The sequence below is a fragment of the Lonchura striata genome, chromosome 8, assembly GCF_046129695.1.
Source record: "Lonchura striata isolate bLonStr1 chromosome 8, bLonStr1.mat, whole genome shotgun sequence".
Lineage (NCBI taxonomy): Eukaryota > Metazoa > Chordata > Aves > Passeriformes > Estrildidae > Lonchura > Lonchura striata.
Window position 1 is genome coordinate 32176069 of NC_134610.1, and position 72089 is coordinate 32248157.

Consider the following 72089-nt stretch of genomic DNA (forward strand, 5'->3'; position numbering starts at 1 on the left):
GGCAGAGGGGTGGGAGGCAGCTGAGCCAGGCAGCGCTGGCCATCGGGCTCACCTCCACCAGGAATGCCAGGGCAGCAAGATCCCAGCATGGCTCCTCCCTGCTGAGCCACCCGAGCAGGCGCAAGGCAGTGCCGGAACAGAAGGGTCGGCTGACACGGCGCATCTCCCTGGGGGGGAGAAAAAGGCACCATTGCTCCTGATCTGAGTGGCCAAAGCCCTCCCAGGGATGACTCACAGAGGTCTGGTCTTCTCCCGAGCACCCTGTGGGTGCTTTGGGAGGCAGCTGCTCCAGGGCATCCTCCTCTCCCAGCCTTTTCCAGTCTGCTCATCCCTCTCTTGGGACAAGGCCCTGCTGCCCAGGACCACGGGGAGCACGTGGGGTGCTCTGGGCACAAAGGAGAGGGGTGGTGGGGAGAATGAGGTCTCACCTGGCCAGCAGACCCACTGCATAGTGGTGGGTGTCGGCACAGAGCAGCGTGTCCCAGGCACACCTGCGTTCCACTGCCATCAGTAAATCCAGACAACGCAGGTGGTGCAGCAGTGCCTTCACAGTGTTCACTACAAATCTGTATGCAGAGCAAAGGCCCAGATCATGCTGGGACCCCAGGCTGCAGCCCAGGGGATGTGGGAGTGACCGGAGGACTGGGAAGTGGCACCTGTTGATATTGGTGGGAAGGCGATTTTCCTCCTGACATCTTTTCCATAAAGCATTTATGTCCTCTGATACCTGCTCTGTACTGAGGTAAACTTGGAAGAGCAGAGCCACAAAGAGATTGGGGAAATATTCCACAAATGGCTCTGGGCACCAGGGCAGGCGGAGAATCTCCCAAAGCACCCTGGTTGCCTGCAAAGGATAAACCATTTAGAGACAGCACTCAGTGCCAAGTGGCAAGACCTGAGCATAAGAGGGAGAGGCCAGGGGAGACATGGGGAGCATCTGGCTAGTGCCCCTGAACCTGCCCCTAAGCCAGGCATCAGCCCAGGGCCTGAGGCAGGGAGAGGCATTGCAGTGGGGGAGAGGATGGAGAGGCACTGGAGAAGCAACCTGTGTGCAAGCAAAGGCCAGTTACAGAAACTCACAGCCAGGGCAAACACATCCTCAGTGTCCCCATCAGAGGTGTACATTTTCTGCAGTGGCCAGCCCTCCATCACACAAAGCAGTGTTGGCAGCACCTTTTTCAGTGTTGTTCCTGATGAGGCTATGTTCTTCCACATGATTGCAGCACCTCTGCAGGAGCAGAGCTGTGTGTCAGGAGGGTCTCAGCCAGAGCACTGTGGCCTGGGCAGCCACAAGGGCCCAGATGACAGAGCCACAGTGCCCTGAGGGGTAGGGAGGGAGCATGTCAGGAGGCTTATGGGCTGACAAGCCAGGGCTGGCACATGGAGTGTCCAGTGGCTTCTGGAACTCTCTGCCTGTCCAGCAGACCCCATTGGACTGGCGGTACAGGGTGATGGGGCCTGGTTAGACCTGAGCCCTCGAGGCAGGTGGGCCCTGTACCTGTCACACGATGGGGCACAGCGCAGGAGGGTCACTGCAACATCGGTGGGGTGTGCCTCAGTCAGCCTCAGGATGTCCATGAGCAGCCACTCGTCTGGAGGCCCATTGGACACAAGCCTCTGGTGCATGTTCCTAACAAAGCCTGGCACCTGCAGAAGGCGTGGGGAGACTCGAAGAGCTGCCACAGCAGCAGCTTCCCCTGAGCAGTGCTTCCCTTCCCACCACATTGGGCTGGGCCTCAAAGGCTGAGAAGGCCCAGTGGAACTGGCTTGAGCACCACCCAATTCCTGGGGACACCCAGCCCTAGCCACAAGCTGCTTACTTGGCTTGGACTGGAGACGACTCTGTCCCCAAAAAGATCCAGGCTGGGAGCAGGAGATATGCTCTGAGTGGCTGTGGGGCCCGGCTCTGCTGCAGCCTTGGGAAACACGCTGATCCTCTCTCGGCACCACGTGCCTCTGAGATCCATAAACATCTGCAAAAGAAGGAACAATAGGGAAGAGAGGGATGAGCCACTGGGTGCTCCAACGGTGATGCTCAGCCGGCAAGGTGGGGATGGCTCTCAGTACCTGGCGTACAGAGTGCCACCAGCTATGGGTAGAGTCCGTGCCTTGTGTCTGGTCCCTCCCTGCATCTGGCAAAGAGAAAGGAATGCCAGAGCTGAAGAGCTGCAGGAGAGGCCAGAGAACACAGCCCAGCCCTGTGGTCCCCAGGCAAGGACAGCCCTGGGATGCCCCAGGCTACCAGGGAGTCCAGCCCCAGCCCCTCTTCTGTCCTTTCCATGGGCATGTGGGATGGGATGGGATGGGATGGGATGGGATGGGATGGGATGGAATGAGATGGAGCAGGGCAAAGCTGGCTGCAGGCACCAGCCGTGTGGCCCAGCTCTGGCACTCACCCTTCTCCAGCAGCTGGAACTGTGGCAAGTCATTATGCTGCTGTGGTGGGGCAGCACTAGGGCATTTTTCCACCTTCTTGGGTAGGCTATGAGGTGCCTCTGCCATGTCAGTGTCTGGATTTATGGCTAGTTGCAGGAAAGGCACCTTGAAAAGGTTGCAGGCCCGCAGCTGCTGCAGCCGTGCCTTGAAGGCACCTACAACAGAGAAGGCTGGGGAAGGCTACAGAACAGTGAGTCCTGCAGTCTCTCCTCAAGGCCTCCTACCACAGTGACAGGGGACATTTTTTAAAGGCTCTGGGTCAGCACGTCCCACAGACTGTCCTTGAGGGTATCTGCAAAAGAGAAACCTTGGAAATGCTCTGGATTGCCAAGTCCCACAGTCTGGCCTCAAGGTCACCTGCACAGAAAACTTCTTGAAAAAGCTCCAGGTCAGCAAGAAAGGAGTCGGCTGTGTGGGGGCTCCTCACAGCACTGCCCTGTCCCGTCCTGTCCCGTTGTGCGCTCCGAGCACTGTGGCGTGGCCGTGTCACCGCCAGCACCTATGTCAGGACGTGTCACAAAGGGTCCTAGGACACACCTCCACGTGTCATGGGGACACGCCCACCCCACCCAACCTGCCCCAGCTTGCAAGGAACACCTTCCCCCAAGTGGTGAAGACCCCACCCAAGTGGTGAAGTTCTGACACTTTAGGAAAGGCCCAAACAACAAGCAGCTGCTCCTCTGCTCTGCCTGCTCAGGGCCACAGGAGCCCCCACGGCTGCCAACAGAACCGAAACAGGAAAGGCACCTGGAGCTTGTCCAGAAGCTGCCACGGCCTCTTTGGAACCAGTTCCAGTGCTGGGTGGCCCTCATACATGCCAGGGGTGTGACGCAGACACGGGACGTGTGGCCCAGAGCACAAATGCTGCTCTGACTCCTGGCAAGCGCTGACATGAGCAGGTGTGGCAGAGTCCCTGCCAAAGGAGACCAGCCACCCCCCAAGCCCTGCCAATGCTGGTGCCTGTCTCCTGCCACAGAGACCTGGCCCTGGGGGACTTCTGTGCCAGAGGACATCCAAAGCCAACATGCCTTGGTGTCTGTGTGATCCTTTCTGCAGGAGGCTGCAGGCAGGAGCACCTGGAGCAGCACTTGGTAGCCACACTTGGTGTCTGTCAGAAGCTGTTGCTCTTACCTAGAATTATTTTTGCTTGGAAGTGATAATCTGCAGCACAAAACCACCATCCACTGTTGACTTCCAGAGGACAAGTACAGAAATACTGTCAAGTTTCCTTGTGTCCTTCTGTTTTTCTTGCTTTCTGGGAAAAAACATCAGCCCAGCACCTGATGCCCAGTGCTCCGTTTGCTGCCTGTCAGGCTGTGGCCAGCAGCTCATGACCAAAGACCACCGGGTGCTGCCTTCTGGGCAAGGGAGTGGACAGGCACAAGCAGAGAATTTCCCTGGTGAAGCTGGGAGGAACCTGGGGAAGTGCAGAAGACTGGGATAATGCTGGCATGAGAGAAGCCATTTTGTGTCTCTGATGGGATTGGCTGGGATGCGAAATCTGTTGGGAAATATAGGATGGGCTAAGGGGAACAGAGCCTGAAGAGGGGAAAATATAAAAAAATCTTCTATGGGAAGGTTTGAAACATAAAACTGCTCAAACTGAGTCCCCCAGTTAATACATAGAATGGAATTCTGTGAGTTGGCAGAGAAGTGTTTCTGAGAAAAGGTACATAGCAAAATGTATTCTCAACTTACGACAGGAGGAATGGAAGGAAAACATGAGTGTACCACTTGATAGAAAACAAGGCTTGTGGGAAGAATTCAAAGAAGGTCACTGAAAGGGAAACAGTATATGTTCTCTCAAAAAAGATATAAATGCCCATAGAGGGTAGAAATAACAGCCAGTTTTACTCCCTGTGGGATAATGGCTTTATTGGAGAATATCAGTATTATTAGAGAAGATTACATGGGCAATGCTAATTAGATGATTCAGAAGTGAGTAGCCAAATGAACCATTGTCCCAAAGCAAGAGGACAGAAACCAGGTTTCTCTGCAGAATATAGCACAATGTGATTTTGAAAAGGTAAGGGACAGAGTTTTGTTTCTGTGTTGCTGGAAAATAATAGAGAAAGATACAGTTATTTATACTGATGGAGCTTCCAAGATGCAAACAAAAATATCACCATAAATAATATATGCTGAGTGTTAAAACTGTAGCAATTTCTAGAACTGCTAGTATGGAAAACCCACATCAGGTCAGGTGAAATGGACATGTGACTTTACACCCCAAACCAAACCAACCCAAAAAGTCTTCTGCTGCACCCACAGATGTATCACAATCTACTGTGGTGCACCCACAGATGTATCACAATTTACTGTGGTGCATTGAGAGAAATATAAAGATATATTACATCCTGTAGCACTCATTTAATAAAAAGCATCTCTTGCTGTATCCAGTAAAGAAGAAACATGGCAATTGTGCAATCTCCTGAGAAACTGCTGTCTTGCTTGTAAGGGAAGCTTTCTATTATAGAGGCACTTCCAAAATAAGAAGGCACTGTGAAGAAAAAGAGTTCAAAATATATGAGGGTAAATTTGTTCTTGTCAAAAATATGGCATGTAAGTAGAAACATGACAAGCAAAAGTCCTGATGCTTCTGACTGTCCAGGAACATCCCCTTAGGCACAGACACAGCACTGGGTCATATCTGGAGGGAATCCCTTTCGGATTCCTGGTGGGAGTGATGGATGCTAGAGGAGCTGGCAATATGTTTGCCTTCACCCTGTGTGTCCTGTGTTAAGGCCATGTCCCAGGAGAAGGATGAAGGGCACAACTGCTCACATTCCATGGTCTGGCTGTGCCATGTCTGGGCTTCACTGAGCCTTGGGCTGCGAGAGGGGCAAGAGGCTAACTTGGAGAGAGCTGGGCACAGTGGGAAAAAGATCAAGATGGGAAGGCAGGAGACTTCAGAGATGGTCAGGGGATAATATTATGCTAGCCAGCCTCAGAAGTGAAGACATCATGTCTTGTACATCCACAGAAATAATTTCTTGGGCTGCTAAGATCAGACAGTCTGAAAGTAATTGAAGTACAAAGGAAAGTCTGAGGAAAAACTCCTACCCTTTATAGGCACAGTAGCTGTAAGATTTTTGGTTTTGAGCTGTATTCTGTTTCCCCCTGAGAGAAATAAGCTTTCTCTACGTGCAGTTACATGCTGTAGTTGGCTATTTTTGTGTTCAATAAAAATCTTACTGCAGCACTTGCAAGCAGGGGTTGCCTCAAAGACGCAGCAGGCAGGGAATGACACCCTTCCACAGCAAATGCATGGCTGAGGGTCAGCCCTTCCCTCTGCTGCTGGACTTGGAGTTTGCAAATGCTAGCTTGGAAACCAACAGGGTTTGTTACTTTGGTTATTGTTGCAGAGTTCAAGTGTCACTTTATGTCTTTGTTTTGGGAAGCCAAAACTTTACGAAATGGTGGCATGAAGGTTATGTGTGTGTGGTTGCAGAAAATGGAATAGTTTAATGTACATATAATTTCCAGCTAGGATCTCAGCAAAAAGTCAAAACCTGGCAAGAGAAATGAAGACCTTGAATTCACTGATAACCTTTCTAATATTTGATGTCTAATTTATTTTGTGAATCAAGATCATTAGACTCCTCAAAGTTGTCCAAGATGCGCTTCTTGTCAGACAAATGATCCTGTTGCTCCTAATTGTTAGCAGGCAGATGGCAGGTGATCAAGATTTCATTATCAAAACACCAGTTTTCTTTTGAGGTGAATAGATGACCATCTGTTCCTAACATTGTACCTAAGGGAACCTACAACTCTGGCTTGGATGATTCCAAAATATAATAAGAACCTTCTCTTTATTAATATACATATGACAGGGGTAGGATACAAACCATGAAAAGGCTGCTGAATTTTTAATTTATAAGAGTGCTATATATTTCAGTTGTGAATTTTGAAACCTTTCATTACTTTGGAGGAAACTTCAATTTCCTTGTCACAAAGTTCTGTCTGATAATGAAATGAGCGCATTTAATTTAAGTACCTGAAGTACAAATTTCTGCAGCTTACAGGTGTGTGGTAGAGTTTGGTCTTTGGAAGTTTGGGAAATGAAATGCATTTCGTATTTTATTTATTTTTTAAATAGATGAAGAATATGCAATTAAATCCACCTGTGATAATTATGCCTTTTAAAACAAACTGTCAGTAAGTCTAACTAGAGAGGAAAAAAAGTCTGTGGTATTGCTTCCCATGAGTTTTGTGACCTTCAGCAGAGGTGCAGAGGAAACGAGCATTCCCTCTGCTGACCAGACAAGCAACTCTCAGCCATTATAAATTCTGTTAAGCAGCAGCTACTTAGATAATCAATATGCATATGCAAATGGATCATAATTTTGGCATCTCTTGAATGGCAGAAGTGACACTGGGAGCATGGCAGGGAGTTGCAGTTAAGGAATTAAGACAGAAAACCTCTGTAGAAACTCCATTACCTTCTATTCTCTCATACTAATGAAGTTACAAGGAAATAATGCTGAACAGAAGAAAATGGAGAGAAATTTCAATAGCGTTTGTATTTTTAAATTGAAAATATTATTGGAGTAATTAAAAGTTGTGTTTGGTTTCCCTTATCTAATAATTCAATTTGTGTAAAATCTTTTAAGTGTCATGTGGTTTTGTGCTTCTCAATGTTTTTCTTACTTCCAGTTAAAGTTTTTACCTCTTTTAGTATATGCAAATTAGTTTAAAAAAACCTCCAAATACTAAACCAAATAACCAAATCCCCCATATATTTCTGAAATAGTGACAAAATGTCTATGCAAAAAAGCAGTGCAATTTGTGCTACCTATCTATGAGCTGGACTAGTGAAAATATAATAATAATAATAGCTTACATAGTTTAGCATAAAATGCATCTGCAGCTGGCTCTACAAATCATAGTAAGATGGAAACCTTAAGGGAAGAATTATTTAGAAACCTGAAATAAAATCATGTATCTGTAGTCAGCCACTTAACTGACTTTATAATGACTTCCACATATGCAGGTGGTTAGGAATTGACAGCAAGTAATAGTTATATGGTTGTCTTGGTGATAGAACCAGGGTTTGTGTACCAAAATTCTTTACAGCTATGGTATTTTAAAAAACTGGAGGGTATTGAAAAGCTATTTCCTATAGAATATTTGAAATTCCCATGTCTGTCTTCTAAAAAAAAAATTACTTTATGGGTCAAATAAATATTAGTGGCAAGATAACAAGCTCTTTATTTTGATTAATGTTCCTTGATGTGAATCCTAAATCATTAGGTCAGAGTAAAATGAGAAAGTAATGTAACTCAGGTTTGCTAAGTCCACTTGCTTAGTTAGTCTGTGTGATGTTGATAAAGTGGATGTGACTGTTAATGTTTCGTTTGTGATTTTCTCATTTTCAGTGTTCTCACTGAGCTTTGTTGGTGATTGTTGCCTCAGGCAGTGCCTGGGAAAATGGTACTTCAGTGGGATGCAGAAAACATATGCCAGACTGGTTTTGCCTTTCTTCTGCAGAGTTATTCTCTTGACACGTGACACAGGCAGAACAACTGGGTTCATTTTATGTTGTGCACAGCAATTAGAATCTAAACACAGAGTGCATTCAGTCAGGAAAGAATAATATTTATTAATCTTATGCTGAGGCTGGGTGCAGCTTGCAAACAGAGAGCCATGAATGGCTTCTAATCTACTGTGTTTGTAGCTGTTTAGCAGCGTTTAGCAGTGAACCCTTGCTCACCAAAATCTGCCAACACTGCCATCCCTTGTGTTGCCATCAACAGAAGCTGTGTGTGTGAGTCCTCAAGGACTGACTGGCACCTGAGATAGGGGATGTATGTGCTGGTTTGAAGCACTGCTTGCAGCCATGTGTCATTTCATCCCAAAATCCATCCCCAGCTGCTGAAGGTGCTCCTGGCTCGCCCACGAGGGCTCGCTGGGCTCTTTGGTTCCGTGTTCTGTGTGCTGCAAAAGGAGCAGAACTCGCTGAGCTCAGCAGAGAAGGAGAAACAAGAAACAATTTTCAAATGATTCATTAGTAAATGTTTCCTTGTGTAAGCATCTCAGAGTGTCTTGACAGTAGAACTGACAAGCAGTTTATCTGCAAAAGAGCGATTGTCATCAGCTTTGCCAGGTGGAGTGAGCTAAAAATGACAGTTCCCTCAGCTGCCAGTGTCAGATATTGTTATTCAGTAGGAAATTAGTTTAAAAATGCAGATGAAATTCTGCCTTTGCCAGCTTTAAAACAAATCATATACAATATTAACTCACAAGAGACAGAAATAATTCATTTGAAATCTATTTTGCATTTCTGTATTGAACTTCATACATCTTCTTATCAAAGGTTGCCTCGCTGTCTAATAAGTCAGCTAATTTTGAAAGAAAGGCTGAGCTTCAGGTGAATTACAATGATCAAGGGCTTTAGAGTGCTTTAAGGCTTTCCTGAGCAATAAGATTGTAACCGAAAGCTTGAATAATACTCTAAAACTCAGGAAGTTCACAATTTCAGTGACACATTAGATGCTGTTAGCACATTATATGAAGTACGTGATGTGTGTTAGGAACTGCCCTCCTACATGAGGCCATGGCAATGTCTAGATTTCTGGCAATGAAAATCTTATTATATTTCTATCTGATAAGCATAGCCATTTTTTTTTGTTGATAATACTAGTTGGCTCATTGTTCTAGATTAAATCTAAATTTTTTTAGATCAGTTTTACCCAAGTTGTGATAAAGCTCTAAATATTTTTCTTAGATCCTAGTTTTATAAAATGTTCAAATTTTCTGGTTTTTGTAAATATGTGGAATAGAAGCAATTGTATTGAGACAACCTGGTTTAGAGATTTGTAATAATTACTCAAAAGACTGATGAACTAGAAAAGCCAAATTCTCCCTGTGAGTGGAGTCATCACTAGGTGTCACTGGGAATTTGACACAGAACAATGGAAGAGCCAGAGAGAATGGAAATAGTCATTTTTCTTTTTACTGGACAATAGTCCAACTATTTGGAAATAATGCAGGAAAACCTCTAGCTTAGGTTTCCCTGAAATTTTTGGAGCAAGAGATATGTATCAAGCTAAGTAATTTGCTTTAAGTTCCTGAAACCCCACACAAAAGGAAATCTCACAAATCACAGACACCTGGTTCACATCTGTTTGTCAAGATCCCTTTGCATCCTTTTAGTCATGCATTTGGCATTCAGATTTCTCAGTATTTCTTCACTTACTAGGCTAAAAACGGTTTGCTTCTTTTCAAAAAACCCTGAATTTCAGGCAGACTTCTGTACTTTCAAGTACAAATTTTTCAATTCCTTTAAATCTGATACTATTGATAAACAGCACTGGCAAGTACTTCTTTGCTTCTGGTATCTCAGTTTGGCCAGTGACTTCACCTGAGAATCTGTTTATTCTAGGAGTTTTTTTAATGTAATTTGTCATTTCCTGTATAAATACAGAAAATATTTAGATTAAAACCCATCCTTTCTTTTTTTACCATGACACTGCTGTATAATTTGATTTTTAGATTGCCATATTCTGTATATGAGGAATACTTCTAAATATGACTTTATAATTAAAAAATAGATTGCAGCTGGGATAAAGTTACCTATTAAGCTATTAGAGTTGTGAGTAGTATATACTGGAAGAGTTTGTAACTTTATTTCATTAAAAAAGAGCCCATCACATCTGCATGGGCTAGAATTAAGAGATATTGCTCCCTACAGGAATTACTCAAATGGGAAACTAGCACAATTTAGAATTATCCTAGAAATTAATAACTTAGGGACTAATACCCTAGATGTAATTAGTATGATCATAAATTAAAATATTCTAGCTCCTCAGATGTAAAAAGGCAAAAGTATTAGTGGAAATGCATATTCAAGGTATGCAATAATCCCTATCCTTGTGTACAGCTTGGATGTAACAAGACCAGAAGCAATGGATGGATATCACCCCTTAAGGTTTCTTTGTGATTTGTAATTTTATGGTCTATGGACTTGGGAAGAAATGGAAAAAGGCATTTAGTGGACTATTGGAGAAAATTTTAAATTATATTTTACTTTTTCAAGTTTCTTTTGGCAAAGATATTGTCAAGTACTCTGTTAAACATTTGAAACAAGTAAATAATTTAGATGATCAGCAACTCAGAAGAAACTTTTTTAAGTTGCCTTGCAGAATTTAGTTGTGGTTTTCTTGCAGAGAACCTTTAATTCTTGGAAACTGAACTGGTTAAGAGGGGCTCAAGTGTTTTGGCCATTTCAATATCCTTGACAGCTTTTAAATATGCCTTTTTTCTTTTTAATAATACTGATTTTTTTTTATTCTTGCTGCAAAATCAATAACATAAATCTGAAATGCATTAACAGTATCAATTTAATGATGAACTTAATAAAGCATTCTAAATTGAAATGCAAATATGTAAATATTTGAAGGAAATACAGATTTTTGTGGTCTCTGTTAAAAAGAAAAGGCATTTTTGGGTTGGAAGGGCTGCTTGGCTGCATCCGTGGATTGTAAAGTCTAAAATTGCTGAAAAATGACCAGATAGCTTTGAGTTCTTTATAAATATTGAACTTCTTATTTTAGCTGGATTTTCTGCTCACTGAAGTGTATATTTTATTTTTGTTTTCCATGGTTTTCATTTGGTACATTTTATGAAAATTATCTTGAAATAACTGGCTACCTTCCATGTGGATAAGGTAAAACTGCTTATAGGTAAGAGTGTTTTTTTTTTGTTGCTGGTGTCCATTAACACCTCCAGAAATATCATGTAATGGATTCTGCAACAGTGCAGAATCAACAAGGAAAATAAAACCCAGTGAAATGTTTATAATCTTATTTTTGAAAAGCAACCATAAAATTTCAATCTATGTATTGCAGTTTTCCCTGAGTTATAGCTAATTTGCTGAAATCTGCTTTCTAGTGTTTTCCAGCTGATAATTATTATTCACACACACACCCGTTTCATTCCTTTAATTCAAAAGAGACACTGATCGGATACCAAAATATTGTAAATAAGATATTTTATGTAATACCTCAATATGAAGGATTTAAATGTACCTTAGCAAAAATATCTAACAACCTCTTAGGTCTTTTTTGCAGCCATTTTTTAGTCTGTTAAATGGTGTTACATAGCTCTGATTTTATTTTTTATGAATTAATTTTAATTTTCAAGAAACCTTTCCGCTGTAAAAGGAAATGACAGCTGCTTCTGCCCGTGTCCTGCAGAAATTGGGATGTACTTAATGAGATGTACTCCGAGTGCTAAATGCAAAACATTAGTGTCTCAAGATGCAGGGCACTCTAGTGCTGTGGCTCAGGGGCTGCAAAGGGGGAGCTCTCCATGGCCATGGGGATACCTGGGATGTGGGAATGTTTTCACCTGAGTGTGGCTCCTGTTCCCACTCTGCAGTGCCTGGTGCCCAGGACAGGACTGGAGCCCTCTCCAGGGGCAGCTGCTCCTGTTCTCCTCCTGCTCTGCTGCAGCTTCAAGGCAGAAAGGATGTGAATGCAAACCCCAGTAAGGAAAGAGACAGCAGAGCTGCTGTGGTGCATTTCCTTCCTTCTGTATCTTGCTCTGCTCATTCTCTTTTGCTGTATTTGGCACATGGAGCACATTATCAGGCCAGGCATGATTGCACCAGGTACTGGTTGGGGAATAGCAGTTGCTGTTGCAAACGTCCAACATCTGTTCCTGGCCCTTCCAGGGATGGAGGATCCCAGGTGTGTAGCACCATTATTTGCTCTGCAGTGTCATTTCTTACTGCCTGAACACCAGGGAAGGGCTCTGTTTTCCTTTTACAATTTCAAAGCCAGTCAATATTTTAAAACATTATTGAGAGTTATTTTGATCTTTTTGCAAATGGAAATATTTTTTTCCATTAGCATTTCTGAAAATTATAACAAAATCCAGCACTTCTCCCTCAGGCTGAAGGACCCTTAGTGCAAGTGATTTAAAATCTACCTTCCATTGGTAACTTTTGGATGAACTGAAGCAATATAATCAATAGTTTCTTCTCACTGTGAACCACTGAGGGTAATTTTTCCAAGCCAAATGTGAGATTTGGGTGCATGTGTATAATTCCAGGTACAGGTGGTGCTGTGGCAGAAATTGTGCTAAAGAGTGCTTTGTCTGCTGCTTCCTGTAAAAATTGCGTTCATGGGAACATCACTTAAAACTGATACTCTTTTCTTTCTAGCCATGCTCTCACACCCAAGGTCATGACCTCAAAAAATTACTAAATGAAGCCTTTAGGTGCTACACATACCCACTGAAGTCAGCCAAGCTGCCCAAGTGTGGAATTTGATCCTAAACATGAAAGAGGACACATCTTCCCCCTTGTGTTTTGTGTCTCCTTGCCCACAGAGCGTTGCTGTTGAGTACTCACAGCGACAGTAACAGCACCAGGCAGCAACATCTACACTGGATTTGGAAGAACAGGTTTTAAAAATTACTTTTGTGAATTGCCCTGAACCAATGTTTCAGGGCAATTCAAGAGGGAATTGGCCTGGGTGATGGAGACCCTGTGCATGCAGTGTCCAGCCTGAGTTTTGGAGTCTCTTGGTGATTTCTTTTAGAGATCCCATGTGTCTCTGATAGTGCCACTGGAATTTGCTGGGGAATTGGGTGCTCTTCACCTGCTTTCAAGGTGATCTTCTAGAGTGCTCTTCCAGGGCAAGCACTGTAGTCCAAATCCAGTGTTCCATGTTAATATGGGTAGAATAAATCTATTCTTCTTTAAGTGAATGAGGAAAAGAACCTGTTTTATGATTCTAAGCTCTTTTTCCATCTCACTCTTATGGGATCACATGTCTGCCTGAAACAAACCTTAGTATTGGGTTTATTTAATTATGAGAGGCCATCTTCTCCTGTTCTGTTTGGACCGTCAAAGCCCATCTATAAAGATAAAGAAAAATGTCCTGATGAGCATGAAGTAAAAACCGAGTATCTAGGGAAAGATTTTTAGATTAATTTATTTGTTATTACTCCATAAAAAATATGTATTTAGTGTTCATTCTTTTCTGTTTTTTTTTTTTTTTTGTTTTTGTAAGGTGTTTTGAAAGTGTTATCCATGATAAATAAAATACTAACATTCTCTTTTTCCTCTTTGTTGAAATATTTATAGGTAATCTTACTCTTAGTGAATTTCAATTAAAATTTAATTATCTTTGTGCAACCAAGGCAACCATATTGATTAACATAGCAGGCTGGCATCTTAGTATTTTACTCTAATAAAATCAGTGTCTTTACAGCAATCCACTTAGCATTGTCTGTATTTTGTTATCTATTAAATTGTAAATGTGAGTCTTGTTGAAGTGACAGTGCAGAGCAGTTAAAGTGAGCAGCCAACTGAGGGTAACACTGCTGATTTCTGTCAGTTCCAGAAGAAATCTGAAGCAGTTTAGCTATTGTAATTCCCTTGGCTTCAGAGCCTTGGACCCTGGGGTTCTGTGTGGTACATCTGTAGGTTGTGGAGTATGAGACATTACAATAATTGCAGTGGTTGTTAAAACCAGTTCTAAATTGGATCTGAGAAATGTTCAATAAGCCTGTAAAGCAATGCTGGGTCAGCTTTTGGCTCTGTAGCTCATAGCTGTGGCCACCAGTCCCTGGGAACTGGAGGACTCCTGGAGACTAAGGATTCCTGCAACTGATCCAGATCTTGTGTGCAGAAATGGTTTCCTTAACTCACTGCATTTATTGACTAGATATGCTTTCCCTTCTTCATGAGAGATGCACACACACAAATATTGTAACCTTTCCTCAGATGTACCCTGCCATAGCGTGACTTTGGACAAAGCACTTTAGTACATGCCTAGCTAACCACAGCAGTTATTCCCATTTGTGGGAATCCAGAGCTTCCCTCTGGCTGCCCTGGGACCCTGGCAGGGGTCAGGAACCCCCCTGGACAGAGCCCCCAGAGACACTGGCTGTGATCTCTGTCCATGGAAAAGAGTTTGCAATCTTACTGGATGAATTACCAGCTCTGAGTGTTTGATATGAGTAATAATTAAGTGTGACACGGGTGCAAAAGTAAAATTTTAGGATTCTAGATTAGGGGTCCAAAGGGACAAGATGGAGGAAATTGGGTGTGCCTTGTCCTTTTTCTCCTTCTTCATGCCCTCCATGTTTCACTGTGGTGTTGGCATTGTTCTGTTGGTTCAGGCTGGGGACACACTGTCCAACGTAGGTGACAGATATTGGCACGTTATTGTAAATCCAGCCCAGGGAGTTTCTGGTATTTAATGTTTGTAACATCCCACTGAGGGCAGAGCCCCACACGCTGCCCTGCAGGACAGAGCTGGGCAGGGCAGCAGAACATGTGAGAGATAAACAGAATAAACAACCTTGAAACCAGCACAGACCAATTATGGCTTCTGCTTTGGCAGCGGCGCTGAAAGACAGAGACTTTCTACAATCTCAGGATCATCAATGCCTCAGATTCTGACACCCATTAGCATCAGTGGCTCTGCTAATAAAAATAAAGTTAGACAACAGCTTATGTACCTCTCAAGGCTGAGTATAAGATTTTTTTAGTGTAACCTGCTCTATGTCCTACAGTGTGCTGCAACTTCATTCATAGGAGATAATGTGCTGAAAGAATTGCAATAGCTGCTGTTTGCTATGGGTGCCAGCGGCATTCCTAGAGCACAGGAAGAGGTTGCATTGTTCCATGCCAACAGTAAATAATTCTGTCTGTTTTAAATGGAGAAATGTCCCTACCCCGTGACTACTTGCATATGCATAATTGCTTCTAATTTCTAGTTGGTAAAATGGCATTTAATGAATACTTTAGCTACAGAAATCAAAGATAATCCATTTTAATTTGGAAGTATTACTGGAATGCTAATTTATCATCTACTCTATGTGAGCAAATAATCATTTCTTATCTTATGAAACCTTTATGAGAAAATACTGGAGGATTTAAACAAGAGCAGAAAAATTTCTTGTGCCTCACGGAGAGGAAACTTCAGTATTTTTTCTTGAGCTCTTAAATCTTCAGTCGAATAGCTTTGAGAGCAAGTAAACAGCATTTTATTTCACGTTGCCTGGAAAATGTGGAGTTGAATTATTTTCCATTACTTGGAAAGTTTTAACCAGAACTCAACGCAGAAAAAAGCTGAGCAGCTTTCATCCATCCTTTATCATAAAAAAAAACTCTGACTAACAACAAAAACATACAAACAAAAGCAAAAAAAACCCAAAAAAGTCCCCAAACCCCAAAAAAACAACAAAACAAATGCATCTCAAAAAAATTTAACTTTTTAATAGAATTGGATATATTTGCAACTATTTTCCTCAGGAAAAAAGCCAAATAAATTTGCATTTTAATTTTTTTAATCATGCATCATCAAAACCCCTATTTCATCTTTTAAATAGACTTGGGTTACTATTTAATTTCATTGATGCCCATGAGAACGCATACAACTGAAGGATGTTCTCACATGTGGCTTACTTGAAGGCTTGTCCTAGAAACAAAATTTTAGATAGGTTTGTGTAGATTATAGGCCAAATACAGTAACATTGAAAACGGTAGTATCATCAATTAACTTGGATAGGAACCTTTGGAGCACGGAAAAAAAATAGGAGTTAAAATAAAACCTCTCACCAAAATATGCCTGTGGTTCATCAGATTTGGAGTGGCTGGAATCCAGTGTAATAGGGAAAAGGACTCTCTGGAGGAAATAAACAATAATTTGATTGCAGTAACTGCTATAATGTTAAGTGAAATGAGAATTAAACCCAGTAAATTGCATATATATCTTGAACTTGATTTCCTTGCTGTTTTATTCATATATATTTAATAATTTAAAATTAATCTTAATTTAATATCACTTCAGCTCAAACATTAGTTGAGAATTTTAAGTTCCTCCCTGTACAGGACAATGACCATGGTAAAGATATTTTAGGTGTCTGTTCAAAAGTTGCTTTTCTCAGCAGGGTGAGACTTGGATGATTTTAGACTTGTCAGATGTGCTTTGGAAAATGTCATGTTTTATTTTAAGATATCAGCATTAATAATTCTTGAGTTCCACTCAGAAATGAATGTAGGAGAGGGAAGCTAAAATTTGCTATTTGTCCAGAAACAGATCTCTGTCAGGTTTGGATGGAAATCTGGAGTTCCTGCAGCAGACCCTGCTGGGCCTTACCAATTCCAGAGGTATGTCAGCTTACGTCTTTTCAGGGAAATTTTTCTCTAGCAACATGAGAGGGGCAAAAGGACCATTATTTCTTGAAAAAATGCTCTTCAATTCACATAGTCATTTTTTCTCTTCTCAATATTATCTCTTAATGCCTTAATTCTCCTGTCTCCATTGGGCCACCATCTTAAAGCATTTCCAAGAGAGCCAGCTGAGTGAGTAACTGTATGTTTAATTTCCCAGATCAAATGTTTGATTTGCAATTAGTGTTTAGTTTCTCAGCTCAAATGCAGCATGCAATCAAGCAGGAGTTCTGTAACTGTAAAACTGCTTGCTCAGAGAAGGGGGACCCACAAATTCTGCATAACCATGGAATTCTGAATATGCTTTCTGTAAGAGTCCCACTGTGCTGAGCTGAAATAGATGCCTCTTTGGAAGAGAAAAGGCTAAGGAAACCCTTCAGCCACACTAATGGGAAGTCACTGCTTAGCAGGCAAGCTTTTGATTCTTCTACAGCTGCCACTCTTACCAGCAGAGAGGGCAGAGGGGACAATGTTCCCAGCAGAACCTCAGTGCTTGTTCTGTGTCACTGAGTTAAGTGGTTTGGCCTTTGTGCCTGCCACGGCTTCTCTGGCAAAATGTAATGGTTATAGGATTGGGCTCAGTATTAATAATATTGCAATGATGTGCTTATGGAAAGCATTGTGCTTAAAGACTGGAAAACTGAGGAAATATTTCGAATCTTTGGCTTGTGCTACAGAGGATGGATCTAGCAGTTCCTCCTTTGTTGGAGCCCTGGATGCTGAGAATTTTAGACTTTCTGTGCTGAAAGGCACAGACCCACAACAGAACACTGCATTTGACCTGAGGCTGTGGAGAAGACCTAAATAATTGATTGACAGTACTGGGATTACTGGGTATGTAGTTGGTCAGAAGTGTGCAATATCACAGGGTGGAAAATTTAGAGTTTGGGGGTTTAGAATATAAAAATAAATATGAAGCAAAATGGAGGTTTTAGGGCAGAGGCAGGTTGTTCTTTTTCACCTTCTTCTTCCTTCTTCTTCCTTCTTCTTCATGGGTTTGGGTGATGTTTTGTAATTGGACAGAAAAGTCCACATTGCGGGTCTCGAGGGATCAGTTATTGGGTTAAAGGGAAAATAATCTGGATGTCATTTCTTAATTGGATAGTTATGTTTTAAAAGACCTTATAACAAGAGATAGTCGGTCATTTTATACCTTGCTAATGAAAAACTGCAGAACTCATGGCTGTGAGGCTGTTTCACTGCTAAGAAACAATAAACACCGGGGTCTGAACATGAAACACCATCTCAAGTGCCTTCAATCCCAACCTCAAGGAACCAATACTCCTTGAAAGAAACATATGCAAAATCATTTCATTGTGCCTTGTAGTGGATGACAGGTCTGCACAGAATGAGCTGTCAAGGGCAGTAACTTCATAGAGTGCTCTGAACTGCTTGCAATTACCTGACCGTATTCTACCATTAATTACATTCTCAGGTCACTGCAGTGCAGAAAGAAATGAAAATAAGAAAAACCAGAATGAAATATTAAGCTTTCTTAATGTAACTTTTTTTTGTATGAAATCTATACTTCTGCAGAAATAATATTGGAAGTAAACAAGTGGTTACTGGGACCTCCACATATTTCCTACAAATAAAAACACAACTAGTGTTGCAGCTCTACACGGGTTCAAGTTGTAAAATGTAAAACATGGAGACTTAGCAAAAGACACAAAAAATTTTTTATGTACCTTGTCCTGGCCTTTTGCAAGATAATTGCCATGGTATGCAGAGCATGTGGCACAAGTTCTGTGGCCATAGCAGTGGGGTTTCTCAGAGCTGTTTCATTTCAGCAGTGCTTCACTTGCTTTTCCACTGGCTCTCTAAGACAAACAATGAAACACTAAAAGTTGCAGTGTTTACCACAGCTGAACAAACCTTTGTGGAGTTGCTGAAGATAGAAATGAAAGCAGGCTGTTTACTGGAAAGGAAAAATTCAGACATGTACTCTAGGTGCTGCTTTCCCTTTCCTTAAACAGAACCTGAAATCACACAGTCCCTTCCATCTTGATGGACCACTTGAGCTTATTTTCACTGACTTCTCTTTTGCTCTGTTCTCTGAAGGAGTTCTAAGCAGTGGATTTTTGAACCACCTATTTATTTACTTCAGAATTAAAATGATCCCGAGACCCTTTTTGAAGTCTTGGAAAGTTAGCTGAATGTATCACAAAGAATTATGTTCCCCTTCTGTTTATCTTTTTTTTTTTGAAATCTATCAAAAAGGACAAGTGGATTATACCTGAATGGGCTTGTAGCAGAAACGTGAAAATGCTGTGGCCTCTTTGACTTCACTCCAGATGTTTGGGTCTCCAGATATTTTAAAGAGGATCAAAGGAAATTCAGTGAATGAGGAGATCATCCCCTGCTGATTTTAATTAACAATCCTTTTGCTCTTTATTCTTGAAAGCCTCTTGAAATTTTCATAACTTTTGCTTTGTATACAACAGATGGTGGAATAAATAATTTGGTGTTTTGATTTTTTTTTTTTTTTAATGGTGTAGAAGTCCAGTTCAACATTTCTGTGTATTTCCTTAGCAACTGCTGTAACAAATACATGCAATATTGGAGGGTTTGCTACCATTCTCTTGTTGGTTTAGAGAAATTCTCCACTGCCTAATACATGAAATCATATTTCTGCCCACATATATCTAAAAACAGATTTAATAAAACACATCAAATTTACTGATCTGACCTCCTCATTTGCACATTTGTTTTTATTTTTCTGAGGGTGTTAATTCTTCAGTGCCATCTTTCCTGATATATGTACAATACCTCTGAAGTTTAGACCTTCACAGTGGTTGATTAATTTTAAAATTCTGCCTTTCTCTTGACAACTACAAAAATAAATCCCCCCCTTTTTTTTAGTTCCTTTTGCCATCAATAACATTTCTTTTTCTATCCCTTTTTTCCCCCTAGAAAATCTACAATATATAGTCTTGTTTGCTCTTGGGTGCCAAATGCACAGCTTTGTTTTAGGTTTCTATCTTTTCATATGGCATTGTTAGGTTTTTCTTTTCCCCACCTTAACATTAAAGGAATCTTCAACTTGTTTTTAAATATTGTTTGTGATGTTTTTAATTGTTTCTAAGTTTTTTCATTGTTGTATTACTTCATTCTATTCACCAACTAGTACTTTATTTCAGTAACTTGGCTTTTTGGCACCCTGGTCCTTGCATTTCTCCTTGCAATTCTGCAGGGGAGCATGGATATAATTCCAGTAGTATCTAGTTTCTCCTTAATTTACTGTTGAAGACACCACTTCTAATGAACAAATCAGTTTTTTTCAGTTTTTGCTTTTCACCTCAATTGTGTACATTCTGTGATGTAATCTTTTCCTCACTTCCACCCCCCCAATTATTCAAGATATTCCACCTTTAAACATCATCTACATAGCCTTTTTTTTTTTTAGATGTCCTGCTGTTTTCTTCCATTTCTTAAATAGACACATTCTTTAATTGTACAAATTCAACTCTAATATGATTGTCTTACAAAAAAAAACTATTAGTAGGTCTGTGGTTCTCTGTGCAAAATATTTTTTGTTATTTTATCCTGGATATTGAGGTTGTTCCCTACTTGATCGTTTATAGGCGTATTTCTGATATGAACATGTAATAGAAAAATAAATAGGAAATAACTGCTTCATCCACCAAGGTTGACTACTGCTTATTATTCCTTTGAGAGCCTTTAAATTGCCTTGTTCAATTTCCTTTGAAAATAAATCCCCATAATAAAATTACTGTATATAAAAAAGATGTGAGAGTACATGTTGCTTCCAGGTAAACACAATGTTTGAGCTTTGTAGACCATGTGAAGGTGATTTAGGTTTTCAAGTGATGGAAGGTTTAAGAAAAGAACTGATTTATTTTCTTTAGGTGATGTCTTGATATCAAAGTTGCACTTCTCAGTGCAAAAGAATCTTGATGTGCTTCTTTTTAGGCCAAATGGCAAGAAAGGTATTTTAATCTTCTGAGCATTCTGAGTTAAATGACATTATTTTTCATATAAAAGATTGATAAATAGTTCCTTGAATAATATTTTCTAATTTCTAACAGGAGTTTGGGACTATGCTCTGCACTGTGCATTAAGTCGCTAATTTAGTTATTATTAAAGAAATATTTATATTTACTTTGTGACTAATTTTATATAAAGGCAGTTACCCAAAAAAAGCCCCGAAACATGATCAAATAAGTGAAAGGGAACTGTGGTGGAAGGACTTGCCTTAGTTCAGGTGGATTTTTATATTCTCCAAATAATTGCAGTCTGCTAAGGAGCTGTCAATCTGAACACAGGATGAACATAGAATTAGGAATATGTTCTTGTTTCCTCCCTGCTGAAGGTGCACATTTTCTTGATTTCTGTGCTCAGACTGAAGAATAATTATTCAGTTTGGAAGAAGAAAGCTTCACAGCACAAAGATAAGTGTGAAGCTGTGGAAGCCATGACTCATTAGGAGAATCACCTCGGTTGGACTCTGCTTGCAAGCCAACCTGGTGATGGATTTGGGGATAAAGAGAAGTCAGGCCAATGTCTGGTGGAAAAAGGGGACTTTCAATCTAAAGATGTGTTAAAGTAAAATTTTAATTAACAATAAAGGATTCTAGTGAAGGTGTTTAAATGAAATTCCCAGCCCTTCTTAGAATGTTGATTTTGCAGCCAAAAAGCCAGGAGGAAGGCATTTATTAGGCACCTACTTAAATAGGAATAGGCTAAGACAGAATGGTTCTTGGGGAAAGGTGAGTTTTTCAGATTTTTTTTTCTTTTTTTTTTTTTTTAGAAAATCCTTATTGGCTTTGGTATTCAGTGTTATTTCTTCTGAAAATGGTTTTCCTTTCCTCTCCTGTCAGGGGAGATCCCAGAGCCAGCCACTAAGATCAATAGGCAAACAAATCTAAATGGCTCTAAAGAAGCCAGGTAATAAGCTGCCAGTTTACTTTGGAGAAGTGAGCCTGCAATCTTTAGTTAAATCCACCAGACTGCATCAGTGGACATTTGTCCAAACCCCAATGTTTGTGCAGACCTCTCAAAAGGTGCATAAACAAGCTCTGGCACACTTTGTGTCTTCATTTAGTCCATCACAGCTTCAAGCACCTAATATCTAATTAGCATATGCAGTTTCTACAGCTGTAGTGGCCTTAATACCTCCTGTCAGCTGGGCAAGTTTTAAATTAACTAATTGAGGGACATTTCAGTGACTTGAAGAAAAATCAGATTATTAAGTACTGGCCAAAAGAGTGAAAAAAATGTGGTTTCTTTTCCCACTGAAAGCAGAATCACTGCATGTGTGGAAACTGCCAGCTCATAAGTAAGCTGGAGCTCTCTGTTGCCTTTTCTGGTCATATCCAGCAAAGAAGCACATGGAACTCTTTCTCTTTTTTTAAAAAAAAATATTACTCTGTATCACTGTTAATCAAATTGCATTCTGAATTTGAGAGCATATAAAAGGACTTGAGAAAAATAAAAAAAAAATACCCCAACAGTGTGTTTGAGGATTTTTTCCCTGTAATATCCCAGGTTATGCAAGATCTCAAGTTTTCCCTGTCTTTCTTCTTTTGAAAAATGCAGTTTTGGAATGCAGCTTTCTATCCAGTAAAAGCAGCTTTATTGTATTTAAATCATCCAGTGCCATCAGCAGTTTCCCATCATGCCATCTGTCTATTACCTGGAATTAGGGGAACAAGTACAGCGTTGCTTTTTGTAATAGCTTTTCTCTGCTATATTTGGTCACTGAAGAGTGTTGAACGATGATCAATAACCTATTTCATGTTTAGAAAATTTATGTGGAAACATCAAGTCTTTTAATAGAAATGTCCTCAATCTTATAAATAATTTAAAAATAATAGCAGTATAGGGAAAATAGCATTTAAACCTGAACTGAGCTACCTCCAATTGATAAAAATGGTGATTAATTATTTGAGAAAGGTAGCTATTTCTAATGCACTCTTCAGCAGTAAGAGCCAATAAATGTATATACTGCATAAAGAAAATATATTGAAGTATTTCATTAGGTATTCCAAGACCATTCAGGTCTCAAAAAAGACTTCAGAAATCAAGAAAATATATGATTGCTTCAGTTGTAGCAATGGCCCCCAGTTCTGCTAAGCTATAAATTTGCTTTTATTTTTTTCTGGTTTTGACAACAGATCATTTATTCAAGCTTGTGAACATTTTAAATGTTAGAGGGAGACTGTGTAAGATGGCAAATGGATAATACACCATATGTCTCAGGTTGGGAGGACCTCTGTGCATGTTCAGCAATCCCTCAGACATTCCAGCTGGTTACTGTCACATGCTCTAATGGAGGCAGCTCCAGACATTGTCCTTCCCAAGGGAAGTTGAGATTAAATGCCAGTGTGAAGAAAAGACATCGATTACAGTGCTTCAAAGCACCTTGGCCACAGGGGAGTGCTGAGAGCCACCACAACTGCTGGGCAGCACTTGATTTCAGACGTGGAGTCTCTTACATGAGCTCACATTTATTATTCATATTCCCACTGAACATCTGTGCCAGCAGAAGTTCCAGGGTGCTGTTTCACTTTGATGTCTTAAGAATATTCCTAATTGAAAACAAAAAAATTACTGACCCTTTACACTGTGCTGGGCATAGCCGTGTTGGCCCTTCTTATGATGACCAGCTAAAAATGATTTTTTGCTAGAAAGTAGTGAAATGCATTTTTGGAAATCAATTAAATCTGCACCTTGTGCTTTGTTTTAGTCCTGTGATAGCCATAAAATTCATACAGTGGAAAAGCAAATTTAAGTTTGTTGTTGCTTCTGTCTGCACTTCATATTTGCAAGTTTTGTCCAAATATTCTGTTTATTTGCAAGTTTTGTCCAAATATTTGGTTTTGCCTAGCAACCTTCAGTGAGGTTGGAAGTGTTGCCTGAGTGACAGGAGACAAGGAATGAGATGTTCTTGCTCACCACTGTAATGGGATTCACGTGTTTTGATGGATTTTTAGTCAAGCATTTTTAATATTTCCCCATGAAATTGAAGTAGATCAACGCACAGACACCCTGCTCTTTCAGTGGACATTTGAGAAGGGGATTGAGGATTTCCATCTTGCCAAAGATAACCTGGATACCCCCACACCTGTTACTCTGGAAAATGAGACTGGCTGAGCAGTTGTCAGAAGTTGCAGGTGTTGCTGGGACACACAGAGAGGTGACATTTGTTACTATCAAGTTAATATCTCTGGGATGTTCTGTGCCCAGTTTTTATATCACTTTTTTTGACACTCTCGAGGGGTAAAAAATTTGTTGTCAGTTCAGGATGGAGAATGACTTTAGAAGTGCAGGCTTGAATCCTGAATCACTGTAGTGCTGTTTAATTATGGTGATCAGGATTGAGTGAGGGAAGGCATTCCTGGTGTAGTCAGATGTGTCCATTTCCCTTAGATGTGTACCTCTATTTTTAATGCAACTTTGTGCATTAAATTGGGATAGAAATATATAACATTTTCTATACTTTTGTGTTCTGGTTCAGTGACAGGGATTATTGGGTGGAAAGCCTCTTTTAAAAAAGAGGGCAATACGTATCTTTTAGGAAGTGCAGTGCATCTAATCAGAAATTCTCATAATCCCTTTCAGGCTCGGAGATCTTCATGCTCCATTGTCTCTCCCATATGGCTCAGTGGGAGATGGATGTGCCACGGCTGAGGGAGAGCACAGTGAGTGCTGCTCACAGCCCTGCCAGCAAGAGCTAACAATGAGCTGCAGAGGATGCTCACCCGACTTCGAAATCAGAGATCCTCTCCTCCTTGCTGATGATGCTTGGAAAAACATTTGCCTCAAGGTTTTTTTCAAGCCCAGAGGCCTGATCTTCAATTGTTCCTCATGTCAATTTTTGGCCCTTATTACAAGCAGGAGATGCAGTGGCTCCATTAGTCATACCAAGTGGGGTAGTGAATTTTTTTGCATGAGTTTTATGGTTCAAGTTACAGCAGTACTAAAAAGGTCCTTGCTGTTGGTTCTTTGAGCTTTAGTGGCAATTTTGAGGCAAAGATGAACTAGGAATTGAGTAGCAGGCTGCAAGCAGAGAGTTATATCAGAGCTCCCTTCTGCTGAGTTTGCCTCGCTTCACGTCTCTAGGAGCTGCTTGTTTCAAACTTGCTGATCCTGTTGCCTCATAAAAGCACCATGTGAAATCCAGTGGTTCCTTGTTTGGCCTTGCAGGAGGATTATGTGCCATATGGGACTAGAGCAGCAATTTATAACCTGACACCAGTTCACATTCTTCCTGCAATCCCAGCAGTGCACCGTGTCCAGGATCCTGGTTCCAGCTTGAAAAATTGCTGCCAGGGAAAATAAGTAGGAGTGATGGATAGCTCTTATATTTATAGCCAAGATTATTTATTCTTGTATAAGTTCAGGGTATCATATTCCTCCTTATCCTTGCTTGTGAGGGAATGCAAATATATTGATTACATGTCACCTTTAGATAAGGTTTGGATTCCAGATTTGTCACTGTAATTTCCATTAATCAGTGAAGATGACAAGCCATGCCTGTTCTCAGGAACAGCCAGCACATGGTCTGTGTAGACATGGGGCAGATTGAGGGCAAAGAAATTTGGCAATGACTCCTTCTATTAATATGTGATCAATTCTTTTGTGTTATATGATGTACTTTTCTATTTAGTATTATTTCTTATGATATGATTTGAATTGATGTGCTTTATTAATGTACTAAAAATGTACTCAAGCTAGGGCAATCTTTGTCATTCATATTCAGTACCTTTCTTTATAACCATTTGCACTTTTTTCACTGTGCAATACTTCTCCAGTTCAGAATACTTCACTGTTCAAAAATTCTCATTTTCTGTCCTGTAAGTCAGCATCTCCCTGCAACACATTAGTTTCTGTTTTTCTAGGTATTTCAGGTTTATAAAGGGTGCCTTGCATTATATTGATACATAAAATTAGTCATTCTTTCCCTATTCTGGCAGGAACTATTGCCTTGTTTGCCTTTTGTTTTGTTACTCTACACTAAAGTGATCATTTCAGTATTTTCACATTTACCCCCAAATCAACTTCCTGATAATTATATTTAATTTGAAATGACTATCAGATGCTTGCTTCATCGCAAAGAGTTTTTCTTCCTCCATTTAACTTTTACTCCATCTTTGGAGCTCTATTTATCTGTATCTATTTATCTCTGCTGTGATTTAGCCAGGCAATTTAAAAGCATTTACACTGATGCAAATGGGACTTAGAGATATTTCCTGTTATTGAATTGAGGTAGCGTGGATCTAGGAATAATTTAGCAGGTGAGCAGTAGTGGTGCAAGGGTGGAGATTTAGCCCAGGGATCCTGACTGGGAACTGAGTTCTACTGATTGTGTAACTGATTTACAAGGCAGACAATGCTGGCTGGAAGAGATGGGAGCCTTGATTAGAAACTTACAGATTTGTGTCCGATGAGAAGGTGCTGCCAAACACTGACCTTGCATGAGGACAGTCCAAGAGAAACATGAGAGATGCTTGTTGGGTATCCAGAGAGGAAGGCAGGTGACACACACCTTAGAGTAGCACAGTATTAACCCCCTACACCAAGAACTGAGAGTTTTTCCTTGCCAGACCTCTGAAACTCCGACCACATCAGAGTCACTTTGGGCTGCATCGAGGTCAACACAGCAGAGATTTCATCTTTCACTCTGGTTGCAATTTTCTTCTTTCATTTTGCCAGCTCTCTCATCCAGTTTCTCTTGCTTTCATCTAAGAAGACATATTCATACAGCCCTCTTTGTGGCAGAAGAGTTATAGCTATGTGCTTTTTGTGTTGGGATAAACATTTTTCTGCAAATTGTTAAGAAACAGGATTGTTTCTTGACAAGTCAAACTGCAGTTCCTTCACAGTTCTTCAAATCAAAGGAGGCAGCCTTTAAAAGAAATTGCTAAGTATGTCTTTAAAGGCATCTGAAAGGCATTAACCTGGTAAAAAAATAAAAAATGGATACAGGTAAAATGTGCTGTATGATAGCTGATATTACAAAAGGAATAGTAATAACATTTGAAGCAGAACAGGTAAATCAATCACTACTTTAGTGAAGCAGCTCTTCTTGAAGTTTCCTTTTTTATAAGTGTATACATATATATTTAGAAACTAGTGCTTTGAGAGGAAAAAAGGATTTATCTTTCTGGATACCTTCAATAAATGTGTGAATGAGTATTTAGGGGAAAAAAAGTGTACAGTTGGAGTTATGCAATGTCGTGCATATGCAGATTCCTCCATCTGGCCCAACAGACACACTGCTTTGTCCTTCAGAAGAAAAGGAAATTTTCTCCAGCATTGTTACAATTTTATTGATAGTAGGAAGGGATGTCTCTGTCCTGCTTTAGGCAAGGAGTTTGGTTTGTGAAATTAAACTCCCATTATCTCACATTTATACTGGTTCTGCTGTTTCTTCACAGAAACAAAAGAGAAATAAGGGCTTGCCCCTTTGTTACATAATCCAGTTCATCTCCCCTGACACGTTGGCATATTTCCTCCTTACAGCTCATCTATTTCTTTAGCATTTTAGTTGTGTTCAACAGCTTATTGAATGTGTCAAAATGTTTTGATGTATGCCTTCTCAAGTAGCAAAGCCACATCCTCCCATGTTATTTATGCTGCATAGCAGGGATGGAAAGCTTGACATACATTTAAATGTCCACATTTCTATTTCTGCAGCATTTATCACTTTGTTCAAACATTTGTTCTTGTTTTGTGCTCTCTCGTCATTGAATTTCATTTTTTGTCAATTTGAAGCATGGTGTAAAACACTAAAGTGGAAGACGTAAAAGGGCATGGGATAAGCAAACAAGAGTTTCCCTTCCCTTGTAATTTGCAAATATCTCATTCTTCAAAGAAAGATGAGATAAAAATAAGATTTTATTTTTTTGGTAGTGGTGGGGGGGTCACAGAGGTGAATTTTGTGAGAAGGTGCTGGAAGCTTCCACCGTGTCTGACAGAGCCAATCCCTGATTGCTCCAAAGATGGACCTGCTGCTGGCCAAGGCTGGGCCAGTGAGAGAGATGGGAAAGCCTCTGGGATAACATATTTGAGAAGAAAATCAAAACAAAGTGGGGCACAGTTGTTCTCCTAGCCAGAGAAGAGGAGGAGGTGAGAACATGTGAGGAAAACAGCCTGGAGACACCAAGGTCAGTGGAGAGGAGGGGCAGGAGCTGCTCCAGGGGCCAGAGCTGAGATTCCTCTGCAGGCTGTGGTGAGAGCATGGTGAGGCAGCTGTGCCCCTGCAGCCCCTGGGGATCCACAGGGATGCAGAGATCCATGAACAGCCCCTGGGATCCACAGGGATGCAGAGATCCATGAACAGCCCCTGGGATCCACAGGGATGCAGAGATCCATGAACAACCCCTAGAGATCCACAGGGATGCAGAGATCCATGAACAACCCCTAGAGATTCACAGGGATGCAGAGATCCATGAACAGCCCCTGGGGATCCACAGGGATGCAGAGATCCATGAACAGCCCCTGGGATCCACAGGGATGCAGAGATCCATGAACAACCCCTAGAGATCCACAGGGATGCAGAGATCCATGAACACCCCCTGGGGATCCACAGGGATGCAGAGATCCATGAACAGCCCCTGGGGAGGTGCCCAGGCTGGAGCAGGAGGGTGCTTGGAGGAGCCTGTGCTCCAGGGGCAGATCCCTGGAGGATGCTCTGCTCCAGGGGCAGATCCCTGTGCTCCAGGGGCAGATCCCTGGGGGAAGCTCTGCTCCAGGGGCAGATCCCTGTTCTCCAGGGGCAGATCCCTGGGGGAAGCTCTGCTCCAGGGGCAGATCCCTGTGCTCCAGGGGCAGATCCCTGGGGGAAGCTCTGCTCCAGGGGCAGATCCCTGTTCTCCAGGGGCAGATCCCTGGAGGAGGCTCTGCTCCAGGGGCAGATCCCTGGGGAGGCTCTGCTCCAGGGCAGATCTCTGGAGGATGCTCTGCTCCAGGGGCAGATCCCTGGAGGATGCTCTGCTCCAGGGGCAGATCCCTGGGGGATGATCTGCTCCAGGGGCAGATCTCTGGAGGATGCTCTGCTCCAGGGGCAGATCCCTGGGGGATGATCTGCTCCAGGGCAGATTCCCAGTGCAGAGAGGGGCTCAGCTCCCAGGCTGGAGCAGCCTGGCCCTGCAGGTCTGCAGCCCTGGCAGGGGGACCCAGGCCCAGCAGTCTGGGCAGCGCTGTCTGCCCTGGGGGCACTCACACTGCAGCAGCTCTGGCAGCTCTGCTGCTCAGCAGGGAGGATCCATCCACGCTGGGAACTCACGGGGAGCTGTGTCCCGTGGGAGGGACCCCAGGGTCTCACAGGGGAAGGGCTCCTCTCCCAGAGCAGCAGGAGAAAACCTCAGGTGACAAACTGACCAAACCCCCACACCTGTCTCCCTGAGCTGTAGGGGGGAAGGACAGAGGGGCTGAGACTTTAGGTTCAGCTCCACAAGGTCTGTGGTGGGAACCATAAACATTTTCTCAATGCACTTTATAAGGGCAGGAGCTCTCTGTACTTACCAGGTCAGATCCTGAGCTGCTTTCATCTCTCCTTGCTCTGCTGCCTTCAAATGAAACATGACAGTTTAACAAGTTAGAATTCAGCAAGTGCTCTGCATTAATTTGATGCTCATGGTGTTGTTTCCTGTCATAAGTGAGGTTGCTGTACCCCACTTGCATTTACAAAGGATTTTGTTTTTGTATGAAATGAATTTTGCAAATGTTAGCTCTCAGCTCCAAATAAATACCTCAGGCTAATTTATTATGTATGTACTAGCATTATATTTATAAATCAAAGCTTAATTTTCTTGAGGTCTAAATAATGGGTTGAGAGACTGGTAGGAAAAAGCCACAAAGCTTGTATAACCAAGTATGTTACCTACTTAATTTACATGTTTTTTTTCCCCTAAGTACATTTTTTACTTGAATACATATTAATAAAATTTAAAACATACTATAATGGTGAACATGGACAATATCAATAACATATTTTTATTATATAGAAATCACATTAAATAACTGTATACTTCCCTAAAGATTTTTCATGTAACTTACTAGGAGGAAAAGACAAATGCTATGAAAGATAAGTCTGAAGGTGGTAAAATGCCATGTAACTCACAGGATTGACTGTAAAACCAAGACTAGCATTACAAAATTTATTTAAAACATAGAGAAAATTAATACAAACCAATAAAAAGCTAACAAGGAACCCTAATACATTTAGCCTATCTGTCCTCCACGTAGAAACACTGATTCAGCATTTTTCTTTATGATGAAAATGATGGAACTGTGAATCTGGCTGAAGTGTAGCTACATATGGGAGCAGCAGCACATCCTTAAAAAGCGAGTTGTTTGGTACAAGGGCTCTTGAGTAGGAGCATCTGTGTGCAGTGCAGAGCAGAACCCCTTTGGGCTGCAGCCTGAGGTCACGTTCCCTCCTGGGTGGCAGGAGTGCTAAACCACTGCAGCTCTCAGCCAGGGAACCTGGGGCAACGTTCCACACATGGCCATTTAATTTGGCATCAACTCAGAAAATTCAATCCTAGGAAGTTTATCAAACCCAGTCTGTGTGTGTCCTCACTTCCTGCTTTTCCCCTATTTTTATTTATTCAGACTGAGAGCTGTGTGTGCTCAAACACAGCACCTACATTTTCACTTTTTATTTATTATCTGTGATGGTTTCTGAAAAAAATAGAAAGTAGACATCTTATTACTCTGCCAGTTCTCACTGCTTTCTTCCCTTGAGAATAGTTTTTGTACTTAGCTAAATTGTGTATATTTGCTAAAGATATACATGTATATAACACAGTGACAAAGGTCAGAAAGCCTCCAATTCCTGTATGCATACACTTTATGCATGCACATGTGGATAATTTAAAAGTTTTTTAATAGTATGTGTGAATTCTTTTTGAGATATTTATATGTAGGCTAATAAATTCAATACCTGCATACCTCTCAAATTGGACATCCCATAAACAGTTGGGTTTTTTTTCACTTTCATCCACTAGTATTCATTTCTTCTTGGTGGAAAGGGATTACTGGAACTTTTTTTAAAGGAAACACTCATTCCAGAGTGTTCTTCTCCTAAACTTGTCTCTAAACTGGGACAAGCTCTGCTTTCTCTACATCCCTATATTTTTATCAAGGAAATAAGAACTTGTACATAATTTTAAAATATTTTCCTCAAGGAAGTAAGAATTTGTGCATATTTCTAAAATAATTCAGTCTGCATTGCTTGTTTTATATTACACTACTTGAGTGTACTTCTATCAATTTAGGAATTGCAAATGTTCATTAAGTAATTTCTCCAGTCAGAGGGACTGTTTTTGAAATTTATAGCAAGTTATGCTCCACAGAATCAAAAATCAACCATCCTGGTATGATTCTCACTTCTTCTGGCTCTTGCCATATACTAAAAACTTAAATCTTCCCCATTTTGTAGAAAGAGAACTTCCTTTCTGTTCTCAGTAAAATTCCCTAAATAATCTATCTTTTCATTAATTTATGACTTTGGGCTTTTTAATTAGTACTATTTAGGAAGAGTAGACTGAAAACCTGAAAGACTATATTATTCTTGCATTATCATACCAGCATAAACATTATAAACAATAATTTAAGCCATGAGAAAAAAAAATCATTTAAATGTATAACAAATTGGTGTAGTATGTAAATATATTATCATACATATAGCAATGCATTTATGAAACCTATAAAATTTTGACTATTAAAAATGCTTCAAAAATTATAAAACAATAAAAGGCAATTTTGAAACTACCTTAAAAAGTAACTGTATTTTGAACATAACACAAAAACCAAGATTTGCTTCTCATCTAAAATACATTTCTAAGGTAACTCATTCTGCTGAGTTGAACCCTATTTGCACCATTAAATGACAGATTTTCTTCTTTTTTTTGGTATGTTAGCCATGCTTTAGAATGTGTGAAAAATATGTGAAAAATCATTCTTTATACCTAGCACCTAGAGGTTAACCACTTTGAGCATTTTGACCTGGATTTTAAAGAGGAAAAGAAAGGGAAGTCACCTTTAATGCTAACAACATCATTGCCTCATTAAAAATTAATACATTACTGGATTCTAATAGAAGAATTTATCATGGGAAAGTGTCTGCTTCTGGTGAAATTTATAAATTGTGCTATTAAGATGAATAGTACTTATTCAAATTGCTCTTAAATATTTAAAATATAGTATCATGAAATTCTTGTCTAAGTTCCTCTGGCTTGTTTTTGTTCAGGGCTCAGGTCTGGTGTTGTAGTAGGTGAGGGGAGAATTTGGGAGTTAAAGTGTGATAAAATGATGGAAAGTCACATTCTGAGTGAGTCCAAACTTCACAAAGTCCTTACAGTTGTATAAAATGTCAGATTAACAGATAATTTGGTTTGTTTTTCATAATATAAATAATAATTGATGGAGCTTACCACGTAGAAGTGTATTAAAAATGCATTGGGAATGGCAGAAATAATTATAGGCTCATTTTCTCATTGTTATCATTGAAGATTTATTAGCATTTTAATTTTTATTCCTGTGTTTTGTGATGTTTACAGCTCGGGTGTAAAATGTTACCTGATTATGGCAACTTTTGCAGCAGGAGGTTTCTCACATATGTCCTTGTGTTGTCTCTCTGTAGAGAGCTGTGTGTCACCTACACAGTGACTTACTCAGCTGATCCTGGAATACTGGGTTACATTAAAATATTTGTATTGTTCTTCCAGAAAAAAAACCCAAAACTGAATGGAGAAGGAGGAGATGTAAAAGGTAATTTTCTTATTTTCAAGACTTAAGTTCCATTTTTCTGCTACACTTTGTTAAGTAACAATAAACAGCATGTGTTTCAGGGCTCTTTGAGTCTTATTTAGATGGCCTCTCCAGGGTTAATTTCATATCTCTTGTATAATAAATGATGTGCATAATGGAAATAAAATAATTCTGATAGCAGTAAGTGACCTTTGGAGGACTTTGGGGAAGTAAAAACTGATAAAAGTATGGATTGAGTAAATAAAAGCTCTTCCAAGTGCAGGAGAGTTGTCTCTTGTAAGAGCTGAAATCTGGAGCCACAGTAAATTGTTTGAAATTTGTTGAAATGCTTGCGGTCTTCAAAGTCCAGGATCTTACCCCAAGACTTCAGCAGAAGTGCTGATGCCTCAGGTTTGAGCTTTCATATTTTTCAGATTCTGAGCTGCTTTAGTGTGCACTTCTGAGCTTCACATTAGGGGATGGTGAGCTCTCTTCAGAGAAGAGAACAATTCCTGCTCTAGCTGGGGACCAAGGACAAATGATCCAAATCTCAGACCCAAGAGCACAAACCATGTGGGCTGAAGAGAGAAAAACAAGCAGGATGGGAGTTCATAATAACCTAAAGCTGTAATTGCACAATTAACTCCAATATGCAAATGGAGCAGAACTTATAAAAGTGAGAGACCCTGTGACCAGTTGTCCATTTTGTGACCATTTTGGTCCATCTTGGGTGTAGCCCTGACTGGGCTCTTGTGCTGCCCAAGGTGGATCCATTGAGGCCTTTTAATAAATCCCTGCTTTATTCTTTAACTCCATCCAGCCTCTGTTCTAGGTCAGCATTCACAAGGCATCACAGGAACAGGAGGAATTAGTGCATCATTGACTGCCAAGATGCACTATTGATCCTTCTGTGGCTTCCAGTCAGCTGCCAGCATTCAAGAAGGCAGATGGCACCACTGCCATCATCTCCCAAGTGCCTAAAGCTGCTCTGCACTCAAGGGAACACTTCCCAAGAATTGACTCAGATCCTCACCCTCCAAACAGTCCAGGACACAGAAAGATTGTCAGAGGCTGTTCAAGTCCTGCACTGTGCAAAACCCCCCACCCTGCTTCCATCCCTCCCTAAACTGATCAGTTCCTTGCCATCATTCTGCTGTCACTTATTTCAGAACTTCTGTGTTTGACCTGGAGCCTCTCACCTAATCAGCCTTGTTCCCACTTGTGTTTCAGCTTTTAAACTGTAGGAAACAAGCCACATTCCAAAAATTGTCTAAATGAGGAAATGTCCTTACAACTCACAGAAGTGATGATAAATCCATCAGTCATGGGATCACCTGCATGCTTAATCTCCTTCTACACACTTTGAAGAAAAGTACAAAGGGAGTACAGGTAATGTGATTTCACAGACTGAAAGGTCAATAGCTTTCATACAAGGCCTGTAGCAAAATACTGTATTGTATTTGCCCCTAAAGATTCTCTTTTCCTTGTATTATATTCAACATTCACAAAGGCCCTAAAGTAATTTTTTTCAAAAATAGGTATTTCTATTTCAAAAGTAATATTTTACTAAAAATGTAGGCAAGTCCCAAAATATTAAGTTTCCTATTATTCTCCCCCAATTTTTCTTTTGTTTAGCACTTAGGCCTTAACTTGGGTCTAAAAGGCTGCAGGCTCCAATTAAATAGGAAGCCTGTAACAACAGGAGCTTCCCATCAGCAGATGACGATAAAGACTGCAGAAGAAAGATTTTATTGCTGCCTGAAAGATTTTATTGCTGCCTGATCACTGCAATGACAACACAGAAATAGGGCAATTGCCACTTGCTGTTTTTCCTTTTTTTCTAAGGAAGTTTCTTATATAAAGAGTAACTATACAGTTCATCCTTTATGACTTATTCTTTAGGCAAAGAGAAAAGACTGCCAAGTGAAAATCATAAAATAAACTCTCCCTCAGCAGAGCAGCTTTTTTCTTTTATTTCTTTTTCTTCCCTCAAATTTTAATCCCTTGGAATGCTGGGCTAGTCATCACCTCCCAAGGGAATGTGTCTTTACTGGTTATTTCTCAAAACATTCAATTCTGCCCCTTCTTCACCCCAAAATTAAAGTCCTCTGCAAATGTAATACTTTCCAGAAGGAAGCAACTTCTGGGACTACTGTAAAGAATTCCAGAGCTGTCAATGCAGTGACCAGAGAACACAGAGGCAAATGAAAATATATTGGAATAAATCATAACACAAGGAAATAAGAATAACTGTATTATTACATAGAAAATGCCGACCTGCATTTTCAGAGCTGCACCACAGGGTTATAATAAATGCAGCAACGGGCTGCTTCCTTCATAGGAATATCAGCATTTCAAGGTAGGATAAAGGAATAGAACTATTGCCAGGAGCTAAGCTGAGAAAATAGAACCTCAGTCCTTGAGAAGAACAGAAAGGTCCCCTGAAAGTATTCTGGAGCATGCTGTACATAAAATGGATGGATATCTTTCAATACATACATTTATTGCCTAGAGTCTTCACTGGGAGCACCCCAAAGATGTAACCATCTATTAAAAGAGCCAAAACAAATACTGCACCTTGTAACCTCCCTTACTGCCTTCTCAAGTAAAAAGAATTTGCTAAAACACGCTTGGTGCACTTTAACTAATTTCTTTAACTAAGAAATCCTCTTCTCCAAACAAAACTGAAAGAACATTAAATTGTGCCAGAGAGACGATATCAAAGAACCTCACAAACACAAAATACACCATATGCCTCACTGTAAAGGGAGAGTGTCTGTGAACAAGCTCATCAGTTTTGTGAGGCACGTGCCAAAACCCTGAAAGAAATTGCTGCAGTTCCCTGTTGGAAGCTGAGAGTTATTGACCAAACCAGACTTGGAGACCTTCCATCTTGTTAAAGGTGCTAATGATTCATGTATGCAATTTTTGAAGAAAGAAATGGTCTTCAGCAGTGAGTTTGATTTTTCTGTCAAGAAGTCAAACTGCACTTGAAGTTGTGCAGTGCTGTTATCTTAGTGAGCGTGCTGAGACACTTCAGAGAAAAATTATAATTTGATATAGTCCCTAAACAATTTGCCTTCAAAACAGACAGATACATATGAAGTTTCTGCCTCCTGTACACCCCACTTTTTAGACCAAGTACTTTCATTAATGCGCTCACCATCACTGTGCCACAACACTACAAGAACCTATAAAAAAGCACTTGCAAAGTTTAACATCATCAAAGTTTAACAATACCAAAAGCCTTCCCAAACAGGTAGGCAAGGGATCACTTGTGTCAGGTGATCCTGTTTTTATGCATTTTTTATGCCAAGCCATGGAAAAATTGTGCTGCAGTATGTTTGCCTGTCATATTTCCTGTCATGTTGGAAAAATAAGTAGCTTGGAAATGTGTTTTCTGTTTGTTTACAGAAGTTTCCATTAGACCCAGGGAAAGCAGAGAGGGAGATGGTTGTGTCTCATGTAGGAAAACGCAGTTGTTAAGCAGACACAGGAGGATAAGAACCTTTTACCTCTGCATGTATTATGACCCTACACTTTAAAAATATTTTCCTCATTTTCATTCATTTTCTGGAGTTTCTAATTAAGGGTCACCAATCAATAAATCTTTCAAAAAGACATACTCAAAGTGGAGAAGAGGAAAAAGGAGAATTGAGTATATTACTGGGTGGAGGAAGGGGAAGAGTGAGAAGCTAAAACCTCACCTCTCTGGGCTAGGATCCAGAATATGTGGATAATCTCAGATAGGTCTCTGGTTTCCAACACTACAGCTGAAAATTCTGCTAGTATCCTGTCCAGAATCACAATCCTGACAGCACACAGTAAAACCTAACGTGAGCAGTAATCATTCTCAGGAACAATGGAGCAGTCAGATCACTTTAGTCAAGACAAAGTAGTCTCAAAGTATAACATTTTGTTCTAAAGAAGAACTACTTTTCAATAAATAGTTACACATAGTATGCCTTGTGAATTGCAGAAACATGAAAAAAAATCAAGAAAGATAAATCAGGTTTGCTGTGAAAATTCCTCTTGCAAATCTGGTGGGTAGTTGGTCTAGGCAAACTATTTAGAAAACAAAATGCATGGAAGGACATGCTTTGATCTCAGATCCCCCAACTGGGCATAAATAAAATATGTAAATCATTGCCACAAAGAGAATACGCAGCAAGTTAATCCTGCTCAAAGATCATAAATGTGTAGTAAAAGGAAAATATATTCCTCAAAGAAAGATTTTCTAAATTAACTTTGACAGTAAGCCAAAGTTTAAATCAGGAAGTATTTAATCATGTATTGGACATGCTGCATTTTTCCTGGGCTTTTTGTTTCTCTTTTTTAAACCATACTTCATCATGTAGCTGTGTCCCAGACAGAATAACAGGCTTTTTCATGGTAAAGACACAGAAAATTGCAGAATTATGTTTGATGCAAGTCCTACACTGCAACGTTCCAAAAACCTCTTTACTCCACTTAGCCAACCCACCAGATTTATTAGTTCAACATCTGTCCCATAAAACTTCCTTCAAACCTGAAATGACATTATCACATTGTAAATTCACCAATACAGACTAAGAACAAAACGTTGGAATTACATGAAACCCTGGTGCTGTGAAAAAACTGCTACAGCAAGAGGCAATGATGCTTCGACCTAACCTTCCCAAAATGGTTTGCTACTGTTACAAACCCCCAGCATTCAAACTCCTGGCAGAATTTTTAATTAATCCAGGTACATAGTAGTTTTCCAAAGGAAATGCTGGAGGCACAGCCAGAACACCATCAAACCTAAACTGGATACTCTCAGTGTACACACACACTCTGAGCAAAAACAGTTGCAGAACAATTGCAAATAGCAGAAGTTTTCCTAATTAAAACAAACAAACAAAAATTAAAAGCATTTGAGTGGGGAAAAATTTCTAAATTATTCTGACTTCTTGGTACCTTTCATGATAAATGGCACATGTGGGCTTATTTTTTAGCCATAGCTCTGCTAAGCAAATGGGGAGAAGTTTGTTTTAAATTCATACATTTAAGTGAAAAATACAGCACTGCTTTGGACTTCTTCATAGGCAAGAATCATAGCAAGATTTCCTTTAAGTTCAAGACAGCCTTCTGTAGGTTTTTGGAAGGGAATTTCCAGCCAGATGAATGAGAGATCCACAAAAGAAATCACACAATCTAATTAATTCCCTGCTGGCAGAGGCTCCAACATCTCCATGGCTCAAGCCACTTACCCAGGGAAGCCCCAGCACTCACAGAGTCACTGAGCTGGGAAAAGAGCTCCAAGAGCATGGAGCCCAGCCAGTCCCCCAGCACTGCCGTGTTCACTGCTAAAAAATATCCCCACAGCAACATCCACACGGTTTTGAGCACTTCCAGGGATGGTGATGCCTTATTTCAAACATTGCTGCACCCAGCTCTACACCAGCAATTTGTTAAATGCCAGCAGCACACAGTAGGGGTTAATCCCAGCTGCTAATTACTGCCCAAATGAGCTCTGTCACACCCAGTCACTTGTGGAGACCAAACTTCCACCTGGTGCAGCACAAACCTCTCAGATCTGGGGCTGCTCCCTCTGATTTCTTCCAAAGATGAGTAGGACTTGTACACCCTGATGCTTAAGAATGCATAAACCACAGGCATTGAATTAAAGTCAGAAAGAAAGAGAGGAAGAGAAAATAGGAGAGGAAAAGAGGAAGAGAAAATAAGAGAGGGGAGAAGAGAAGAGAAGAGAAGAGAAGAGAAGAGAAGAGAAGAGAAGAGAAGAGAAGAGAAGAGAAGAGAAGAGAAGAGAAGAGAAGAGAAGAGAAGAGAAACTGGAGGATGCTGTGGACATCCCAACACTCTCCATCTCCTGCTCCTTGGGGCTCTCCTCCCTTGTTTGGGAAAGGCAGGAGAGACTGCAGAGGCTGCAGCAGGTGGAACAACCAGATCAAAGCTGGGAAAAGCTGAAGTCCCTCTTTCTTTGGCAGTGCCTGTTCCTCTCACTGCTCCAGCTTCCCCTGGAGCCCAGGAGCAAACACCCTGCTCTCCTCAGGACACTTGCTGAGCTCCCTCCTGTCTGCCTTTGCAGGCCTTTCCATCCATCCTGCTTCACATAAACACCCAGGGAAGGAGACAAGAAGACAAAAGGATAAGAAAAGTCACGAGCTTCTTTTCAGTAGGAAAGGAGTGAACTGAGTCACACTGCTATCCTTCACAGAAATACAATCCTTCTGGGGAAACTCCTCTGTTAAGAGGCTTCATCCAGGGAAACAAAATACTTCCAATAAGCCTTGAAGTGATGTTTATTAATTCTAGTCAGGTGGAAGCAGAGAATCCATGGAACTGTCCTGTGTGAGGCTTTGGGGCTTGAGGGATTCCTGAACACCACACATTATCTGCAATGAAACTTAGAAAACCCCCTCAAAGTAGAACTCAAAATCCTCAGAAAACAAGGAAAGCACCTCATGGAGGTCATCTGGAATAAGGGGATTCCCTATGCCAAATAAGACACCTGTAAAGGACCTAAATTCCGAAACTAATAACCTGCTGTTCTAAAAGATTCCACTTAATCAGGCAAAGCATCTCATCTGTGAGGAATATCTTTGGATGAGTACAGGAGCTCCTGAAGTCTGCTGATTTCAGGAGAAAGAGAACACAGCATCCAGGTTTGCTTTTAGCATTTTTCAAGAAGGAAAAAGTCACGCAGCAGAACCAGACAAATACGTGCAGCGCCTAAGAATGAACACAGATGAAAATTCTGTTCTCAAGAAATAATGTAACTAGGAAAAATTTTAATACAACAATGCATCCACTTAGAGCACAAGTTTGAAGAGATAATTGATGTTTTTGTTTCAATAGACAAGGAAGAAGCAACTAAGACCCTTCACAATAGTGAAGGATTTAGGCAAATATTTATCAAATCTACTAAAGTTGCCATAATTCTAAATGTTACAAGTCAAGATTAAGCCATATTTCAAAAAGAATAATTTATACTAAATATACATTTCTAAAGCATATTCACACAGGAAACATGCATGGAAGCGTGGCATATTAAAATGGGAAAGCCTCACTTTAACACACCTGAGTCCATCTAGGCAGCTGCAGTAATAGGGGAACAAACAATAGGGAAGTGCTTTTTTCTTTTTTTTACACCAGGACTCACAAAGTTGGAGCACAGAACTTTTCTGTGTTTTGATGGTAGGACAAAAAAGTGAGCTCAATATTTGAGTAGCAGAGATGGCTCTGCCATTCCTACCAGGAGATACAAAGCACCATGTTGCTTTATAAAAGGCCAATGCTACGGGCCACAAATTGCCCCGAGAGTGGGAGTGGGTTTATACAGACATTGTTCTTTTGGTGAATACCCTTCAGCTCCTCTCAGAGAGATGAAAAGATCTTTTCATCTGCCAGGAGCTGGTTTTGAACAAAAGGGGCTTTCCTATGCACTGAAATACAGGCAAAAATAGTTAACAATTTAAATGTGGGACTGCTGGGCAAGGCAAAGAAACAAGAAACAAGGATCCATAAGCAACTTTGCCTATCCAGTATTCTTCTCATTTCCACATAATTAAACCAAATTCTGCCTAGTCCTTTTCCACCCCTGGGAGACTCATTCCATCATCCCCTTGTGGAGTCCTAATTTCCTCTTGCAAACCATCCAGAGTGATCTTTCCCTGACTGTGCTCAGTGAATCCCCAAGGAAAGGACAAATACCCTCCACTGCTCCTCCCCATGAGTTTTCTCTGCTCCAGCCACCTCTTAGCAGAACTCAGGGTACAACAGGGACACGTGAGTGAAATCATCCTTTAGTTAGCTGAAACTTAAATAAAAAACCTGACACAGAAACTCAGTGGGGGCTGATGGTAATAGAGACACAGACCTAAAATAGGCATAATTCTAGTTTGCTAGAAGAGGATATGATTTGTAAACTGAATATATATCTGGGAGAGATTTGGAGCTGGCAGGCACACCCTCTAGACCATTACATTAAAATAGATGAAATTAGGTCCAGACTGATTTAAAGACAACATAACTGCCCAGTCTCACATGAAATATAGATGTATAGATTATGATTTCCAGGAATACTTCCAAGGAAATTAATTTTAGCTCTTAAAACAGAGCACCCAGGACAGCACATTTCCAGCCTGTTTAAACAATTAGAAGTGACTCAGGAAAGGAGAAGTTCATTGCATAAATAGAAAAATATACAAGCTAAATAGAAATCCTGCTGCTGGCACGAGAAAAAATTAACCCCCTAAGCAGAGGAAGTAAAGATTTGTTTCTGTATGTTTGGAACAAAAAAACAAAGGCAGCTCTGCACATCTTAATTCTCCATCTCACTTTCCTGAGATTCTTTTCCAGGGGAGACTTGACCAAGCATACAATTGTATAGATTTGTTTTCACTAGGCATACCTTATCTGGAATTAATATCTCTGGAAATAGACTAGAACTTAATGGAAATGGATTTAAGGAATGTTTAATTTCATATGAGAAACATCACTGCAAGCCCTCATTAATGTATGTTCCCAGATGACAGCCATATAGAAATTAATATAGAACTTAAACTGCAGAATTAATTCAGGACAAGCTCATAATTTTTTCACCAGAAAACAAGAAATAAGACTACTTGGATGAATAAGACTACCTGAATGAACTGATGTCAGAGTTGTTGCTTATTTGCAAGTAGATAAAGTAAAACTAACCAGCTTCTTAAAAGTGCTGCTGAGCACATCACAAAGGGGAAAGCACAGCTCTGCAGGGTTTTCTGGCATGTTGAGCCCTGCATGGCTGTGGGGTCTGAAGCCAGGACAAAGGCTAGATTTCACAGAAATATATTGTTTTATCTCCTGGCCACTTACAAAGTTGAATTAATGGGACATAGAGGCAGGGGGTTTATCTGAGGATGCAGAGCCTTCTGTGCAAGTCCTCACTAGGGAGCACAGCACAAGCCATCTCTGTGCACTCTTGTCCATATGTGGGGCTGAAGATTTCAATTTACTGTGCACACACTCAAAATAACTTTGCTGAAAGTAACTCAAAATCAGATTTTAAATAAATAAATGAGCAAGTCACTTTTGGCCAAAGATGACTTTCTGTGGATAGAAAGTAATAATTGTTGGCATTTTCTATCAAAACTTTGTAAAGACTCATCAAAGAGATCCCTTTGTTCTAGCACTAAGCAGAAGGATGAGAGAAGAAAGACTGGATTTCAGTATATTGTGACAAAACTCAGCAGGAACCTCTACAGGAAGAGCTACAAAGTGTATTTCATTTGAAGCAGTGAATTTTAATAGGAATTTCATTTGACACATGCCTGTACACTGTGTGATAATCTCCAGTCTGTTTATTCATCAGCTGGAACTCCGGATGTGAATGTGAAGGTGACAGGAACTCTGAGTTTGATGCTTCCAAATTTTAAATTGCCCTTTTTATGGTTCTTCATTCAAACCTGACTTTCCCAGGGAAAAGTAAACCAATCTGTTTTATTTTCTCTGTGATATTAAGCATGAAAGGAAATCCTAGTTCCTAGCTGGAGCAGTAGTGAATAGGAAAGATTTTATGCTATTTACATCAGTTCAGGAGTTTGTCTAAGTGACACACAGAGAGAAGGCTCATCAATGTAGCAAAACAACCCCACATACAATGATTGAACATTTAGCCCAAAGGCCTTCCTGTTGGTCCTGATCCAGACAAACATCTTCCAAAAGCATCTTTTTTTTTAAACTATCTGGGATAGCCTAATTCCAATAGTTAGTAAATGTACTGTGAATTGTTTTAATGTGATTTACTGAGGGGTTGGACAGGCTCGGAGAACTGATAATGGATGTTATGGAGAAAAACTGTGTGAATTTCTTTGAAATGAAAGGCAAACCAAGGATTTATCAGTTCTAATTCCAGTTTTCTGGGATGTGAACCACAGGTAGTTTAAAAACAGAAAATCATTGTGCATAATCTCCATGAGATAAAATTTTTTCAGTACTTAATTTTTAAACCAAAACTCTAAATAGAAAACAGGTAAATAGGCCTTGAAAATTATTTCTAAGGGCTACATAATATCCAAATAGCAGTTTTCTACTACCCAGAGAAACATCATTGCAGGCATAGCAAGATATGTTTTCTTGTGTTCCACAGGCATTTAACAGGAATAATAAATTTCTTTCTGTGTGTTATTTATCCAGAGAAAGAATTAAATAGATTATCCATCCAGGGCTTTCCCTGCAGCTTGAATTTTCACTGGACTAGTAACAAAAATAAAGACTCATATCCTTGTACTGCTTGGACTCAATGATCTTAAGGATTTTTTCCAAACCATGTGATTCTCTAATTCTATCTCCTTGGTGGTTAGGTCTCAGCATTTTCTTCCAGACTGTGAATATTTATTCCATTCTTCCCTGTGGGATTAATGGAAGCACAGGCCCCTCACCCAGCTCTTGCACAACACCTGTAAAGGAAAATCAAATAACAACATGATTTCCCTACAGAGCACAAAGACCTTGTCTCCTTTACTCTTTTAGATATTAATTAACATTTATTCTCTTAAAAACTGCTCTGTAGATCTTGGGAGTAGCCAATGATGTCGCGTTATGTATCAGTTGCTATGGTAACTAATCCTTTCTAAAGGGAAGAAACAGAACAAATTTGTAGGACTCAATATTTTACTATGAACAAGGGTTGTCACTAAATAGTCTTTATTTTTTTACTCTTGTTTATAAATTATCACAACTGCCTTAAATTTAGAATGTGCATTTTTTTTTTTTTTTACAGTCTGAATATTCTGAGCTTCTTGTTTTCATGAAGTGGCAGAAAAAAGAAGTTAATTCTAGATCTTGGATTGATTTTTTAAAAAATTTATTTGTGTGAAGGTATAATATCATTGAACAGTCCTTAGGAGACATATTTTGGGATGAAAATGGCTGCATTTCACAGAAAAAAATTACATCTAGTGAAGAACTTCAGGCAAATTTTAATATATTTTAACATATTTCTCTATTTCTGTTTCTTTGTCCTGAACCAGAGAGGTTCAACAGGACTGGCAGGGTCCTTCATGTCTCAGCCACTCTGATCCCACTGTAGCCTCCATCTTGCAGTGGAATATCAACCTACTCCTTTCATAATTAATTTCTGAGATATCTTTTACTGAGGCCTCAGGATTTCTGAAAATTTTTCTTCAAAGAAAAGCATGAGCATCAATTTCCTGAAGGAGACATTTCCTTCTACCTGATCTCTGTCAGCCTCCAGGACTTCTGCCCAGAGAAGTGGTAGTAATAGTCTTCATAAAAATATTAAAAAAAATAAAAGATGCTACTTTGTGGGTGTGTCTTTATCCCAGTGTAAGACAAACAGAGCATTTTGGGAGTGCTGCTCTTGAGCCTCTGAGAGCAGAGCTACTGCAAGGGGCATCCCCTGAGCCCAAAGATTATACAAATATTCTAACAGAGACACAGCCATTCCCATTTTGAAATATGAGAAAATGTGATGGTGGTGGGTAGGAATGAACAGAATACCTTACTAAAAAATCTCCCTATATAATCTCAAAAGATTTCTTATTTGCTTTTCTCAGCACTCTCCTCATCACTTCTGGACTTCACAACAGGACAAGAATCATGAAGGAAACAACCTGACTCAAAGAGTTGTGTAACAAAAATATGCTTCATGTTGTTCAGACATACAGGAGAAAAGGCAAACAATTCAGCAAATTTATTAATAGGCTTTCTTATCAGTGTGCTGGCAAAGAAAGCTTGACCATTGCTAGGCTTAAAAATACAGAATAAGGTAATTTCTTCACTCTGCAGCCATTTAAAAAGTGGCTCCACTTGGCTTAGCTTTGAGCAATGGATTTACTTTCTCAGATTCACCAAATTACTCACCTGCTTCCAGCAGCCAGACAGGAGGGAAATGTAGCTCAGCTGTAGCAATACTTTCTTTCAAACGGTAGCAAGTCAGAATTAATCAGGGGACAGGAGATTCCTTAACCCTTCCAGCTGCTGACCCTGAGAACTGGAAACAAGCACAGAAAAATGAGGACTTGAGGTATTCTGTGGATTGCATCATTAAACTTCCAGATTTAGAACGAATTATAGAACAAATGTGTTTATTTCAGAAAATAATTCTATGATCATGACTTCTTTTCCAATACCTATAGCAAGAGCTGGATGAAATAATTTATTCCCTATGCTAAAATTCTCCATATCCCAAGAGATGCTTCAATGGAGACCAGATTTCTCTAGAGAAGCTCTAAATTTTCCTTATGGAAGATAAAATAACTATCATAAGAATTTTTTTTTTTTTTAATGTTTGAAAGCTGCAGTGTCAGCAGAGCAGCTGCAAGGGCAAAAGAAAACCAGGTAGAAAGTAGCCTTGAAGTGTGTTTGATAGGAATTCACCTAAAAGCTGTAGATTACTGAAAAAAAAAGTGGCACATACAGACCTTAAGGGAAAGGGGAGAACTGCAAAAACTTCTGTGTTGGAACTCAAAATGTCTCTCAGACATTTTCAGAGGTTCCAGGCCTTGGTCAGAAGCATTTTAGACCCTGGCAGGCAGCTGGAAACAGCTGTGATTTTGAGTTTGAGCCATGGAATGAATTACCAACTTTGGAGGTGGAACAAGCAGTCACAAAAGGTTAGATAATATAGTAAAAGTAGTTACAAAACAGAGGGGAAATTTTTGTAGTATTGTACAGGGGGGTTTTAACACCTGTGCAGGGGGGTTTTACTTTGTACATGGGAGTCAGAAGTTCTAAGATGGAGGAAAGTGGGCTGATCCTGTTCTTCCTCCTTCTTCTTCCTTGCTTCCATGTTCTTGGTGATGTTGGCACTCACAGATTGGTTTAGAGTAGAAAAGCACCATTTAATATAGGTAATAGGCATTGGGGAAAAACTGTAACCATGTAACACGTAATGTACTATATAAAAGAGAGCAGCAGCCCTGGGTGGGAGAGAAGAAGCAGTTGGGAGTCAGAGAGGATGTCAGGGTGTGTGTGTGTGCCTCTGCCTGGGCTGTGAGCAAACCACAGCAGCTCAAGGAGAAAATCTTTTAGATAACTCGCAATAAACTGCCTTGAGACTGAACATCAAAAGGCTGCTGAGCCTTTCTTTGGATGCATGGGTTGGAGGAGAGACTTTTCCACCACACGAGACCCCAAACCAAGCCCGGGGTTCTCACACTTGTGGAAGTTGGGAGGGTGGTTTGAGAGCAGCTCATCCCAGAGCTGAGGAGCTGAGCTCAGGCAGGGCAGGGTGCAGGAGCAGAGCAGCCTGAGGTAGTCACAGGGCTGCCAGGGCTCACCTTTTCCTGCCTGAGGAGCTTTTATAGCTCCCATCTGCACACTACCTAAGGGCTTGACACTGCTTTAACGTGGGTATCCTCAAAAGGAACCTGTGAGGCAGCAAAGCTCTAATTCTGCCATTTTACTGATAGCCTACTAAAACTGGAGACTCTGGGGAAGATCCTTAGTTGGCATAATTTTTCAAGGCTCTGTAAAAACCACTGACTGTCCAGTAAGGGGAGTGGAACTTGGATTATTTCAAGCACCTGAGGATTTTCCCCCTATATGATTTGCTCAAGATCACACAGGCTGATGACAGTATTAGGAAATGAAACCAGTATTCTGAGGACTACCCACAACTGGCCCATCATTTTGTTTTTCATGTCTGATACAGGTATATGTGACTGAAGAAGAAACCTGAGCCTCAGGAGAGTAAAATGCATGATTTAAACAGATTTAGTTTACTTGGGCCGTGGCACCTTTTCCTGGTCCTCTGTAATTGTTTAACAATTGTTGGATCTGTTGGTTTGTTATGGTTTTTTTTTTTTTGTTTGTTTGTTTGTTTGTTTGTTTTTTTTGTGAGTTTTTTGGGGGGACAGACTGCTATTCTACCAGCAGCAGAACTCCATGGAAGATGTTTGTTTTTCATGGAAATTAAGTTGGGAGACAAGTATAGAGAATTGAGGCTCTTTTTCCAAAATTAATAGTTCTTTTAAATGTACTTTCAGTAGCTTTATAGCAGTTTGAATTTCACAGTTGCTAAACATATGAAATATTGTGTGTCTTTTTTTATACTTTAGCAGCAAGAGGATAAAACTAAAAAACTTCCATTCCTGTGAATAGCAACTGCTATTCTATGACCCATCTTATCTGTTGATGGTAGCATCAACATCTGGCAGCCTTGAACAACATCCATTACATTTGAATTTTTCAGACAGAGAACTTGAAACAATGAGCAGGGATGACAGATGTCAGTCACTGCCTCTGACAGGTCAAATGCAAATTTCTGCTTGAGCGGTTCAGCTTTTGCAGGAATTTAAAGCAAAGCAAGAATTATTACTACAGTATAAAATGACTTAAGGTGCACACAGTAAATGCCAAAGGCAGATATACATCCCAATAATATAAAATTACAGCCAGTCAAACTAAATACCAGCTAGGGGCAGCACAGGGAGTGTACAACTGTCTGTCAAGGCAGAAGAAGATTTGTGCTCATCCTTGAAAATACTTTTACAGCAGTCAAAGACAAATCTTGATCTTGACAAAGAAGGTCTGATCTGACTTTTATCCTATCAATCAAGAGTCCAGTAGGTCCTAACTCAAATAAGCTATATCTTAGTTTCACCTTTGGACAAATACCATGTCATTTTCCTTCTACCATTCTGAAGAATGATTGATTTATGCCTTTTTTAGGGCTATAAGAAATAATATTTGGAAAGTAACTGATAGTATTGACAATTTCCTCCCCAGAAAAACATCAAGGTGACAAATACATTTGAAAATTTCTATTTCTAATGTTGGATGGTGTAGCAGAAAACTAATTAAAGATGTCACTTATGTTTTCTTTGTGCTAGGAAGACACTGCCAGCACCTCACCTATATAACAGAATAGGCCAGGTAGATTCTGCTCTCACACTGCACAGAACACACAGTTGATAGTAAAAGGGTTTTAAAATCATGTGGATTAAGGGTTAAAAGGAAAAATAAGCTTAGTAGGCCCTGGAAAAATAAACACCCTAAGCACATGAAGAACTTGTACTTGCTAGAACTGCACCTGTACATGATAAATGATATAATTGTTAGATGTGATGATTATTTAGTAATTAAATATAATTACTGTTTAATCATAAGAATAATCATAAGAAACTGTGGTCAGGGACCTAAGAAAGATCACAAGAAACTCATGTCAATGTATACAATAGAACAATATAAGTTTAATAATTAATATGTAAGTTATATAATGATAGAATATAAAATACGTTCAGCTCGAAAGCCGTGTCGGAGTCAGATTTGGGTCTGGACCCCTGATTCCCAGAGCTCTCAATAAAAGCACCTGCATAGAACCATATCCTGTGATTATGTGTGTTCCTGGACACTAACACAGTGAGCTCACCTGGAGGAAAGCTACAGCAGGAGAAAGGCAAAGCTGTGCAATTCCTTGGTAAGCTCACTGCCCACAAGGACTGTCCTTTCTGGCAAACAGGTTTGAGTCTAAATCTCCATCTCCTCTTCCTTCCTACTCAAGCCAGGATTTAGAAAGCAGGAAACACAGGATGAAAATACATCAGAAATACACAAGGCCAGCTGGGAGGAATGAAAGGTGAGAAAAATGTAAGAAGTTTTTCTACAACATTCATTCCAGTTTCTCTGTCATCAACTTCATTTCAGTCCATCTTTATTCTTGTATCATACCTTAATTCTGTTGGTTATCACATTTATCTGAATAGAAACATTTATAAAGTGTCAGACTCTACACCTCAGTTGTAAATCCCAGGAGTAGAAATCTGTAGACAGGTTTGTAGTGTATAGTACATCTATATATAAAGTGTACATGCCATACCTCCTACTTCTTGATAAATAGACCCAAGAAAATTACTGCTCTGGAGTTCTTTTGTTTAAGAAATACAAAAGTCAGTATTATTTTAACAAGAGAGAATAAAAAGAATGCACAAATCAGTTTCTTAGTATAAAGGACAAAAGCAAGTAGGAATCCTAAGACCAGTTCAGAAGCTTCCTTCAAGAATTAGAAAAACAACCATATTGATTACTGATACTTTAAGGCTTTCCCCCCCCCCCCCCCCCCCTTGAATTTCTTGCAAAGTTTAATAACAAGGCAATTCCTTGTAATAGGAGCAACTAATTGACTTGGAAAAACAGATAAGCTTCCTGTCACAAACTTTTTTCATGTCTTTTCTGTTGCTTAAACCCACAGAAATCCTCTTGGTTACATTTATCAGGCATTTTGATTGCAGCCCCTTACCTCACAATCTCTGTTGCACACCAGTGTGAATCCTGAATCCTGCAAACAGCACAAATCCTATGGAGCCTGATGGTCCCTCCCTGATGTGAAGAATCTCCTCATCACCACCAGAGATTTCTGCACCCTATTTACCAGCAGCAGAAGAGGAGATGCTAGTAAGTTACATGGTACCCTTGAGTTGAAACAAAACCCATATGGTTTTGCTACCCCAGCCAGGTTTCCAGGATTATTTTGATACGTATGCTCTGCTCCTCGTGGCCGGACAAGCTGGCATTTCACTTTTGGGCTCTTTATTTTTCTTCCCCTTTTTCCTTTTTTTTTATATCCTCACCATCTGTTTTATGAGTCCTTGAATTGATAATATAAAGGTCATTGTTTCAGCATGCAGGGAATGGGATTTTGTTAATAAGGCAGAAGCTGGCAAGAATTAAATGAATATACACATTTTAATAAATGGATACATGCATGCATTGCCATAAGTGCTTTGGACCACAGAACTTTAAAGTATTTGACAAAAGGCTGGGAGGGTTCTCAGAGGAAAGTTTTGAATGACTGACCCTAAAGAAGAGCTCCTACTCAGATTCTGGGGTCCTAGTATGGATTATTCCCATTTAAAACAGACACATTCATGATTTTTTGTGTGTGTGTATACTTCTCCTCTGTGACCCCAGGAAGGAACTCACAAAATATTACTCCTGGCAGTATTAAACAGAGACTACTAATATCCCATTTCTTTTTGGTTCATTCCATTTGAATTCCAGCAGCATCCTTGTCCTTTCTGGAAGTGAGACAAGGGAATCAAGGCACTGACTCTCTTAGGTGGACAGAGCAGAGCAGGACCTCTGCTTGGGAGGAGACTCTGAACTGTTGGTGTTATTTAAACAATTCTAAGACCAGGCAAGAGAAATATGAGCATTTGTGACTGGGACCCCATAAATATAAATTATACTTTACAAGGCTGTGGGTTCCCTGCTTGATGAGTCCCTTGGATTTAGAATGGCAAGGGGGGCACAGATATTCTGGATAATTCCCTTGAGTGCCTTGTGCTAGGATAATGCCTTCCTCTTCCACTCAAAAAATAGTCTGAGAGCAAGCCAAACAAAAGGAAAGTTACATGGCAAATGGCATTCAGTAATTGATTTTAACCGTTTTTGAAATGGGATTATTTTAGAACTGAAAAAACAACCTTTTTCCTATTGTATTGTGGTCACTACCTCTGGGCATAATTTATCATTGCCTTAACTAGATAATTGAAAAGTTAACTTTTAAGCAGCACTTGTGATGTGAAAGTCAAAGCTCTAGACAGATATTTCAATAAAGATTGATGGTTTTGGTTTTTTTACCAGCTTTACAGAATGCATATATCTTGCTGCGTGAAAATAAGGTCACATTTTATGATCCCCTACTCTGACACCTGAAAATAGCTAAAAATCAGTCAGAAGCTCAAGTGTTTCCAGTCACTGACTTTCCTACCACTGATAAAAGGCCGGGCTGGGTTTTAGAAATATTTTCTTTCCATAATATATGGCCTATTCCATCTAAATTAAGCATGGGACTTACAGGAGAAAAATAAGGTAAAAAAAATCCCAAAGATCTCAACTAATAACATAAAATCCTAGGCGTGCTTAATGAATATTCAGACATTTTCTAAGCAACACAGCAGCCATTTGTTGAGCTGTGGTTCCCCTGCTCAGCCCCATTCTCTGTTTGCAGGTCAGACAAGTTAATGCATCCCCACATCAGCTCTGTGCAGCCCCCAGCGAGGGAAGGGCCCCGTGGCACCAGGGCTGTCTGTCACACTGCACTGATTAGACAAAATCTTGCTTCCCCTGGCAGTGATGAGGCTCTGCCAGCCCGGTGCAGCTCCCCACTGAGTGTTCCAGCTGAAATTGGGAAGGCAGGGAGCTCTGTCATCCCTGACAGCATCCGTCAGGAGCTGCCTGCCAGCTCTGACCCCAGCTCTGAGCCAGCCTCTCCAGCCTCCCCTGCAGATCAGGATAACAGGAGGATCAAAGGATTGGCCTCTAAAAACTGATTTTTTTTTTTTTTTTTCCTCTCTGTTTGGTATTCCTGAAATAATTTTCAAAAGCACCAACATCAATCTGTTCCAACACAATAGAGTGCCCAAATTCAGTTATGAGGACGTGTAGTCATTAAAATAAAGTGCCCCAGACAGTAACCCCAGTTCCAGCTGGGGAGCTCTGAGGTGATGAATTCTCATCTGTCAGCAGTAAACAGGCAGTCAGATATTCACACATGAGAACAACTCTCACTGCTATCACTGTGAAGCACATTGTGGGCAAAGGCCAACTCTTAACTTGCTTTTGGTCACTTTTCAGAGTCAGTATCATGCCTCTGAACTCTTGGACACGTCATCAAACAGAACCTTCAGCTTAAGCAGGATCCTCAGGAGACACTGAAGTTTTAGAATGGGAAAGAGAAATGCAATCTGACGTAACCTTTGAGGTACTTTGAAACTGTAAGTACCAAAAGAGTATTTCTTTTCTCGTTTTATCATTCCCCATCACAACTACTGCAGTTGCCATGAAAAAGCCTTTTTTTTCCATTTTTTACCCTTTTGGTAGCAGAACACTCTTTATGAGTCAGCAGTGATTTATTGCTTTTATGACTCAAGAATTTTTCGGACAGACCCTCAAATTAGGTTGGGTCTTCATTTATGTCAGCTGGGGAGAATTCATTAATTTCACTGTCTGCAGACTAGTGAAGAACAAGCTTTCATTCCCCACTATTTCTTTTCCCCAACAACATTTTGGTAAAGCACATTTGAAAAGTTTCACTAAACTTCCAAAGATGTGGCAGGCAGTCCCATTAACATCACTGATTTTATTTGACCTTCTGCATCTTTGTCCATGTCTTTGAGAGCTGACAGAGAACTTAATGCTGTAAAAGAGTGTTTGCTCTCTTGTCATAAATGTGATAATCTCTCCCACCCAATAGGTAGAATTTTAAAGCTGAGATAAACAGATCTCACATTCCACAGGAGTCATGATCTTAAAGTATGTAACAGTAACAAATATTAATAGGAGTAGAGGAAAACCAAAAAGCTTCAGTAGAGATGTGTCCTGCTGAAGTCCACTACACCTGAAATGTGTGAGTTGCAACTCAATAGACAGCAAAACAGTTTTACCCACAAGGTTCAATGTACTGGTGAGTGGGACCTCCAGAAATGGGTACAATTTAAACACACAGGGACAACACAAACCAGTGTAAGATCTTTCCCACTCATAGTCCAATAAAACCATCCAAAACAGTCAGTTTGTCTCTGCAAAGACAGAGCAGAGACAAGAGGTACAGCTGTACACAAGATACTCTTTGCTTTCCTAACATAATTTAATACAAAAATAGTGTGAAATATTTATTAAAAAAACCAAAAAAAACCCAAAAAAACCCCCAAAAAACCCCCACAGTGTGGGCTTTCTGTATTCCTTCTAGTTAAATTGACATAAAAAAAAACCCACTGTAAATAAACAGCATGTTTTGGGTTTGAGCAGTGCAAAAGGGAAGAGTGGGTGATAAGAACACTCACTGGAGAAGGCAACTGAATGGTTAATGATGAAACTTCAAACAGCAAATAGATAAGGGACTTGCCCTGTGTCATTCAGGATGCTATAAACCTCTATAATAACCATGTGCACTCATTTAATTTCTAAGCTATAGAGTCTTTGTTATTTCACTTTCTCTGCATACAGAAGGCATTCTGTACTACTAATTATTATTCTCTGTGTTCTTCTAGGTCATTATATCCTTTTCTAGAGTGAGGTGAGCAGACTTGTAGAATATATTGAAATGTCAGATCCCCAAAACCATATGGAGCTGTATAGTGATGCTTCATCTCTTCTTTTTCAGTATTTTCTAACACATTCACTTTCCTGCCCACCAACTAAGACCAAGCTAACATTTACAGGAAACTACAGTTAAGTTTATAATTCTATTTCAATAATGGCATATTTAGAATTACCATGATATAGATGAAGTTTTTTTGTTTGCTTGCTTGCTTTTCTTGGTATGTGTGGCTTTTTATTGGTGAATATTGAATTTCAGCTTGGCACTGTGAGATGGCAGAACAATGGCCTGTGCCATCCTCAGTTTTGATACTCTCCATCCTCCGAAAGCTTTCCATTCGTCTCTTTTCCATCATGCAGAAATATGTTAAAGAGCAGTCATTCTAGCCTCTCATTTCATTGCAAAAATAGATAACTTTTTCTGACTGTTTTCTAACTTTAAATTAACTCTAATTTTTGGAGAATGTGGTTTCTTTTGTCCTGTGATAAGTTAGTTTCTTGTACAACCATTGGCAAGATCCTTGTCACATCCTTCAGTGTGTTTCAGGGGCAGAAAATGCAGCTGGTGCACAGCAAAGCTATGGAATTAATGAAGAGATACAAATGCTTGTAACACTATAGTGGGGGTCAAAATACCCTAAGATCATGTTAAAAGATGAGTTTATTAAAATTAAGTATACCTTCTTATTGAAAAAAAATCTTGTAAAAGTGATTACTTAATCTGAAGGAAGCTGTGCTGAAAATTGAAACATGATTTAGGCTAGAAATAGAGTGCAATATTTTTAAATGTTGAAGGAAATCAATCATTTAAACAAATAACCAGCAGCAGTGGATTCTGTAAAAGTATCTTTCCATTAAAATTATGTCTTGCAAGTTCTGTGTTTTCTATTATGAAGAAAATTAGATTAGTCTGTTCTAATGGTCTTTTATGAGTTGAAGCTAGAGTCTACTTAATGATGTGCTGCTTTATTAATTCCTCTTTTGGTCCAGTTGGAAAATGTACTGGAAAATGTACTAACAACTCACTATTGTATCAGTGCAGCCTGGAAATCTTAAACAGATACTAGTTAATTAAAAATAGCAGTTAATAGTTTCTCTCTCTAATCTCAGCTGAACAAATGTGCTCTATTAACAAGCATTCCCACTGTGATATTTACAAACACTGTGCCACTCTGTTACAGACTGTTCTTCTATGAAGACTTGGGCTTAAAATATTTACCTTTTACCAAATCTCCTCCTGCATCCTTTGTCCAGACAACCTGTACAGCTGACATCCAGAGGCAAAGCTAGCAGCTGGCCACTTTCTGATGGAAATTTCAAACTTAGTGCCATATCCATCCAGAGATCCTCTGATGGATATGGAATACAAGAGCTGCTTAAAGGAGCAATAGATGTCTGCTCTCATCTCCCTGAGTGATGCTGATATAATGCTTTTCTTCTCAAATTGCCACGAGGGTCTCCCATGTGGCCAAGGCAGCCAGCACAGGCAGAGAGGGTTTCCTGCTTTCAGCCTGACCATTATACAATTATCTCTGCCTGATATACTGTTCCACAATCATCTGAGCTGACAGACATAAGTCTGTTCAATGCTCTATCAATTTGGGTAATATTTCTTCCCGTAATCAAATGTCATATTTCTGATCTAGTCAATTTGGGCTTATACTGAGACCACTGGCTCCAGCTTTTTCCATGAGCACTGTGATCTCAGTGCATGGAGAGAGATTATCCTTGCTCTGAGCTCCACAAAAAAGAGCAAATGTATTTATTTGGAAGGCGTTGCCTACAATTTTTTCCTTAAATAAGTGCCCTAGCACACCTCAAGCGATGCCTGTAATCTGTGGTTTGCTGCCTACACTGCTGAGAGCTTAGAGATCAAATAAGGACGTGTGAGAGGTGTGCAGATCGCTGCAGACCTGCTTATCTCCCATTCCCAGGGATGTGCAGCAGACTCAGAGGCATCCAGCACCACTCAAGAGCTCATTAATCAGCAGCCTGCTGCTCCCTGTCTCTGCTGTTCCACACTGACAGGAGCTGTGTTTCCAGGAGAGCTCTCAGTGAAGCTGTTCCTAGCAATGATACAAATACCTGTCTGGCTCCTTTCCTGACTGTGGAATGTGCTCGCTGACAAGAGCCCACACAGAGCTCTCTGGATAAATTGATGCCATTTCCCTCAAAACTAAAAGGAAAAAAATAGTTGTACATGGAAAAGAACATAAACAGATCTCTCTCACCAGTTCACTTGGAGTTCAGCGTGATCACTCCAAAAGAAGGCAACAAAACACAGAGGAGCATTTCCAATGTTTTCTAAGCTATATGCTTTCCCCCCTCTTTTTCCCAAACAAGAAGTAATTAATACTTATATTTAGAAAAAAAAGTAAGCAGTCCAATACCTAGTTAAACAGAGAGACCAGAAAATTTGCTTCTAAATTAGGCAATAATGAAAGTGTACTTATAATCCAGTGACCTGCTGGCTGTTTAGGGAGCACTGTCTGGGACTTGCTTCTGCAGGCTGCAACTTGGGAAGAAGAAAATAAGGATGTGGAGGCTTTGCCAGGAATTATGGGGGCAATAGAAATGGGGCTACAAAGCAAACACTCATACAAAAAGAGGGGAGGCCAGGTAAGTGAGATTTCCTTGGTACAGACTTAGTATGATCCAAGGGTTTAGCCTACTGTGTTTATGGAAAACATTGTTCTCCATGAGGACATTTTGTTAGTGAAGTACAGACACAATGCTGAACTGAATTACGAACTGAAGAAACACCAGGAATTAGCTCTAACTGAATGCAAGGAACAATATCAAACAGACCATCCATGAGCACAGAGTAGGGGTCTCTTATTAAAATTTCTCTGCTAAATTTCCTTTGGACATCTTATTTATTGACATTTCCCACTATGATTTGCAATTCTTTAAAAATTATTTAAGAAAAACACCACAACAACTGTTTCCATAGAAAACATCCAGAACAGTTCTTGTCCATACCTTTGAGAATGCTCATACTGTGGGGTTCTATATCAGGGTACTACTGACCCAAGAACTCTGGAAAAACCCTACACTGTGGTGAGAATAAAAAAATCATAGAATGAAAAGTTTGTCAGCCACAATGCAGGACCTTCCTGAGAACCTAGGTTTGTTCCCAAACACAGCACAGGGGCCAGCCTCATTACTTTCAGGAAAACAGCTCTCCCACATGGAACACCTGAGCTGCTTTAACTCTTCATTCTGATAAATACTCAAGGAAAAAGCTTCCCATTATACCCAGTTCATTTGTGTACATTAGATATTGTGCCATTGTCTGATTTGCAGAAATTATTGTCACTGTGGAAAGCCTCTGGTGTATCATCTGCTTCAAGAGAGAGAAGATGTAGGATGTGGTGGGATGATGGAACAGTTGAGAAGATGTAGGAATTTCACTGTGAAAACTATTACTGACCAAGCAATGTGACAGGCAGCCATACCCAACCTGTTGGGTTTTTTTCCAAACAGCACCCATCTATTTTGCACACTTGATTATATTTTTCAGTTAGGGAAAAAAAAAGTATCTTCTATTTTAGAGTTGGAAGAAAAGTGATTATTATTTTGCTCTGCAAAATCTATCAGTGGATATATGAAAATATTCCAGCAGGTGACAGTAATTTGTTAAACCTGGATGGTATCCAAAGGAAATCAATTACTTCACTCTGATAATTTTCTTATGTATTATTTTTAGGATATCTGTGTTCAGAAATCTTAAATTAAGTATAAGTTTGCTATTTCAGATACGGCAAAGTAGTACAAATAACAACCAAAAAAAAAAAAAAAAGAAAGGCAGCAAAGCTTTTAGGATTCTTTATGTTATATAAACTTTCAGACTAGTGATGGAAAACACTGGATTAAATCTCAGAGTAAATGGACAGAACTGTTAGGTTTTATTCAAATTTGGCTAATGGATTATGTTTTTTTTTCTTTCACAATTACTATATGATTGTTTTTCTAAGACATTTTAATCTCTTTCTTTCACTTCTTAGTTTAGGTCATTGGCAGCTTTATCATCCTGTGCCTGCAGATGGTAATAAGAATTAACACTATCTTTGGAGGCTCGATGTTAAATTAACAACATTTCCAATGTACTCCTGCAAGAAACACCAACAAAGTATCACAATCTGATTACCCAGCTAACTGTTCCCTTATCATTTGTCCTTTTGACTAGTGACCAAAGCACTTTTTGGACTGTTTATCTTGTATTTCCTATAAATGAATGAGTAGCCTCAGTATTTTCTTTCCTCTTTGGTCAATAACAATGAAACACACAAAGCCCACCAGATAATCCTGTGCATTTGCCTACACCACAAAGTCTGCTCCAAAGATCCTGAGAGCCATTTCCACGCCTGTGCCTTGCAACTCTGTCCTTGCAGGAAAATTTCTCCTGGATTCTAAATTCTTACAATCTTTTCACAGTTATGTATGGACACGCAGAACAGACAAAAAAGAGCACATGCTTTTTCTAGAATTGAATCTATAGCACCTCTGAGATTTTCAGTGATAACTAGGTGCTCTTTTCAGTCCAAAGTCCAGCCACCACAAAACTCAGTTATGGGGGAAGTGAGGGAAGGAGTTTAAGCAGCTCCTCACTCTGGTTATTATTGCCTGGAGAGTGCAAAGGACTGCAGAGCATCCCAAATTATCATCCCATGACTCTTAGTGCAATGTGTTAGGAAAAAATATGAAGTTTAGGCAGCAGAATGCTATTTTCAGCAGGCTTGATCAAAAGTCATGAAGCTTCATTTCAACACAAAACATCATCTGTCAGTTCAAAAAAGAGAATGAATGATAATCTTTGTTTAAAAACTGCCAAGGAATGATTCAACATTCATCAACTCCCTCTATTCTCATTAGCAAAATCTAAATATCCAATTTAGCAACCTTTCACTTTTCCTTTTACGATGATGGTGTGTTACCAAATTCATTTCATAGAGAATAATTGGTAATAATACTCCCCTTCTTTCTGCAAAATCCTGAGATGTTTCATGAAATAATTTCCATTTCATCTGGAACATTTTCCCTTCTACAGTACCTGTGAATCAACCCAATTGTCTGCCCTTTTGAGAAATCATTACTCTCTAGTGCAAACCATCTCTTAGATGCTTTCATTACTTCTGAAAGCCTTACCTCCTGATGGATGGAGTGTAATTGAGCACAGATGCTATTTGCCATGAATAGGCAATCCAAACTTCCAAACAATTGCACAGCGCTGAGCTCCTCTGAGTGCACAAATAAGCCTCTCATTGGTTTTAATTTTTATCCACTGGACTTGAAAATCGCAGCCATTTGAAAACATTACCTGATTTAGAAAAGCAGAGAAAGCCCTGAATGTCCTGAAACTGCAAAGATGTGTTGATCTTACCTGCTTTGAAAAGCCTCCTACAGAATTCCTTGGGGTTTGGAATGTTTCTGTGAGGTACAGAAACAAGGTCCACTTTGTGTACACTTGAGTTGTCCAAACAGAAACTAATTAAAATTTTGACATTTTAGAGTAGTAGTTGGTATTTAAACAGAAATATTTCCAGAGATCATTGCACTTGATATTGAGCAATGCAATTACTGACATCAGAAATATGTCATTTCCATTGTGTGGATTAGTGTGCTCAGAGCGATGCACGAGGCGTATCAGCAGTACTAAAGAGCAAAGGAAAAACCAAACCACACACAAAAATTGTCTAAATATCAAATACATTCAAAAGCATGACCTTTTATGGACATCCAATAACTTAGATACTTATTCTAAGTTTATCTGAAACAACAAGAAATCAAATTTGGAAGGAAGCAACCCTGAGGGCAGGATTCTTCTTGGCATTTCAGGATTCAGTGTTTTCTTCTCCTAGATAACAGAGAGTGCTCTCTGACTAATTTGCATCCCACCAGAAATTTCCTGCATTTTTCACTTGAGGAAGGAGCCTCAAAGAACTTACTGTTTATGCTTCCAACGCTGTTCTGAGCATTCTTGTAAGGAATTACTTGTGGCAACTATATCTTTCATTGAAGTCAGTGGATTTGTGCAGATATTATACAACAGTCTCACAGGTGAAGCATCCCTTGCATGTGCCTCCCCTGGGAAAAATCACAGAGGAAAGAAAAAAAAATACCTAGCACGAGTAAACAATGCCTGTCTATTCAGAATAAGAGTTCTTACTTTTTTTTTTTTTTTTTTTGCCTTTGCTATTTCTCTTTTGGAAAGGGAAAGAAGAAAAATGTAACTGGCAAGGCTGTCTATAAATCACTTTGAAGAAGTATGGCAACATTTGGAATACATATGCCTTGCAGTTTTAATCTATTCTGCCTATTTTACATACAGGCAAATAACTTTTTTAAACATAATATTGGATTCAAAATTAGACTACTTTAAACTTCTGAAACTACTATTTTTGTCACATTTTTAAGGAAGCCACATGATGAGTGAAAAAAAAATTAATACACCATGAAACAATAGTACTTTATCAGGTAAGAAATATAACTGTGCTAATAACTCTGCTTCTGTCTCTCCACAGCCTCAACACCTGCTCTTAGATTCTACTTTAGATAATTTTTGCAACCCTTCCCTTTATCCATTTTCATGTGGCAAACATTTGACAGTATGTGACTGTCCTCTAGCTATCAGACAAAAGTCTCCTTCCTCAGGAGACTGACAGCACATCACAGCACTGCAAGGCAATCTGTCTGGTCAGTCAAGTATTTTCTCGGGGATTTTTTCAGGCAATCCTATCAGAACTGTGCATGCACAACTGTCTGTTAATGCAGGCAGTTATTCATGTTTAGGGGAAAAAAAGGAGAAAATCTCAATTACTGAATGCTGCTGTATTGTGCAATAACCTTCTAACAAGGCACATTTATCATGCAACAGTTTAATATTTAGATATGGTGGTGAGCACATTTCTGAATGGAGATTTATTTCTTTCCAAGTTCATCTCCAAACATTGTACTTGGATTTTCACACTTTGATAAATCTGTTAGGTCTGACTTTATCCCACCTGAGTCTTGGATTTCCATACTTTGATAAATCTGTTAGGTCTTTATTCCAACTGAGTTTAAGCATGAGTGATATGTCACAATTCAGGAGCAATGGTTCCTCCCAAAGGCAACAGAGATGCTGAGAGGGCTCAGTCATCTCTGGAAGTTCCTATTGTTCTTTAAAACACCTTGGAGTTAACCAGAGTGATTGTGGCCTCTTAGCAATCACATACTAAAGCATTAAAGGTCATTTCCAAATGTTTCTCTGTGAAGTGACAATCTTTATTGCCACAAAATGTACATACTGTAACATTTTTTGGAAGTGTAGGGATGCTGCTTTGTGGGTCACAAGCTCTTAGGGTCAGATTTTTAAAGGCAGGGATGCATGTTTGAGTTTTAACTCCCTTATTTTCCTGTACCACTTTCTTTCAGCAACAGATGGTAAGAACTCAGGCACCTCTTTGCATCTGTAAACAGAATTAGAAGTGCTCCAGAGGCCTTAAAGCAGAATGATTAACAGCAACACTGTAAGCACTGAATGACTTAAGGTTTGCACCCCCATAATAACAGCTCAAAGGAATGAAAATGCAGAAGCATAATGGAACAGGCCCTGGTTCCTAATGTGTGCTTCTGTCACAGGAGAGTTAACATCTAATCAGTTATTTAAATTAAAATGTCTCAGCATCAAATATAACTAAATGCCTCAAGCAAGGGTATTTAGACAGAAAATGCTAAAACACACATCAAAGAATTTTTCAAGCTAAAGGGTATGAACTCAAGGCCCTAAAGGTGGAAAAAAGCTCTGAGTATTTTTGGTTTCAAAGCTGAAACACACAGAGGAGTTGATACATGCCAGATGCTGAAGGGGTGTAAGGCTGGCTCTTGCCTGTAGCAGAGGGATGATGGATACAGGTACAGAAATTTCAGCTGCTGTGTGATTAGGCTACATGTGGAAAGCACTAGGTGGATGAATTGAACAGAATTTGTAAATTCGGGACTGACTCACTGATTAAGTCATCTCTTCCCTCTCGCAAACACCCCAAAAGCAAAAAACAACAACAACAACAATATCAAAAATCTTTAGCAAAAATACAAACCCACTAGGAATTTTTGATCTCAGCTCTTTACAAAGCACATTCAAGAACTCCTCTGTGTGTATTCATCTCTTCTAAAGGAAGGCTGAGAGCATAACACAAATGTCAGGGGTCATATGGAGAATGAGATCTAGCTAAAACACCTGAAATCAGAATTGTTTATTACCAGAGGAAACTGATTGAGATAAACATTCCAGAAAAAGACAACTTTGTTCTATCTGTGTAAATTTACTGCTCACCAGTAGTAATTGCTGGGTTAGAGAAGAAGTGAAGGAAAGGGAATGCTGTAAGGGAAGGGCTGTGTTATCTCCAGGCTCTCATTAACCTCTGGGATTTTTTTACACAGCCATGGAAATCTTCCCTCTCCAGGCTGTTGCAGTGAGGACTCACAATAGTCTCAATCAGAATTGATGCTGAATATCTGCCATCATAAGGTGGCACTGGGAAAACAGAAGGCAGGTAGGGCTCAGTGTCAGAAAACAGTGGCTGCTCCTTCAGAACTAAAGCACAGAGTTAGGCTAGAGGACCAAGGAAAAGATGCAATGTGTTTCCATGAAAGACAAGGTATGGCATCTGGATGCATCTTAATCAGGTGGAACATGGTTTGGCATATATAAATCTGGGAAAAACATGAATCTTATCTCGTTCATCCTGTGTAGCTTGAAAAGTTCTGTAGTATAACATGAAAAATAGCAAAAAAAAACCCCAAAACAGATATGTTTTCACCTCTCTATCTTTTTTTTCTGGCTCAAATGCAGCAGCCTGTGCTGTGAGCTCCTGGGGCGAGGGCAGGAGCACCAGAGCAGAGCTGTGACACCAACAGGGGCTGTGGGGCACCACAGCCATCTCTGACTCTGCAGACAAGATGAGTTATCTGCACTTCAGCCTTTGTGTGTGTGAGAGCCACAGCTGATAAGTACACAGAGCTGGAGAAAGCAGCATGTGCAGTGTTAGATATGGCAGCTTTTAATCCTGGTGACCCTTTGTTCTCACAAAAGCCTGAATTTTGCCATGAGATAGACTCTGCATGTCTCTATTAGTGGCAGCAGAATGTTCCAGGGGCTTAGGAGGACACAGAAAGGATTTGACAACCAACCAATCTCCAACATAGATTGGAGATGGGTTTGGAATCTCTGACAAACAGAGATCTCAGACAAACCTTTCTTAAATATGCCCTTCTGGAGGGTCAGTCACAGGCAGTATCCAGACTCTAAAGCTCCCCTGAAACATAAATGGAGCAATCCCTGTTCCATCCAGATTCTACATTTTTTAAAAGTGAGGTGAATAAATGGTTAAAAACAGTCTGGACAGGTCAATTCCTTTTTAAAATGATGTCTAACTCCATGAGCTCTGACAAGAGCAGACCTTCACCAGTTTTGAGTGGAAAGGATGACAAGAGCTCATTCAGATTTAATCTTAAGCCAAGATGGTGAGAGAACTGTGAAATAAGCTTTTCACAATCAGTCTGTGTATATCACTTCAAAGCAAGAGTTAAGCCAAAAGCAGCTGACCTGCATCAGCTGCTCCATGAGCTTTCTGCTCCCTCCAGCAGACCGTGCATCATTCTGGGGGGATCTGGACCCTTGTTGTTCAAAGAGCATTGCACTAATGTTTGAACTCCAAGGAAACGTCAGCACAGCCTTTGCTTATGATGTGACAGGGACTTCAAGAGTCCCTTGCTTTTACTAATGATGTTCTCAAGGAAGTCAGGAGGATTTCAGCCTTCTTGAAGCACCAGGAAAAGCTACAGAACTGAGAGACCTGGAGAGTAAAAGGTAATATAAAAAAAAGCAACTCTTGCATCTAAAATTAAAAAAAAACAAAACAAAAAAAAAAAAAAAAAAAAAACTTAATAAATATATTTTTCTTCACAAACTAGGAATAAGACAGGGGTCAACAGGGAGTCAGCCAGTTGCCCAAAGAGATAAGGGATAGAGCTGCTTTCTTCCCTGACTCTTGTTTCCTGTCTGCTCTCTGGAACTTTCCCTTCATCCTCTTTGTGGTTTGATTAATATAAAGCTGCATGTTTCTTGCAGTAACTAAGTAGATTAGTTTCTTGTGAACAGAACAGCTGCTTTAAAAAGGCCCTGTATCACTCCTGAAAACAGGAGTTAGGCACCTAAGTAACTTCCTAATCTCTGCTGAAAATTTCACCCTTAGCACACCACACGCTTCTCTTCCCCAGCTGCAGACTGGAGATAAGAGCTTTTGAATGTGGCTGCTGCTGTCATCTCGGGAAGGAGTGAGGTAAAGGGAAAAAGCCACCCTGAGCAGCAGCAGTGAGCCCTCCAGCTGCTCTAATGGCAGGGCTGCACTGATAGCATCCTCCCTCGTACACTGTGCAGAAATGTTGCTGCTCATCTTATCAGCTCAAGGACACTGGTTCTCAGCAGTGCTGTGTGACCTCCCGTGGCTCCTTTGAACCTTATGAAAACCTATACATCAAATCATACAAATTAACTGGAGCACATTCCTGCTCCTATCAGGCTTCCTGTATGCCAATGAAAATGAGAATTCACTTCAATGGGAAAACAGGCAACCCTGTATTCTATAGGATCTGTTATAAGACATTCTAAGAAAGAGCTGAGGTCCAAGTTCAGTTCCCTGCTAAGCAGAGCTGATGTTGAGTGCTGTGTTTACCTCTCAAACTGCCTCTATCCATGCAAAGGAAAAACAAAAGCAGCAGGCTAAAGTGTTATGCTGAACTTGAAAGTAAGAGTTTCTTTCATGTGCTGAATGAAACCCTGAGTCCACTCTAATTTGGGATAAAGATCTAATAACACTTAGAACTTAAGAGCATTCTCTAATCAGTTGTGGTTATCTCAAACTGTGCTGAAATATTTATTTTGTCTGCTGCTAGTAAAAACTGAACCTCAGAGGCTTGGAGTTCTCAATACCTGAATTGCAAGGCGAGCCTTGTGGTCTTGTGTTGATGCACAAGCAAAACATTTCATTGTGAAATCTGAAAATACACTTGGCTTTATAAATTTCAAATTGTATTCTTTAATGCTTTATTTTTAAAACTAAAATAATTTAAAGTGCCATTTTCTTTTAAATTAAACTTTTAATGGGTTTTGTGCAGCAAAAAAAAATGAGTGCCACGGTTTTTCATGTCTAACTGATGTGATGAGAAACCCCTCTGGAATGGGAGAATTTGGCACCTGTTCCTTGCTCTCAATTTCACACCACCTCAGGTAAAAGTTGTGTCCTTAAGTCCTCTAGCTGTAAAAAAGACTTTCTGCATCTGTGCTGTGCCAATGAGGAAACCCCTGCTTATGAGGGAAAGCAAATTTTTTTTTATTTATGTTTATCTGAAATATAAGTGACCAGCAGATGGATGACTCCATCAACCATGCCATCCCCTCAGATTTTGCCCCTTTATCCTACTTTGGAGAAGGCAACTCCATTCCCTAGACAGCACTTTCCTTGCGAGTTTTTGCAGCTCCCATGAGAGTGATGCCTTAGGTTTGTGACAAATGCATATTTATGATTGGCTTTTTGCAAATGTTACAATGAATATTATATGTGTAATGTTAGAAAGTTATGCTGTATTAATTCTCTTACGTATTGTGTTAAGTGTAGTTTTAGGTTACAACATAATGTTAAAATAGAGACTGTGTATGTTGGGGGAGTTTTCTTTTTAGGAATGAGATACTCGCTTCAAAGAACACCTAAATCTTCCAAAGGAGAGGAATTGATGGCTTCTTATCAGAAGAAGCTAATTTCTTCAGGCCTTGCTCAGACTCGAAGACACCAGGGGATTAAAGGAAACAGTTGACATACAACAGAGTTTTTTGTTTAGAATAGAATGTATGCATAACCATGAAGGATGTATGAATATGCAACAAGTGTATTGGTTTAAGGGTGATTCCTTTGTTCACAAGTCATGCTTTTGGTGACTTAGTGTTCGAGAGCATCCAGACGTCAGTAATTCTTTGCTTTTTATTGTTTTGTAATTGTCCTAACTCTAATCTTTATTACTCTAATGGTATGATTATTTTTATAACCATTTTATTATTATTAAACTTTTTAAATTTTAAAAACCAAGTGATTGGCATTTTTCACAGGTTTTAGCTTTTATATTTTTCAGATTCTGTACTGTTTTAGTGCGTAGGTCAGCCTTCTCAAGGCACCAAGGGCACCAGTTTCAGCAAGCATCAAGCTGAGGATATTTCCTGAAGTGTTTGCATACCGGTCAGCCACACCACAGTGACAACACCAAGGGCTGTGATGGTGACATGAAGCTCAAGCCCTGCAGGAAAGCAGTGCTGCCTCATCCTCATCAATCAAATCCAGAGGCCCAGGGCAGCAAGGCTCACAGCAGCTGGAGGGCACTCCAGCCTGAAAGACAGCAGAGGTGATTTATTAAAAAAATATGGATATTGATCTAGTACCGATATCCAATGTGATGGACAAAAACTCTCTAACAGTTTAAAGTTAGAAAGTGTGTATTTTATGTTTATTTGACACCAGGCAGTGTGCAGGATTACTCCCAAATACACACCACATTTTCCAGGTGATTACAGAGTCTTTTTATCCATACAAGTATTGAATACAAAAAATACAGATACATATTCATAATTTTGGTACATCCCATTCCCTGCTTTGTATGCTAATCACTCCAAAAGCCATTAAGCATGCATAGCTTGTCCCTTGAAATGGGTTGGTGTCCCTTTCATGGGTCAGGGTCCCAAAATGAGGAAGTAAATGAAGTCTTCCTCATTCTGACCTTTTTACCTTTTCAATGCAAATATGACAAGTGAACTCTTGGTAGAACTCCCATTCCTTGTCTTCAATTGGTTTCAGAACAGAGGAGGCCACAATTGTCTTATGTTCCTAAAAGCTATTTGTCAGTTTGTGTATTCTTCATTATAAACCCAGCTAACCAAACATTGTGCTGACAAGCAAACAATTATTAGTTAACTACTAACTCCTAACTTCATCAAGGCCTACTCATTTATTTTAATTAATTCTAGTAAGGCTTATTTATAACTAACATATTAGTTCCTCTAAAAGCTCTAAATTCCTTAAAATTTATGTTGCAGAAGCAAAGGGAAATGTTGGCTGATGAGCAGTTCTCAAGGAGCAGAGCAAGCAGAAACACAGCTTGAAGGGGCAGGAGCAGAGCAGCAGCCACGCTAATGGGAGTTTGGTCGTTCCCTGTTCCTAAACAAAGACACAGAGACAATAGCTTACATCTGATCTTTTAAGCTGCAACTTTCAAGCTGAGCAAACCAAAAGTATCCAGATTTAGACCTGAGGAGTTCTGGAATTTTAAAAGTCAGGTGTATGAACACCAGCAATACAAATCACACACCCATGGAAGGTGAGTGTACACTTTGCTACCTTCATTTGCCCGTGGCTTAGCATTCCCACTCTCTGAAATTCAGGAATGATTCAGAATTTATGTCCCAGTGCCATTCCCTGGAGACACTCAGTCCAAGCCCACACACGCTGGGTTTGGCTGAGACAAAGTTCATTTTGTTCACAGTAGTCAGTACAGGGCTGTGCCTTGGCTTTGTGCTGGAAATGATGAACAAAATCAAACCCAGCCCAAACCAGCCCACTGTAGGTTAGTTAAATGGCACAAACATGGATACAGGACACATGCAGATATATGGAATAATACCTACCTGGGAATGAGAGGAAGCACCATGGTTCAGACAGGGCATTCCCATCTTCTGCTGCAGGAGAGCACAAATGGTTATTTAATCAGTGCAAGGCCATATTCCATCTGTGAAGCCTCCCTGTATCCTTGTGGCAGTGAGGTTTGCACAGCTGGCAAATTAAAAAAAAAAGAAAAAGACATTACAAGAGGCATTCTGAAAGTTTGGGAAACTCTGAACAGTATTAAAGACTAAATATTAATTATAACAAGTATCATTCAAACAACTTATAGGACTCTGAGGTACTAATGAATTCTGTTAAGAGCAATAATCAGGTTACAAATTAAACTGCTGGATTATATATTAGGGAAGCTTGAGTTTGTTGAAGCTTTCTGTGTAATGAGGTTATTTTTGCCTCTTGATAAAAGAAATCTAATTTTACATGTTTATTGTGACATCTTATTAAACTGCTTTATAGGAATAACATTAGAGACACATTTTGGAACTCCTCAATGTCCTAGCTAGTTTTAAAAAGAACATGAAGTGCTCTTTTAGAACATTATTATTTTTAAACCATTTGTTGGCAAAAAATACATTAAAAAATTAAAAGGGGAAAAAAGAGAAGTGGTAGTTTATGTTTCATCTGCAGTAAATTTATTCATATTCATATTAAGCCTTAAAGTCTGAATTATTTATTAACATATATATATATATATATATATATATATCCTGAAGTCCTTAAGTATTTAATATTAGCAAGTCACAAAAAAACTACAGATTTTCCTTTTGCTTGTGTGTCTGGCAGTTCTACTCAGAGAGGCTGTTAAGTTATTTTGGGACACTTTGATTTAGACTGAAATGAAAACTGTAAGTGAAAATAAGGACTGTGAACAGTGGGATGAGATGGTTTAGAAGAAGGAAGGAGAAAGAAAAAGAAGCTTTCTATGTAAACACCAGGTAGGGGCAATCCACATGCTGCTGGTTGAATAAAACAAATGAAGGCTGAAAAGAATAAAGATGTAGAGTTTTAGGCCAGTAGTAAACACACAGAATGTGACATCTTAAACTTGCATTACTTGAAGTAAAAACAAAGCAAAAATGGGAAAAAAATATCAACTAACAAAACCCCACTCCCCAAAAAACCAAACCCAAACACTTCCCCCCCACCAAAACCCCAAGTTCTGTCCTCCAATCGAAAATTGTAAAAACCTAATCTCAGTGTAGAATTAACACAGAAATAATGTTCCATTCTAAATGTGGTATTCTCCATTTCCATTGATAGATTTAGTGTCCAGTATGAAATACATCTTTTTTTTTTAGATAAAACAACTCTATTTGCTTTCTATCAGATAACTGACAGAAATCTTGCCCTCACTACCCACTTATGATTCTTTATGATTTGTGTTGCAATTGACCCAAACCTCTATATCTGCATGAGGAACCATGAAAAGTTCCTTGTTAAGTAAACACTATGAAATGGTCAATCTGTTTGACTGACTCAAAATAAGTGATATGTTTTTGCATATTGTAGGCATTGATTAGTCACTTGCAGTGTTAGGAGTTTTTATAGTGTTAATCCCTTAGGTGAAAAAAAAAAAAATCTCCATTTGCAATTTTCCATTTTTCCACAAAGAATCTTGCTGTTTGCATAAAGCAGTTTCCAGCAATTGTCATGTCTGGAACAGCAGCTTTCCATTTTTACCTTTCATTAACTGAAGCTTTAGAGAAAGTAAAGCATTAATTTTTTTTTTTTCAGTTTAAAATTTATGGATATGAAATGCTGGGTTTACTGCTCAGAAAATGAACACATTAAAATAGAGATAGTGGCATGTGCATAAAACCACATAATTCTGCACAAGCCCTCATATTCTTTTGTCAAATGAGCTTCAGAACCTACCTAAAACCAAAAAGACTAAATGAAATATGACCAAAAGATTAAATTGTGAAAAATTATACATATTCTACTATAAATAAAATTGTATATGCAACTTTATGTTATTTGAGCATCCAAACCAGAAAAAACACTGAATATGTTTTCTAATGGCAGAACATCTGTATTGACATGCAAAACTCCAGCCTTGGGTTGATTTCTTCTGTTGCCACTAGCTGTAAGAGCAGGAAAGTTTTCTTGTAGCCCCTATAGAATGTCACCTTGTATATAAAATCAAATGCTACTCAAAACAAAGTTTGTAGTGACAAGACTTAATAGTCTTGTCTTAATAGTCTTATCATTAATGATAATTGTGACCATGCAAATACCAAAAGATTGGGTGCAGTTTTTTATTACTGATTTTCCCATGTACTTGTAAATATATTTTAACAACTGCTAGGCCATCTCAGAAAAGCAGGTTGTGGATCAGTGTGGGAATCCAGAGCTTCCCTCTGGCTGCCCTGGGACCCTGGCAGGGGTCAGGAACCCCCTGGACAGAGCCCCCAGAGACACTGGCTGTGATCTCTGCCCATGGAAAAGAGTTTCCAACCTTACAGGATGAATTACCAGCGCTGAGTGTTTGATATGAGTAATAATTAAGTGTGGCATGGGTGCAAAAGTAAAATTTTAGGATTCTAGATTAGGGGTCCAAAGGGGACATGATGAAGGAAATTGGGTGTGCCTTGTCCTTTTTCTCCTTCTTCATGCCCTCCATGTCTCACTGTGGTGTTGGCATTTTTCTGTTGGTTCAGGCTGGGGACACACTGTCCAACGTAGGTGACAGATATTGGCACGTTATTGTAAATCCAGCCCAGGGAGTTTCTGGTATTTAATGTTTGTAACATCCCACTGAGGGCAGAGCCCCACACGCTGCCCTGCAGGACAGAGCTGGGCAGGGCAGCAGAACATGTTAGAGATAAACAGAATAAACAACCTTGGAACCAGCACAGACCAATTATGGCTTCTGCTTTGGCAGCGGCGCTGAAAGACAGAGACTTTCTACAATCTGGGAATCACCAATACCTCAGATTCTGACAGATCAGAAGGCTCCCCCAGCTGCTGCTGCTGCTGCCAGTGGAGCAGGCAGGCACAGCTGGAGGAGAGGCAGGAGATGTGCAAGCACAGCCAAACCTGCCCTGTTCAGAGCTGGAATGCATCGAGATATGCTTGGAGCTAATTGTTCCATAACTCTGGGGCATTTCCTTCTCATTTCCCCCTCCCTTCAAGTGCAGTTGAGCAGCTCTGCTGCACACCGTGCCCATATGGAAGCATTACTCTACCCCCCGCTTTTCCCAGCCTTTCCAATAGAGTGAAGAAATTGTTTGACATTTGTATTTCAGCTCAGATTCATTAAAACAGAGAGAGTGACTGTGGACAGCTGCTGGAAACAAAGGTTGATCCTTCCTCACTGACATTTGTCCTGGCAAACTCTCTGCACCAAACATAAGCCACAGATCATTAATTCCCTCCCCTTCCTGAGGAGGAGTCACAAGCACACACAAACTTCCCAAGGTGGATTCTTTATCCTGGAAGTCTCTTGTGAGCGGGTTTTTCTTGCACTTAAAAAGCATTTTACAAGGTGAAAAGCAATCACCTATAAAGTAGGTGAAACCTCAGGAAAACCAACCTCCATTACTTCTCCAATATACCCCTCCAAATGAACTTTGGACATTTCCAAGCATCTCTTAGAATCCCTAACCTGCCCTGGCAATACAATGGCAAGAGGAAATTTATCTAAAACATTCTACTAAGGAGAAGAGAAAAAAAAGTTTCGAGTGACAGTCAACAGAGCTGCAGAGCTCCCTGTTCTTTGTCATTTCTACAGTCAGATCCTTGAGGGTTTTTCTTTTTTTTCTGTACAATTTGATTTATTCATTCTATTTCTGTGTGACATGTTTCTACAAGCCTCATTACACGGCTATGGAGAAAATACTGCAGATGAATTTTTGTTATCTGAAAAATGAGAATGCTTCCCATGCTAAATGGTTCAAGGTTTGTTAGGTAGGGAAGTCATTATGTAAAAAGAACTCTCTTGCAAGAAACTCCAGCTTTTTGACACCAGGCTCTTGAACTTCTACAGCTAATGAAGGATTCTACATAATGATACTGGGCCTGCACATTCTTTTGGTAAAATATAAATAAGCAAGAAAAGGACATGTAAGGAAACTTTCCTTGAAACAGAAATGCATAAAAGTAATTGAATTATTTCACCTTTGAATTTCTTATGTATTTTTTTCTTCCTCAAAGGATTGCCTTAAAAATAAATCTTTAATGCTGACTGAAGGATGATTACAGTTTTATAATCCAGAGTGCTCTTGTACATCTGTTTTGCAGAGCTTCTGAAGGCCAGACCCCAGGTGAAGCTTACCCTATAGGACTTGGATGTCCACATGTTATTTCAGAAGTGCATTCTCAGATCCTTGCAGCCAGTCTGTCATTGTGCCTGAGGAAATGAATAAAATTAATTTCTACTTTTGACTAATTCTGAATGGCAAGCTGAGCCTACAATATATGCTATTTAAGTATATATATTATAAATATATATCTTATATATAACATATATATGTTATATATATAATATTTTTATATGCAATATATATATATATGTATATATATATATATATATATATATATATACACAAATATATATATATATATATGCATCATACATATTTAAAATTCTCAGCATCTAGGACTCCAAAACACTCACACAGGCACAGAGATCTGCTTCTATCCCTGCCATTCCAGTGCATATGCACACACACATGAATAACTGCCTCAGGCCTGTTAACTATTGGCCAATTTAGGCAAATTCCTACCTTGGCTCTATATGTAACAGAAAAAGATTAAGATTTTCTTTCCAGGAGCAAAACTAGAGAAACCTCTCAAACTTACAAATGTGCTCACTGCTGACCCTTGAGCCAGAGCTGTCAGTACTGAGGGGGAAGGTGAACTGAGTCCTGCTCTTGCTTTTTCCATGTTACACCTGCTGGTTGTTTGGAGAAGTCCTGGGTATTCTGGGGTCTACTTAGCTTTATTGTATTGCTTCCTGTATGAACAGAGACAAGTGTTTTAGTGAAATAAGTGTGCATGTGGAAGAAGTTTATCTGAGGACTCCGTACATTATTCTGTTACATATGCACAGACCGGTTTCATTAGAACTTACATTCATACTGCAACAATTGGCTGGTTTTATTCTGCCTTTGCTTAGTGAGTAGATGTTCTATTAAAATGTCCTTTTTTCCCATTCTGCAGATGTGACCTTGGTTGTGTTTAACGACTGAGATCTTGCAGGTTAAGTAAAGCCTTTCATTTCAAAGCACCACATGAAATCTCCTTACCTACAAGGAGAAAATGTTCTGTATTCCTGTATGATATAAATAACTTCACATCCACTCTTCGCGAAGCATTAGCGGAGCTGAAGTTAGTCAAAATCCTTTATTCAGTGTTCCCCTCAGCCTTTCTGAGTCAGAAAGAATGAAAGAGAGATATACCCAGAAATCCAAACCAGTACATCAGAAATCTGTGCTACAAATCTGTCACCAGGGCTGCAGGCTGTGCTGCAAACAACACAGCAGCCAGCAGCACGGGCAGCCAAAAGTGCAAGCAAGGGCACTCAGGGAGCCAACACCACAGAGCAGAAAGCTGCTAGAAAAAGACAGGAATTGTGCAAGCACATTGAAATAACACCGAGGTCACAGTGCACACTGCTACAAAGCCCCAGGAGTGCCACTCCAGTAGGGCTTAGTTTAGTCACAAGCAAAGGAGTTCAAGAGATTGGTGCATTTGCTTCTATGAAGAGGGAAAAGAAGCTGCTCGTTCATCTGAATGCTAAAAAGTTGAGTTTTATTTTACATTGCTACATGGTAGCCAGCAGGCCATGATCTTAGCCACCACAGTGGAAAACAAACAAACAAACAAACAAACAAACAAAAATTCATTTATTTCTCGTGTCATCTTTATCTTGTTCATAAAAGAAATGCCACCTCAGAGAGTGACATTTGGACTTGGGAGAAAATGAACAAGTGGATCCCCCACAGAGAAGCAGCAGAATGGGAGATGCAGTGACAAAGTTCTTTGTTTTCAGGGGT

The 72089-nt window shown here is 39.9% G+C and overlaps 1 protein-coding gene across 1 annotated transcript; it reads right to left on the reverse strand.

The window, feature by feature from the left end:
* Positions 1-424: 424 nt before the first annotated feature.
* Positions 425-3252, reverse strand: LOC110479923 (uncharacterized). Its single transcript, XM_077785219.1, has 5 exons — positions 3162-3252; positions 2397-2591; positions 1499-1973; positions 1081-1228; positions 425-844 (listed from the first exon to the last, which is right to left on the reverse strand). The coding sequence occupies exons 1-5, from the start codon at positions 3250-3252 to the stop codon at positions 425-427; spliced, it is 1329 nt and encodes a 442-aa protein (XP_077641345.1).
* Between the last annotated feature and the right edge of the window lie 68837 nt (positions 3253-72089).

Excerpts from the sequence above, each read along its gene's own strand:
- LOC110479923 (XM_077785219.1), bottom strand. The coding sequence starts at position 3,252 with ATGTATGAGGGCCACCCAGCACTGGAACTGGTTCCAAAGAGGCCGTGG. Across the intron at positions 1,974-2,396 it reads GTTCCAGCTGCTGGAGAAGG|ATGTTTATGGATCTCAGAGG; the intron begins GTGAGTGCCAGA and ends CTTCTTTTGCAG. Across the intron at positions 845-1,080 it reads AGGATGTGTTTGCCCTGGCT|GCAACCAGGGTGCTTTGGGA; the intron begins GTGAGTTTCTGT and ends TATCCTTTGCAG.